General features: G+C 39.2%; 1 protein-coding gene across 4 annotated transcripts; it reads right to left on the bottom strand.

The window, feature by feature from the left end:
• Nucleotides 1-22,022: 22,022 nt before the first annotated feature.
• CBLL1 (Cbl proto-oncogene like 1) lies at nt 22,023-62,954 on the bottom strand. Of its 4 annotated transcripts, none has more exons than XM_053716576.1 (7): nt 62,894-62,954; nt 48,716-48,886; nt 47,266-47,363; nt 46,602-46,685; nt 26,447-26,520; nt 25,988-26,029; nt 22,023-23,667 (listed from the first exon to the last, which is right to left on the bottom strand). In XM_053716576.1, exons 1-7 carry the CDS (start codon nt 62,904-62,906, stop codon nt 22,647-22,649), a joined length of 1,503 nt encoding a protein of 500 aa, XP_053572551.1. In that variant the 5' UTR covers nt 62,907-62,954; the 3' UTR covers nt 22,023-22,646. The 4 variants fall into 4 exon arrangements, with proteins under 4 accessions (XP_053572551.1, XP_053572552.1, XP_053572553.1 ...); XM_053716577.1 differs by having other exon boundaries at nt 48,725-48,886; XM_053716578.1 differs by lacking the exon at nt 25,988-26,029.
• Between the last annotated feature and the right edge of the window lie 9,135 nt (nt 62,955-72,089).

The following is a 72,089-nucleotide window of genomic DNA, read 5'->3' as shown; positions in this document are numbered from 1 at the left end:
TCCTTTGTAGCATCTAAATAGAATTTTAGAGCGCGAACAACATCCAAATTGTGCAACAAACGTTCCTTCTTTGAAACTGGTTTCGGACACAGAGAAGGTACGATAATCTCCTGGTTAATGTTTTTGTTAGAAACAACTTTTGGAAGAAAACCAGGTTTAGTACGTAAAACCACCTTATCTGCATGGAACACCAGATAAGGAGGAGAACACTGCAGAGCAGATAATTCTGAAACTCTTCTAGCAGAAGAAATTGCAACTAAAAACAAAACTTTCCAAGATAATAACTTAATATCAACGGAATGTAAGGGTTCAAACGGAACCCCCTGAAGAACTGAAAGAACTAAATTGAGACTCCAAGGAGGAGTCAAAGGTTTGTAAACAGGCTTAATTCTAACCAGAGCCTGAACAAAGGCTTGAACATCTGGCACAGCTGCCAGCTTTTTGTGAAGTAACACAGACAAGGCAGAAATCTGTCCCTTCAGGGAACTTGCAGATAATCCTTTTTCCAATCCTTCTTGAAGGAAGGATAGAATCTTAGGAATCTTAACCTTGTTCCAAGGGAATCCTTTAGATTCACACCAACAGATATATTTTTTCCAAATTTTGTGGTAAATCTTTCTAGTTACAGGCTTTCTGGCCTGAACAAGAGTATCGATAACAGAATCTGAGAACCCTCGCTTCGATAAGATCAAGCGTTCAATCTCCAAGCAGTCAGCTGGAGTGAAACCAGGTTCGGATGTTCGAACGGACCCTGAACAAGAAGGTCTCGTCTCAAAGGTAGCTTCCAAGGTGGAGCCGATGACATATTCACCAGATCTGCATACCAAGTCCTGCGTGGCCACACAGGAGCTATCAAGATCACCGACGCCCTCTCCTGATTGATCCTGGCTACCAGCCTGGGGATGAGAGGAAACGGCGGGAACACATAAGCTAGTTTGAAGGTCCAAGGTGCTACTAGTGCATCCACTAGAGCCGCCTTGGGATCCCTGGATCTGGACCCGTAGCAAGGAACTTTGAAGTTCTGACGAGAGGCCATCAGATCCATGTCTGGAATGCCCCACAGCTGAGTGACTTGGGCAAAGATTTCCGGATGGAGTTCCCACTCCCCCGGATGCAATGTCTGACGACTCAGAAAATCCGCTTCCCAATTTTCCACTCCTGGGATGTGGATAGCAGACAGGTGGCAGGAGTGAGACTCCGCCCATAGAATGATTTTGGTCACTTCTTCCATCGCTAGGGAACTCCTTGTTCCCCCCTGATGGTTGATGTACGCAACAGTTGTCATGTTGTCTGATTGAAACCGTATGAACTTGGCCCTCGCTAGCTGAGGCCAAGCTTTGAGAGCATTGAATATCGCTCTCAGTTCCAGAATATTTATCGGTAGAAGAGATTCTTCCCGAGACCAAAGACCCTGAGCTTTCAGGGATCCCCAGACCGCGCCCCAGCCCATCAGACTGGCGTCGGTCGTGACAATGACCCACTCTGGTCTGCGGAATGTCATCCCTTGTGACAGGTTGTCCAGGGACAGCCACCAACGGAGTGAGTCTCTGGTCCTCTGATTTACTTGTATCTTCGGAGACAAGTCTGTATAGTCCCCATTCCACTGACTGAGCATGCACAGTTGTAATGGTCATAGATGAATGCGCGCAAAAGGAACTATGTCCATTGCCGCTACCATCAACCCGATCACTTCCATGCACTGAGCTATGGAAGGAAGAGGAACGGAATGAAGTATCCGACAAGAGTCTAGAAGTTTTGTTTTTCTGGCCTCTGTCAGAAAAATCCTCATTTCTAAGGAGTCTATTATTGTTCCCAAGAAGGGAACCCTTGTTGACGGAGATAGAGAACTCTTTTCCACGTTCACTTTCCATCCGTGAGATCTGAGAAAGGCCAGGACAATGTCCGTGTGAGCCTTTGCTTGAGGAAGGGACGACGCTTGAATCAGAATGTCGTCCAAGTAAGGTACTACAGCAATGCCCCTTGGTCTTAGCACAGCTAGAAGGGACCCTAGTACCTTTGTGAAAATCCTTGGAGCAGTGGCTAATCCGAAAGGAAGCGCCACGAACTGGTAATGCTTGTCCAGGAATGCGAACCTTAGGAACCGATGATGTTCCTTGTGGATAGGAATATGTAGATACGCATCCTTTAAATCCACCGTGGTCATGAATTGACCTTCCTGGATGGAAGGAAGAATAGTTCGAATGGTTTCCATCTTGAACGATGGAACCTTGAGAAACTTGTTTAAGATCTTGAGATCTAAGATTGGTCTGAACGTTCCCTCTTTTTTGGGAACTATGAACAGATTGGAGTAGAACCCCATCCCTTGTTCTCTTAATGGAACAGGATGAATCACTCCCATTTTTAACAGGTCTTCTACACAATGTAAGAATGCCTGTCTTTTTATGTGGTCTGAAGACAACTGAGACCTGTGGAACCTCCCCCTTGGGGGAAGCCCCTTGAATTCCAGAAGATAACCTTGGGAGACTATTTCTAGCGCCCAAGGATCCAGAACATCTCTTGCCCAAGCCTGAGCGAAGAGAGAGAGTCTGCCCCCCACCAGATCCGGTCCCGGATCGGGGGCCAACATTTCATGCTGTCTTGGTAGCAGTGGCAGGTTTCTTGGCCTGCTTTCCCTTGTTCCAGCCTTGCATTGGTCTCCAAGCTGGCTTGGCTTGAGAAGTATTACCCTCTTGCTTAGAGGACGTAGCACTTTGGGCTGGTCCGTTTCTACGAAAGGGACGAAAATTAGGTTTATTTTTTGCCTTGAAAGGCCGATCCTGAGGAAGGGCGTGGCCCTTACCCCCAGTGATATCAGAGATAATCTCTTTCAAGTCAGGGCCAAACAGCGTTTTCCCCTTGAAAGGAATGTTAAGTAGCTTGTTCTTGGAAGACGCATCAGCCGACCAAGATTTCAACCAAAGCGCTCTGCGCGCCACAATAGCAAACCCAGAATTCTTAGCCGCTAACCTAGCCAATTGCAGAGTGGCGTCTAGGGTGAAAGAATTAGCCAATTTGAGAGCATTGATTCTGTCCATAATCTCCTCATAAGGAGGAGAATCACTATCGACCGCCTTTATCAGCTCATCGAACCAGAAACATGCGGCTGTAGCGACAGGGACAATGCATGAAATTGGTTGTAGAAGGTAACCCTGCTGAACAAACATCTTTTTAAGCAAACCTTCTAATTTTTTATCCATAGGATCTTTGAAAGCACAACTATCCTCTATGGGTATAGTGGTGCGTTTGTTTAAAGTGGAAACCGCTCCCTCGACCTTGGGGACTGTCTGCCATAAGTCCTTTCTGGGGTCGACCATAGGAAACAATTTTTTAAATATGGGGGGAGGGACGAAAGGAATACCGGGCCTTTCCCATTCTTTATTAACAATGTCCGCCACCCGCTTGGGTATAGGAAAAGCTTCTGGGAGCCCCGGGACCTCTAGGAACTTGTCCATTTTACATAGTTTCTCTGGGATGACCAACTTGTCACAATCATCCAGAGTGGATAACACCTCCTTAAGCAGAATGCGGAGATGTTCCAACTTAAATTTAAACGTAATCACATCAGGTTCAGCTTGTTGAGAAATGTTCCCTGAATCAGTAATTTCTCCCTCAGACAAAACCTCCCTGGCCCCATCAGACTGGGTTAGGGGCCCTTCAGAAACATTATTATCAGCGTCGTCATGCTCTTCAGTATCTAAAACAGAGCAGTCGCGCTTACGCTGATAAGTGTTCATTTTGGCTAAAATGTTTTTGACAGAATTATCCATTACAGCCGTTAATTGTTGCATAGTAAGGAGTATTGGCGCGCTAGATGTACTAGGGGCCTCCTGAGTGGGCAAGACTCGTGTAGACGAAGGAGGGAATGATGCAGTACCATGCTTACTCCCCTCACTTGAGGAATCATCTTGGGCATCATTGTCATTGTCACATAAATCACATTTATTTAAATGAATAGGAATTCTGGCTTCCCCACATTCAGAACACAGTCTATCTGGTAGTTCAGACATGTTAAACAGGCATAAACTTGATAACAAAGTACAAAAAACGTTTTAAAATAAAACCGTTACTGTCACTTTAAATTTTAAACTGAACACACTTTATTACTGCAATTGCGAAAAAACATGAAGGAATTGTTCAAAATTCACCAAATTTTCACCACAGTGTCTTAAAGCCTTAAAAGTATTGCACACCAAATTTGGAAGCTTTAACCCTTAAAATAACGGAACCGGAGCCGTTTTGAACTTTAACCCCTTTACAGTCCCTGGTATCTGCTTTGCTGAGACCCAACCAAGCCCAAAGGGGAATACGATACCAAATGACGCCTTCAGAAAGTCTTTTCTAAGTATCAGAGCTCCTCTCACATGCGACTGCATGCCATGCCTCTCAAAAACAAGTGTGCAACACCGGCGCGAAAATGAGGCTCTGCCTATGATTTGGGAAAGCCCCTAAAGAATAAGGTGTCTAAAACAGTGCCTGCCGATATTATTATATCAAAATACCCAGATTAAATGATTCCTCAAGGCTAAATATGTGTTAATAATGAATCGATTTAGCCCAGAAAAAGTCTACAGTCTTAATAAGCCCTTGTGAAGCCCTTATTTACGATCGTAATAAACATGGCTTACCAGATCCCATAGGGAAAATGACAGCTTCCAGCATTACATCGTCTTGTTAGAATGTGTCATACCTCAAGCAGCAAGAGACTGCTCACTGTTCCCCCAACTGAAGTTAATTGCTCTCAACAGTCCTGTGTGGAACAGCCATGGATTTTAGTGACGGTTGCTAAAATCATTTTCCTCATACAAACAGAAATCTTCATCTCTTTTCTGTTTCTGAGTAAATAGTACATACCAGCACTATTTCAAAATAACAAACTCTTGATTGAATAATAAAAACTACAGTTAAACACTAAAAAACTCTAAGCCATCTCCGTGGAGATGTTGCCTGTACAACGGCAAAGAGAATGACTGGGGTAGGCGGAGCCTAGGAGGGATCATGTGACCAGCTTTGCTGGGCTCTTTGCCATTTCCTGTTGGGGAGGAGAATATCCCACAAGTAAGGATGACGCCGTGGACCGGACACACCTATGTTGGAGAAACATAATTTATGCTTACCTGATAAATTCCTTTCTCCTGTAGTGTAGTCAGTCCACGGGTCATCCATTACTTATGGAATATATCTCTTCCTAACAGGAAACTGCAAGAGAATTACCCAGCAGAGCTTTGCTATATAGCTCCTCCCCTCACATATCATACTCAGTCATTCGACCAAAGCAGACGAGAAAGGAGGAACCATAGGGTACAGTGGTGACTGGAGTTTAATTAAAATTTAGACCTGCCGTAAAAACAGGGCGGGCCGTGGACTGACTACACTACAGGAGAAAGGAATTTATCAGGTAAGCATAAATTATGTTTTCTCCTGTTAAGTGTAGTCAGTCCACGGGTCATCCATTACTTATGGAATACCAATACCAAAGCTAAAGTACACGGATGAAGGGAGGGACAAGGCAGGAACATTAAACAGAAGGAACCACTGCCTGAAGTACCTTTCTCCCAAAAATAGCCTCCGACGAAGCAAAAGTGTCAAATTTGTAAAATTTTGAAAAAGTGTGAAGCGAAGACCAAGTCGCAGCCTTGCAAATCTGTTCAACAGAGGCCTCATTTTTAAAAGCCCAGGTGGAAGCCACAGCTCTAGTAGAATGAGCTGTAATCCTTTCAGGAGGCTGCTGTCCAGCAGTCTCATAGGCTAAGCGTATTATGCTACGAAGCCAAAAAGAGAGAGAGGTAGCCGAAGCCTTTTGACCTCTCCTCTGTCCAGAGTAAACGACAAACAGGGAAGAAGTTTGACGAAAATCCTTAGTTGCCTGCAAATAGAATTTCAGGGCACGGACTACGTCCAGATTATGCAAAAGTCGTTCCTTCTTTGAAGAAGGGTTAGGACACAGAGATGGAACAACAATCTCTTGATTGATATTCCTGTTAGTAACTACCTTAGGTAAGAACCCAGGTTTAGTACGCAGGACTACCTTGTCTGAATGAAAAATCAGATAAGGAGAATCACAATGTAAGGCAGATAACTCAGACACTCTTCGAGCCGAGGAAATAGCCATCAAAAACAGAACTTTCCAAGATAACAGCTTGATATCAATGGAATGAAGGGGTTCAAATGGAATGCCTTGAAGAACATTAAGAACTAAGTTTAAGCTCCACGGCGGAGCAACAGACTTAAACACAGGCTTAATCCTAGTTAAAGCCTGACAGAAAGCCTGAACGTCTGGAACTTCAGCCAGACGTTTGTGTAGAAGAATAGACAGAGCAGAAATCTGTCCCTTTAACGAACTAGTAGATAAGCCCTTTTCTAAACCCTCTTGTAGAAAGGACAATATCCTAGGAATCCTAACCTTACTCCATGAGTAACTCTTGGATTCGCACCAATGTAAATATTTACGCCATATCTTATGGTAAATTTTTCTGGTAACAGGCTTCCTAGCCTGTATTAAGGTATCAATAACCGACTCCGAGAAGCCACGCTTTGATAGAATCAAGCGTTCAATCTCCATGCAGTCAGCCTCAGAGAAATTAGATTTGGATGTTTGAAAGGACCCTGAATTAGAAGGTCCTGTCTCAGAGGCAGAGACCACGGTGGACAGGACGACATGTCCACTAGGTCTGCATACCAGGTCCTGCGTGGCCACGCAGGCGCTATCAGAATCACCGAAGCTCTCTCCTGTTTGATCTTGGCAATCAAACGAGGAAGCATCGGGAATGGTGGAAACACATAAGCCATGTTGAAGACCCAAGGGGCTGTCAGAGCATCTATCAGCACCGCTCCCGGGTCCCTGGACCTGGATCCGTAACAAGGAAGCTTGGCGTTCTGACGAGACGCCATGAGATCCAGATCTGGTTTGCCCCAACGACGAATCAGTTGAGCAAAGACCTCCGGATGAAGCTCCCACTCCCCCGGATGAAAAGTCTGGCGACTTAGAAAATCCGCCTCCCAGTTCTCCACGCCTGGGATGTAGATCGCTGACAGGTGGCAAGAGTGAGACTCTGCCCAGCGAATTATCTTTGAGACTTCCAACATCGCTAGGGAACTTGTTAGGCTGCAAGAGAATGACTGAGTATGATATGTGAGGGGAGGAGCTATATAGCAAAGCTCTGCTGGGTAATTCTCTTGCAGTTTCCTGTTAGGAAGAGATATATTCCATAAGTAATGGATGACCCGTGGACTGACTACACTTAACAGGAGAAAACCCACATAAGCTAGCTCATCAAATCACCATTATTCTTCCAAACATGGAAAAGAACAAAGAACACACAAAAAATGTGCAGTGCTCTTGAGGAGCTGGGGATAAAAGGATGTGAATAAATACAATTCAATAGTATATAATAAAGTAATATTATTAAATAATGTATATATAAGAACAAATAATATATCTTAAAAACAGGCCACAAACCTAATAAAAAAACAGCCAAACGTGCAAAAAGAAATCAGTCCTTAACCATCCAGCTGGGAACAGTAAAAATAGTTAGCTGCTAAGCCTTAATGGCAAAGAACAGACCCTGGGAAACAAGTCACCTTATTGGACTTTCAATGGTTCTATACTGTCTTATACAGGCTGCAAATGCCTCAGGGTAAAAAGGTTGCAGACTATTTATCCGTCTCCCAGCACTTTGAGGTTGTACATCCCCACTGTAGTCTGAAGTTTTTGAATGTGTAACCTTCAAGAAGTGAAACTCTTCATCGTTAATAATTCTTTCTGATCTATTGTCATTTAATAATTTATCCAATAATTTAAATTGTCCTTTTAGTTGATCTACCTTAATTTTCTCATAGTTTGTTGTATCTCCTAGATGTCTATATGATTCAGAGAGGTAATCAGAGGTGTTTAAAATTGCAAAACTATCATCTTGCTTAGTTATATCAGGATTGTCTTGTAACTCTTTCAATACCATATTTTCTGTTTTAGTTAAGTTTAGCTGAATAGTTGGCACTTAGAAATGTTTGAAAAGTTAGTGAGAAAAGATGTTTCTAAGTTCTTTCCTTTATCTTGAACCAGGTAGTATGTGAATTTGGATCTTAGTCGAGTATGAATATAATTATTTAGTACCTAAGGGGAATTGCAAGGGCTTTTCTATACGCTGACATGTGTAAAGGATCCTAGCATGTGTGAACCAAGTGGAAGTATCCATAGCTACTCAGGATACAGACCAATACAGGTTGCCTACAGTATGCATCTGCAGCCAGTAAAAGACAGTATAGAGCATTTGGAAGTTCGGTAAGGTGACTTGTTTCCTGTGGACTGTTCTTTGCCATTAAGGTGTACATTTATCAGCTAACAATTTTTTACTGTTCCCAGCTCGATAGTTAACCACTTAACACCGTTCTAACCGCACTGGGCTTATTCCTAGCCGTTCTGCTTTATTCGGTTTCGATGTAGCAAATAAGTACCAGCAAAAAGGGGTAAAGGATTGATTTATTTTTGCCGGTTTGGTGTTATTTTATTAGGTTTGTGGCAACAACCTGTTTTTTAAAAATGTGTTCTTACTGATATATTAAAGAAAATAAGGAGCAAAACTATGAGGCATTTGTGCCGATCCATATGCCCAAGATGGCTACCGCACGCTGCGTTCGGCAATTTTCAGAGCTGGATTTCTTCTTTAAAAAGTGCAACACACTAAGATATGTATTTGCGTACGCCATCTCCAAATGAACATCCCTATTAAACTCTAGCTTCAACAAATGTTTTTGAAAATTATATATGGGTTTTTTTATTTGCCAAAAAAATACATTAAAGCCAGAGTTTAAGTTTATTAAACGTTCAAAAGCAAGGAAATTGCTAACATAAACTTCCGTTGAGTGCTTTAGCATGACATCATCAATGTAATCACTAGTATCATCACCCTATAGTCAGAGGAAACATATTTTATATGAGTACACTCTTAGCTCACTGTCCCTTGATCATCCTCAGTCCCCTTTTCCCTTGTACTCAGTCTCCTCCTTATCTAATTCCCTCTGCCTCTAATATACTGTAACTCCTGCTCACCACTCAGCACAACCCTAACACATTCCTCTAGCAGCAAAGCCTATACGGTTAAAAAGTTGTCTGTTAATATGTAAGTATATTTCTGCACAAACTGTGTGTGAGTATATATATCCATATATCCCTCTTGGCCTTAGTTCACCAGAGCATCGCAGGTTGCCATTGGAGTCCTCTTCCGCGATGACATCACAGAGCTGGTGAATGTTAGAGACCTTGCGCTCCCCCACCTTCCATTTGAGGATGCCCCACAGATGCTCAATAGGGTTTAAGTCTGGAGACATGCTTGGCAAGTCCATCACCTTTACCCTCAGCTTCTTTAGCAAGGCAGTGGTTATCTTGGAGGTGTGTTTGGGGTAGTTATGTTGGAATACTGCCCTGCGGCCCAGTCTCCGAGGGGAGGGGATTATGCTCTGCTTCAGTATGTCACAGTACATGTTGGCATTCATGGTTTCCCCAATGAACTGTAGCTCCCCAGTACCGGCAGCACTCATGCAGGCCCAGACCATGACACTCCTACCACCATGCTTGACTGTAGGCAAGACACACTTGTCTTTGTACTCCTTACCTGGTTGCCGCCACACACACTTGACACTATCTGAACCAAATAAGTTTATCTTGGTCTCATCGGTCCACAGGACATGGTTCCAGTAATCCATGTCCTTAATCTGATTGTCTACAGCAAACTGTTTGCAGGCTTTCTTGTGCATTATCTTTAGAAGAGTCTTCCTTATGGAACGACAGCCATGCAGACTAATTTGATGCAGTGTGTGGCATATGGTCTGAGCACTGACAGGCTGACCCCCCACCCCTTCAACCTCTGCAACAATGCTGGCAGCACTCATACGTCTATTTCCCAAAGACAACCTCTGGATATGACACTGAGCATGTGCACTCAACTTCTTTGGTCGACCATGGCGAAGCCTGCTCTGAGTGGAACCTGTCCTGTAAAACCACTGTATGGTCTTGCCCACCGTGCTGCAGCTCAGTTTCAGGGTCTTGCCAATTTTCTTATAGTCTAGGCCATCTTTATGTAGAGCAACAATTCTTTTTTTCAGATCCTCAGAGAGTTTTTTGCAATGGGGTGCCATTTTGAACTTCCAGTGACCAGTATCAGAAAGATAACACCAGATTTAACACATCTGCTCCCCATTCACACCTGAGACCTTGAAACACTAACGAGTCACATGACACCGGGGAGGAAAAATGGCTAATTGGGCTTAATTTGGACATTTCCACTTAGGGGTGTACTCACTTTTGCCAACGGTTTAGACATCAATGGTTGTGTTTTGTTATTTTGAGGGGACAGAAAATTTACACTGTTATACAGGCTGTACACTCACTACTTTACATTGTAGCAAAGTGTCATTTCTTCAGTGTTGTCACATGAAAAGATATAATAAAATAATTACAAAAATGTGAGGGGTGTACTCACTTGTAAGATTGTGTGTGTGTGTATATATATATATATATATACACACACATACATATACACAGTCTTCATTAGTGAGGTCAATGATGTCATCAACATTATGTATGATGTAATCAGTGATGTCATGCAAATCTCCAAGGGGGTGAGTGGGGGCAGTTTAAATTAGGAATTGCCTTGCTTTTAAACGTATGATTGAAAACTTAAAAAGGGATAGTAAACGTAGGAACTAATGTTAGTGTAGAATTATGTAACATAAAGATTGTCCTAAAAGAAAGTAAAGATTTAAGCACCCAAAAGTTAACTTACCTTACTTGTATCGCCGTAATCTTTTGAACTTTTTTTTTTTTTTAAATTGGGTCACAGGTTTGCTGTCTAACCAAACCAAAGCCAATTGCGCCATTCAACTAATGTAGCTTCGAAGAGAATTTATTATTGTTTTTTTAATTTACCTTTGGCTAGTCAGATAAACTATATTTTTAATATGTGATTAAGGGTCTGTATTTTGAATTAGTACTTATGTTAAAGGGACACTGAACCCAATTTTTTTCTCTTGTGATTGAGCATGAAATTTTAAGCAAATTTCTAATTTACTCCTATTATCAAATTTTCTTTATTCTCTTGGTATCTTTATTTCAAATGCAAGAATGTAAGTTTAGATGCCGGCCCATTTTTGCTAAACAACCTGGGTTGTTCTTGCTGATTGGTGGATAAATTCATCCACCAATAAAAAAGTGCTATCCAGGGTTCTCAACTAATAAAAAAACTTATATACCTTCTTTTTCAAATAAAGATAGCAAGAGAACAAAGAAAAATTAATAGGAGTAAATTAGAAAGTTGCTTAAAATGGCATGCTCTATCTGAATCACAAAAGAAAAAATTTGGGTTCGGTGTCCCTTTAATACTTGCTAGTATTAAATAAATTTCTGCTTTATAAAAAAGTTAATTTATTGCAACAGTTAAATAGAAGTGAATATTTATTATCATGTTATATAGTTTAGCTGAATGGTATTTTTAAACAGAACAGACATTATCTTGTACCAGAAGAAACAGATACATCTGGGACACGCTTTCCTAAGTTAATTGATGCTCCTTTGAATAAGACAGGGCTGATTGTTACTTAATGAGCCACTTAAAAGTTGACCTTTATGAGGTACTCACCTTGTATCAAACTTCTTCTCACATTGTTCTGTGACACTGGCGAGACATAACTGCAGGAACAGCAGTGGGTTATAGCGATTAGAGCAATTGGTTTTTGCACCTTTCCGTCGCATTACTTCACCTCCAGTAAAACACTGCACATAAGGTAAGAGTTTCTTCTTGTCAGTTCTTCCTGGTGCCAGAACATCTTGTTCTCTCACGCTCTACTGTGGCTGTATTAGCCCCTCCTGGGATAGAATACAGTGTAAAGTTCTCCATGCACATTGTTCACTGCTTTGCAAACTATACAGTGAAACATACTGGTTTCTCATATTTTAGGACTGCATCTTGTATTCCAATTAAGTATGCATACTGGTCACCCATCCTCAGGCCTACGCTAGATCGCATCTCAATATATTTATATACAGTACTTACAACCACAGTAAGCTTGCTGATATGCATTAGCACATTTCATTTAACATCAATTACACCAGATTAATAATAAAAAAATAATAAAATTTCACTGCCCACCCTCAAGTCTTAAACTATTTTTAAAAATTACACATACAAATTAAAAAAGAGACATGAACCCCAAAATTGGTATTTCATGATTCAAAAAGAGCATGTCATTTTAGACTTTCAAATTTACTTCTATTATCAAATTTTCTTAGCTCTCTTAGCATCTTTTGTTTAAAAAAAAGCTCATTAGAGAGCACTATATAACAGTAGTTTTCCTGCCATGTAGTACTCAATACAACTACTTAGGTATGTCTCCAACAAAGAATGCTCTATCTGAATCACTAAATAATAGGCACTATATAAAACATATTTATAAACTATACATGTTTTTCTAAAAATATTTTTTTGTCAATGATACTGCATTAAACCATTATTATTTATACCCCATTTTACTGCCAGATGAGTTGTTGCATTATTATAGTGTCATATACGAATATTAAAGAGACATGAAACCCAAAATTATTCTTTCACGATTCAGATAGAGAATACAAGTTTCCAATTTACTTCTCTTATAAAATTTGCGTTGTTCTAGTGTTATTCTTTGTTAAATAGATATCTAGATAGGTAGATTGCACGTCTGTAGCACTACATGGCAAGAAATTTAGTACAATTTAGTTTAAAAATACAATAGAATTCCTTTGTCTCAACCTTTTTTTAATCTACCGCCTCCTAGTGGATATGAAGGTATATATTATTCTATCCTCCAAGTCATTTGAATGCCTATTTTAACAAAAAAAAAAGTTTTCTGAAAGACTATGCTTTTCAAATGTATTTTATATATTTGCAGTGTTCTGCAAGTATACACTCATACTTAATTGCATGTGGCCAATATAGATCTAATTATAATTACATGTCAATTGAGAAATTACATATTTTCTCAAAACAGTTAAATCTTTTTAAAATCTACACACGTGACATCCAGATATATAAGGTCTATAAGAGAATTGCTTATTTTATATAACCCTTATTGATATATACTATCTTAAAGATAGTAGCTTATTTAATGCATTGATCCATAGGAGAACCATTTTAAAGGAAGTCACATTAAGATTATCAAATTCCACTGCCGAGTCCAAAGAATACTTCAAAATGTAAACCACATCATCAATATATCTATTTTATTTACAGATATTTTGTATGGATTATTCCGAATTTATATATTTACCACAATACAATATCCATATATATTAGCACAGGAATGAAAGAATGTGGTTCCCATCACTGTTCCTTTAATAAAATAAAAAATATATATTATATTATATATATTATATCCATTTAAAATCAGTCATTGTATAGATATCTTTGCACAAAGTATTCTTTATTAAATATAATTAGCTTGGGCTTGGGGTTGTAAACAGAATAATTAAATATAATAAGGTAATAGCACTTTATGCAACATATATGCAACACAATACAGTACACGATAATTGGGACTTATAGGAGATGGGTATATCACAACCATCTCTACTAACTGTCATTAGTCCCAACACTGAACATTAAAATCAAAATAAAAAATTAATTTAAAAAAAAAAAAGGAGCCAGGGTACTAGAAGCAGTTCTTTTAATACATAAAGGGAATAGCATATTATGCATTCAACCAGCAAGCATTCCTGTGCGCTCAAAGGCGTCCTCCTGCCTGCGAACTGCTGGGATTTAACTCAGTCAGCCGATTTCTGACCAACTCCCTAGTTCTAAAAAGGTACAGTCAGAAACATTGATGTGTTAAATATCAAAGTGTTAGTCAGTGTGGTGCCATACAACCAGCTAATTTATCCCTAGAGTGTTCAAGTAGTTCAATTCTTAAATTACACAGTGATTTTACAAACATTTTAAAATATAGAAGGACACTCCCATGTAGCCTTTAATTGGTGTATGGTAGGACACACCTTTAGTAAATTAAAGGGACAGTCTACACCAACATTTTTATGGTTTAAAAAACATAATTTATGCTTACCTGATAAATTCCTTTCTTCTGTAGTGTGATCAGTCCACGGGTCATCATTACTTCTGGGATATTACTCCTCCCCAACAGGAAGTGCAAGAGGATTCACCCAGCAGAGCTGCATATAGCTCCTCCCCTCTACGTCACTCCCAGTCATTCGACCAAGGACCAACGAGAAAGGAAAAGCCAAGGGTGAAGTGGTGACTGGAGTATAAATTAAAAAATATTTACCTGCCTTAAAAACAGGGCGGGCCGTGGACTGATCACACTACAGAAGAAAGGAATTTATCAGGTAAGCATAAATTATGTTTTCTTCTGTTAAGTGTGATCAGTCCACGGGTCATCATTACTTCTGGGATACCAATACCAAAGCAAAAGTACACGGATGACGGGAGGGATAGGCAGGCTCTTTATACAGAAGGAACCACTGCCTGAAGAACCTTTCTCCCAAAAATAGCTCCGATGAAGCAAAAGTGTCAAATTTGTAAAATTTGGAAAAAGTATGAAGCGAAGACCAAGTTGCAGCCTTGCAAATCTGTTCAACAGAGGCCTCATTCTTGAAGGCCCAAGTGGAAGCCACAGCTCTAGTAGAATGAGCTGTAATTCTTTCAGGAGGCTGCTGTCCAGCAGTCTCATAAGCTAAACGAATTATGCTACGAAGCCAAAAAGAAAGAGAGGTAGCGGAAGCTTTTTGACCTCTCCTCTGCCCAGAGTAAATGACAAACAGAGAAGACGTTTGTCGAAATTCCTTAGTTGCCTGTAAGTAAAATTTTAGAGCACGGACTACATCCAGGTTGTGCAGTAGACGTTCCTTCTTTGAAGAAGGATTTGGGCATAAAGAAGGAACAACAATCTCTTGATTGATATTCCTGTTAGTAACTACCTTAGGTAAGAACCCAGGTTTAGTACGCAGGACTACCTTATCCGAATGAAAAATCAAATAAGGAGAATCACAATGTAAGGCTGATAATTCAGAGACTCTTCGAGCCGAGGAAATAGCCATTAAAAATAGAACTTTCCAAGATAACAACTTTATATCAATGGAATGAAGGGGTTCAAACGGAACGCCCTGTAAAACATTAAGAACAAGGTTTAAACTCCATGGTGGAGCAACAGTTTTAAACACAGGCTTAATCCTGGCCAAAGCCTGACAAAAAGCCTGGACGTCAGGAACTTCTGACAGACGTTTGTGTAACAGAATGGACAGAGCTGAGATCTGTCCCTTTAAAGAACTAGCAGATAAACCCTTTTCTAAACCTTCTTGTAGAAAAGACAATATCCTAGGAATCCTAACCTTACTCCAAGAGTAACCTTTGGATTCACACCAATATAGGTATTTACGCCATATCTTATGGTAAATTTTTCTGGTAACAGGTTTCCTAGCCTGTATTAAGGTATCAATAACTGACTCAGAAAACCCACGTCTTGATAAAATCAAGCGTTCAATTTCCAAGCAGTCAGCTTCAGAGAAGTTAGATTTTGATGTTTGAAGGGACCCTGTATCAGAAGGTCCTGTTTCAGAGGTAGAGACCAAGGTGGACAGGATGACATGTCCACCAGGTCTGCATACCAAGTCCTGCGTGGCCACGCAGGTGCTATTAGAATCACTGATGCTCTCTCTTGTTTGATTCTGGCAATCAATCGAGGAAGCAACGGAAAGGGTGGAAACACGTAAGCCATCCTGAAGTCCCAAGGTGCTGTCAGAGCATCTATCAGGACTGCTCCTGGATCCCTGGATCTGGACCCGTAACGAGGAAGCTTGACGTTCTGTCGAGACGCCATGAGATCTATCTCTGGTTTGCCCCAACGTCGAAGTATTTGGGCAAAGACCTCCGGATGAAGTTCCCACTCCCCCGGATGAAAAGTCTGACGACTTAAGAAATCCGCCTCCCAGTTCTCCACTCCCGGGATGTGGATTGCTGACAGGTGGCAAGAGTGAGACTCTGCCCAGCGAATTATCTTTGATACTTCCATCATAGCTAGGGAGCTTCTTGTCCCTCCCTGATGGTTGATGTAAGCTACAGTCGTGATGTTGTCCGACTGAAACCTGATGAACCCCCGAGTTGTCAACTGGGGCCAGGCCAGGAGGGCATTGAGAACTGCTCTCAATTCCAGAATGTTTATTGGCAGGAGACTCTCCTCCTGACTCCATTGTCCCTGAGCCTTCAGAGAATTCCAGACGGCACCCCAACCTAGAAGGCTGGCGTCTGTTGTTACAATTGTCCAGTTTGGTCTGCTGAATGGCATCCCCCTGGACAGATGTGGCCGAGAAAGCCACCATAGAAGAGAATTTCTGGTCTCTTGATCCAGATTCAGAGAAGGGGATAAGTCTGAGTAATCCCCATTCCACTGACTTAGCATGCACAGTTGCAGTGGTCTGAGGTGTAAGCGTGCAAAGGGTACTATGTCCATTGCCGCTACCATTAAGCCGATTACCTCCATGCATTGAGCCACTGACGGGTGTTGAATGGAATGAAGGGTGCGGCAAGCACTTTGAAGTCTTGTTAGCCTGTCCTCTGTCAGGTAAATCTTCATTTCTACAGAATCTATAAGAGTCCCCAGGAAGGGAACTCTTGTGAGTGGAACGAGTGAACTTTTCTTTTCGTTCACCTTCCATCCATGTGACCTTAGAAATGCCAGCACTAACTCTGTATGAGACTTGGCAGTTTGAAAGCTTGAAGCTTGTATCAGAATGTCGTCTAGGTATGGAGCTACCGAGATTCCCAGCGGTCTTAGTACCGCCAGAAGAGCACCCAGAACCTTTGTGAAGATTCTTGGAGCTGTAGCCAATCCGAATGGAAGAGCCACAAACTGGTAATGCCTGTCTAGGAAGGCAAACCTTAGGTACCGATAATGATCTTTGTGAATCGGTATGTGAAGGTAAGCATCTTTTAAATCTACAGTGGTCATGTACTGACCTTCTTGGATCATAGGTAAAATTGTCCGAATAGTCTCCATCTTGAACGATGGAACTCTTAGGAATTTGTTTAGGATCTTTAAGTCCAGGATTGGTCTGAAAGTTCCCTCTTTTTTGGGAACCACAAACAGATTTGAGTAAAACCCCTGTCCCTGTTCTGATCGTGGAACTGGATGGATTACTCCCATTAACAAGAGCTCTTGTACGCAGCGTAGAAACGCCTCTTTCTTTGTCTGGATTGTTGACAATCTTGACAGATGAAATCTCTCTCTTGGAGGAGAGTATTTGAAGTCCAGAAGGTATCCCTGAGATATTATCTCTAGCGCCCAGGGATCCTGAACATCTCTTGCCCAAGCCTGGGCGAAGAGAGAAAGTCTGCCCCCCACTAGATCCGATCCCGGATCGGGGGCCCTCAATTCATGCTGTTTTAGGGGCAGCAGCAGGTTTCCTAGTCTGCTTGCCCTTGTTCCAGGACTGGTTAGGTTTCCAGCCTTGTCTGTAGCGAGCAACAGCTCCTTCCTGTTTTGGTGCAGAGGAAGTTGATGCTGCTCCTGCTTTGAAATTACGAAAGGAACGAAAATTAGACTGTCTAGTCTTGGCTTTGGCTTTGTCCTGAGGCAGGGCATGGCCTTTACCTCCTGTAATGTCAGCGATAATCTCTTTCAACCCGGGCCCGAATAAGGTCTGCCCTTTGAAAGGTATATTAAGCAATTTAGACTTAGAAGTAACATCAGCTGACCAGGATTTTAGCCACAGCGCCCTGCGTGCCTGAATGGCGAATCCTGAATTTTTCGCCGTAAGTTTAGTAAGATGTACTACGGCCTCCGAAATGAATGAATTAGCTAGTTTAAGGACTCTAAGCCTGTCCGTAATGTCGTCCAGAGTAGCTGAACCAATGTTCTCTTCCAGAGACTCAATCCAGAATGCCGCTGCAGCCGTGATCGGCGCAATGCATGCAAGGGGTTGCAATATAAAACCTTGTTGAACAAACATTTTCTTAAGGTAACCCTCTAACTTTTTATCCATTGGATCTGAAAAAGCACAGCTATCCTCCACCGGGATAGTGGTACGCTTAGCTAAGGTAGAAACTGCTCCCTCCACCTTAGGGACCGTTTGCCATAAGTCCCTTGTGGTGGCGTCTATTGGAAACATTTTTCTAAATATCGGAGGGGGTGAGAACGGCACACCGGGTCTATCCCACTCCTTAGTAACAATTTCAGTAAGTCTCTTAGGTATAGGAAAAACCTCAGTACTCGTCGGTACCGCAAAATATTTATCCAACCTACACATTTTCTCTGGTATTGCAACTGTGTTACAATCATTCAGAGCCGCTAACACCTCCCCTAGTAATACACGAAGGTTTTCCAGTTTAAATTTAAAATTTGAAATATCTGAATCCAGTCTGTTTGGATCAGAACCGTCACCCACAGAATGAAGTTCTCCGTCCTCATGTTCTGCCACCTGTGACGCAGTGTCTGACATGGCCCTAATATTATCAGCGCACTCTGTTCTCACCCCAGAGTGATCACGCTTACCTCTTAGTTCTGGTAATTTAGCCAAAACCTCAGTCATAACAGTAGCCATATCCTGTAATGTGATTTGTAATGGCCGCCCAGATGTACTCGGAGCTACAATATCACGCACCTCCCTCTGAGCGGGAGATGTAGGTACTGAAACGTGAGGCGAGTTAGTCGGCATAACTCTCCCCTCGTTGTTTGGTGAAATTTGTTCAATTTGTACAGATTGATTTTTATTTAAAGTAGCATCAATACAGTTAGTACATAAATTTCTATTGGGCTCCACTTTGGCATTGCAACAAATGACACAGGTATCATCCTCTGAATCAGACATGTTTAACACACTAGCAAATAAACTTGCAACTTGGAAATACAATTCAATTAGAATAATATTAAAACGTACTGTGCCTTTAAGAAGCACAGAAGATCTATGACAGTTGAAAATTAATAAATTGAAACAGTTATAGCCTCAATCCTTGTAAACAACACAACTTTAGCAAAGGTTTAATCCCATTAGCAAAGATAACAAATTCTGAAAGCAGGAAACAAATTACAGAATAAACGTTTTTTATCTCAGTCAAACTATAATTCTCACAGCTCTGCTGAGAGAAATTACCTCCCTCAAAATAAGTTTTGAAGACCCCTGAGCTCTGTAGAGATGAACCGGATCATGCAGGGAATACAAAGAGTTGCTGACTGAAATATTTGATGCATAGTAAAAGCGCCAAAAAACGGCCCCTCCCCCTCACACACAGCAGTGAGGGAGAACAGAAACTGTCAGAAAACAGATTAAGCAACTGCCAAGTGGAAAAATAGTGCCCAAACATTTATTCACTCAGTACCTCAGCAAATGAAAACGATTTTACATTCCAGCAAAAACGTTAAACATAATCTCTAGTTATTAAACAGCTTTATGTATTTCTTACAGTGTAATTCTAGTGAAGTACCATTCCCCAGAATACTGAAGTGTAAAGTATACATACATGACATTATATCGGTATGGCAGGATTTTCTCATCAATTCCATTGTCAGAAAATAAAAACTGCTACATACCTCTATGCAGATTCATCTGCCCGCTGTCCCCTGATCTGAAGTTTACCTCTCCTCAGATGGCCGAGAAACAGCAATATGATCTTAACTACTCCGGCTAAAATCATAACAAAAACTCTGGTAGATTCTTCTTCAAACTCTGCCAGAGAGATAATAACACACTCCGGTGCTATTTTAAAATAACAAACTTTTGATTGAAGATATAAAACTAAGTATAATCACCATAGTCCTCTCACACATCCTATCTAGTCGTTGGGTGCAAGAGAATGACTGGGAGTGACGTAGAGGGGAGGAGCTATATGCAGCTCTGCTGGGTGAATCCTCTTGCACTTCCTGTTGGGGAGGAGTAATATCCCAGAAGTAATGATGACCCGTGGACTGATCACACTTAACAGAAGAAAGATAGATAATCCCTTTATTACCCATTCCTTAGTTTTGCATAACCAACACAGTTATATAAACATACTTTTTACCTCTGTGATTACCTTGTATCTAAGCCTCTGCAAACTGCCCCCTTATTTCAGTTCTTTTGACAGACTTGCATTTTAGCCAATCAGAGCTGGCTCACTGGAACTCCACATGTGTGAGCACAGTGCTATCTATATGACACACATGAACTAACACCCTCTAGCGGTGAAAACTGTCAAAATGCCCTGAGAGAAGAGGCGGCCTTCAAGGGCTTAGAAATTAGCACATGAACCTCCTACGTTTAGCTTTCAACTAAGAATACCAAGAGAACAAAGCAAAATTGGTGATAAAAGTACAATGGAAAATAGTTTAAAATTACATTCTTTATCTGGATCATGAAAGTTTATTTTGGACTAGACTGTCCCTTTAAGTATACAATGGGAGCCAACAGTTACTATGCACACTTTATCTTCATCACCTCCTGGAAGCAACTGATGAAAGAGCACACTGGAGGACTTGACTGGAGTATATTAGCATTCTTGCACATTTTTCTTGGGATTGATTCTCTGGTTCACTATGTTTAGTTAGTATTGCTTAATCTGAGTTTATTTAAGATAAAGTTGCCCTTTTGAAGCTTGTAGGTAATTGTTAGTTTTTCATACCTATATTTGTCTTCTAATAAAATAATTTTAAAAAGTTAACAACCTTTTTTGTTTTAATATTCTGGTATGAATTACCACCACAGTCAAGTTCACGGATAGCGCTAAACTTTCATTAATCTTAGCATTGGCTGCCAATATCATTAAGGTTCTATATTATATCTTCATGTATCAAAATAGTATGGCTGGCTGATAATTAAACCAAGATCCACTACTGATATTAAAGAGATAGGAAAGTCAAAATTAAACTTGCCTGATTCAGATAGAACATGTTATTTTAAGACACTTTTAAATGCACTTCTATTTTCAAGTGTGCTTCGTTCTCTTAGTATCCCTTGTTAAAAATGAATATGCACATATTCACTAGTGGGCGCTGCTGCTAATTGGTGCCTGCACACATTTGTCTCTTGTGATTGGCTAACTAGTTCTGTTCAGCAAGCTGCCAGTAGTGAAATGCTGTTCCTTCAACAATGTATAACAAGAGAATAAAGCAAATTCGATAATAGAAGAAAATTGAAAAGTTGTTTAAAATTGTATGTTCTATCTGAATCATTAAAGTCAATTTTTGGGTTTACTATCCATATAAAGGTTATTAAAGGGTTACTGAGTATTATTTCACTAGAACAACAAACACATCAATAGTATTGACGCCCTTCTGGCCCTGCCCACAGACCCATGTGAGTTAAGAGACTTGAAAATTATTTTTGTTTGGTATTTGGCTGTCCCCTTCCGTACCTGTTAGTAGTTACTGCAGCCGCCTAATAGCTATATTTTTTTTATTTTTCACAAAGTCAGTAGTATACAACATATGATCAAAATTTCTATTAAAAAAAAAAATATTAAGAGATTTGAGACTTAAATTACACATTAAGGGGATATGAAACATACAATTTTTCTTTCTTTGCAAGATAAACTCGTTTGCTGAAGAAGTTCTCTACTTCAGTCTACCTACATTTTAAATAGGCAAAAATAAAACTGACATGAGCAGGAAGGGAAGTGGTATTTGTAGGGAAGAGTTTCTACCTACCTAAAGGGATACAAAAACTAAAAACTTTATTTTGTGATTCAGAGCATACAATTTTCAAATATTTCCAATTTACTTCTATTATCATATTTTTTTTCAATGCCATGGTATTCTTTGTTAAAGAGATACCTATTTAAGTGTCTGGAGCACTACATGGCAGGAAAGAGTTGCCATTTAGTGTTCTCTTGCAAATGTATAACATTATTGGAAAACTGCTGCCACATAACACTCCAGACAAGTGCACGCTCCCGAGCTTACATTCCTGCTTTTCAACAAAAAAAAAAAGATACCAAAAACATGAAGACAATGTTATAATAGAAGCAAATGATAAAGTGGTTTTAAATTGCATGCTGTATCTAAAGCATGAAAGAAAAACGTGGGGTTTCATGTTCCTTTAATAAATGCTAAATTATCACACATTTGTTTTGCTGGATTTTAAACAAAGAAACATTATTATATCAATAACATGTAACCTATGAATTCAATAAAAATAATAATAAATAGTTGATCAATTACTCTTGTGAACTAAGCATTTATTTACCCACTGGTAAAGAATATACCAGAAAACAGTTTTATTGCGTGCTTCTCACGCAACCTCAGAAAAATAGCAAGTGGGAAAGAGACATTTACAGGTATATTTACAATGATATTACACAGTATAACAAAAATACATTTCAAGGAACTAAAGCAATGTTAGGACAAAAAGAATATGATACAAATTTCACTGATACAGCGATGAAATGTGCATTATTATTTTAGAAACTAAAAAGATCTGTTAAAACATTTTATAATTAAGTTAAACGTTTTTTGTTTTTTTTAAGTTGTTAAAGAATATTAATTCACAAGCATTTTAAAAATGCTGAAAAATAGCAACTATGCACCAGAAACAAAAATATATCAAAGTCACAAAATTTAAAAGACATAGAAGACTGTGTACATATTTCACTGTAAAACTGCAATTAAAGCATGACAGTAAGTCTAATAAGTTCAAATTAAACCATTCATTGGTAGTACGGTCTATACCTAGCTTGATCTGGGTGGTGTGGTCCAGGAATAGGGGCTTGAGAAGGTGGACCTTGCATTCGTGGAGGTGGTGGTGGACCTCTTGGAGCAGGCCACATCCCTGGACTCATACCCCCAGGTTGTGTAAACGGAGGGCTAAGAGTTCCTTGATCTTCACTAAATTGAGGCAAGGAGTTAGGATTGTAGTGGTGGGGAGGAGGAGCATTTACAGGTGGTCCACCATGTTGTGGTGGAGGTCCTGGAGGAGGATGATTCATGTATGGTGGCATCTGAGCAATTATGTGTCCTGGGGGAGGTGTTATTGGGGGTGGTGCAGTAGTCATTGGTGGTGGAGGGCCTTGACTGTACACTAAGTGAGGTGTGCCACCTGCTTGTGGAGGATGTTGCATTGGATGACTTATTGGAGGAGGAGGAGGTGGCGGTGGTGCATAATGTTGTTGCGGAGGCATGATATGGTGAGGATGTGTTACAACAGGTTGACCTGGGTACTCAGGATGATGAAGAGCAGGGCCAGGTGCCTCCCTTGCCCCAGAGTTTGAATCATCTTGAATAGGTACTGTTATTAAATTGCTGTGTTTTCTAGTAGAAATCCGGAAGGCATCCTGATTAACTGGACGAGGTGGAGGTGGGGCCATGGACATATCTGCTGGAGAGCCACGCATGTCATCATGCGGTTGATTAAAATGCTCATGTGGCACATGCTGAATTGGAGGAGGGGGCATAAGAATGTGCTGCTTTGGTGGCATATGAGTCAGATGGTGTTTGTCTGGGGGCATTATAAAGCGATCCGTCATCTCTGTAGGAGGTGGTGCCATTGGAGGGTGGACTGGCTCTGGTTGTGGCCGAGTAGCAGGCTTCCCAGCTCGCATGTGGCGATGATTGATATGTGCCTGCAGATCTCTCTGAGACAAATACGTTCGTTTGCATCCTTGTACAATGCTGCACATGAAGAGAGAACCACGTGTACATTGCTCAATGCGCTGAACCGTATCATTACAGCTGTAAAACGAAAAGCATTTACCGAGTTAAGGGTGTAGCAAAAAAAACAAAAAATTATAAACATTAATAAAAATTACTCAACAATATTGTTTTTGTTCTGAAATTGTGATTATTTTTTAATCATAATTTTAACAATACATTGCATTTAGGTTTTCACTGTTATGCTAAAACTAATTATACGCGCTGAGAAGTAATTATGTTTATGCCAAAATTTAAAGGATGAAGAATTGGTTGATTTGTAGAAATAGATTTAAATAGTTTTATAAAAATGGAACACCTAATTTAATCTCCTGCCCGTTTTCTAACCTATCACCTACACCCGCTGCCCTTTTGGACACACCAAAGTAGCTCTGCAAAGATTAAAAGCACTACAAGCAGATATTGGCACCCCATAATATATGTAGCAGCTATCTTTCAAAGAAAGACCTATACAATACAATATTATTTAAGTAATTAGCATAGATGCAGGGCAGTACTTAGATAACCTGAGGCCAGCGAATGAGCAGATATGTAAAAGAATATGGTGGAAATTTGGGATTTTAAAGCATTTTTTTGTACCTTCAAAAAAGGGAAAATATTATGGTTTAATACATTAAAGATCAATTTTAAGCAACTATATATAATTTAATTGTATTATCAATTTTTGATTGTTCTCTTGGTATCTTTATTTGAAAAAGCAGGAATGTAAGCATAGGAGCCGGCACCCTGGATAGCGTTGCTGATTGGTGGCTACATTTAGCACTACCCAGATGCTGAACCAAAGATGGGCCGGCTCGTAAGCTTACATTACTGCTATTCCAAATAAAAATACCAAGAGAACAAAGAAAAATTGATAATAGGAGTAAATTAGAAAGTTGCTTAAAATGACATGCTCTAACTGAATCATGGAAGAAAAACATTAAGTTCAGTATCCCTTTAATCTTTTTTGGGACTTATTGCGGCATTCATCTTGAGTATATTGCTGAACTCAAAGAATGGGTGAGTAACTCGTTAGTAACAAAAAATATTCAATATAGTAAAAGCATAAAATATTGTGTACTTACCTAATCTTCAAGAGAAGACCTTCTGTAATAGTTTTATTTTTTTAAATAGGGAATTATACAGATTGTATTTGAGTTCATTGGACCCATTAAAATTAATCTAAAAATCCTTCCCATTATAACTAATGACCTCACTTAAATGTATACACAGAGAGACTCAAAGTTAACAAACCATTTTGTCACACCACAACAGATATAAAAAGCAAGCGAGTTTGGGGAATGGGGCACTTGCTAATATTAAAGCAATTACCTGTAATACTTTTGTTGCTATAATTTCAATAAACAGTCTTGGGTATGGACAAATATTCAAAGTACCACTGAATACAGTAGAACTGCATAATTGACAAATACATAATAAAAATACAACACTTGAGTAGATTTTTTTCTGACAAATTTAAAAAATGTCCTTAAAGGTATACCTAAACCCAATTTTTTTCTTTCATGACTTAGATAGTGCATGCAATTTAAAGCAACTTTTTAAATTTACTCCTATTTTCAATTTATGTTTGTTCTCTTGGTATCTTTATTTGAAAAAGCAGGAATGTAAACTTAGAAACCGGCCCCTTTTTTGGTTCATCACCTGGATAGCGATTGCTGATTGGTCGCTACATTAAGACATCAATCAGCAAGTGCTACCAAGGATCTGAACCAAAAATGGGCTGGCTAAAGCTTACATTCCTGCTTTTTCAAATAAAGATAGCAAGAAAATGAAGACAAATGGATAATAGTAGTAAATTAGAAAATTGCTTAAAATTGCATGCTCTATCTGAATCACGAAAGAAAAAAAAAAATTGGGTTTAGTATCCCTTTAATTATCCTACCCTGTATCATGTGACAGCCATCAGCGAATCAGTTACCTCTATGTATACACTGAACTCTTGCACATGCTCAGTAGGCAATGGTGTCTCAGTATGCATATAAAAAAAGAGTGCATCATTTGATTATTGGTGTAAATTGGGAAGATTGTTTTCAATTTCATTCTCTGAATTATGAAAGTTTAATGTACACTAAAAACAATCATGGCTTTAAAATAAATTTGAATCTTAAAAAAGTGTTCTGTACAGAATAAAAAATAAATAACTAAATTAAAAAACAAGAAGTGAGACAGTCGAGTATGTGACCTGTGGCTAAGAGTAAGCAACATTTCCAAAGAATAATATATGTGCTGCAAAACTCTTCCTTTAATAAAATAAAAATGTTGCAGTAAATATTAAATAAACTGTAAATAAGTAGCAAAAAAAAAAGAAAAACAAAAAAACTACAATTCTAGTAAAACCTACCTCATACGTTTAAAGGTGGTAGAATTTTCTTCAACAAGTGTTCTTTTTTGGAAGGGGAAAGAGAGATATTACACAACAAAATGAAAAAAAAAAAGAAAAAAGAAACAAAATGCACATAATGTCTAGGATTAAGCCCCTTAAGGAATTAGAATTTATTGGTAAATCTTTTATGGGGTGCAGAACATTAGAATGGTACAGGTAAATATATATATGCATAGTGAGTATGGTATTAACAACCACCACCAATGTTAATTATATTAATTTCAGATTTAAGCTTTTTGTTTAAATATGAAATACAGGTAAAATTTAACAATGAAATAGATTTTGTCCTCAAATAAATTGCTACCTCAATATGTCAAACTCAAAAACTACAGACTACTGTAGGAGCCAGCAACAATTAGTATTGATTAAAAATGGTCAAACTTATTTATTTTGAGATTAAACATTCACTCAACTTACCCTGGGCACATTTTATCTCCCTTTTTTTCGTGCAAAAGAGCACAATCATAACAGAAAACATGCTTACAAGGGATCTGTAAGAAAAAGAATCCAGTAGTTTTTATTCACAGGATCCAACTAAGACTGGAGATAAAGAGAATAGTGAAGAACATATTTATATAAGAACTACAAGAGTTAAGAAAAAATATTTACAATTGTTAGAACTTTTACATATTTCAGAAAGTTGTCCATAGCAATTTGGAGGACATCATATATAAAAAATATGAAGTTTATACAAAAGTAATGTATGAGATGCAAAAAATATACGTTTTCAAAATAAATGAAAATGGTAGCAAGGTATATGTTCCACAACAGTTAAAGAGACATACAATTTTTTTTCTTTTATGATCTAGATAGAACATACAATTTTAAACAACTTTCTAATTTACTTCTATTATCCAATTTACTTAAATGTCTAGGTATCCTTTGTTAATATATATATATATATATATATATATATATATATACACACACACATATACACACACATATACATACAGCCATCAGCATCTTCTGATTCTACCACAGCATCCCTTTTAAATGAGATAAAAGAAGTAAATTTTAAAAAAAAAAAACACGCTAGGATTTACCATCACTTAAAATAAACTGGACTTTCATTGATCACTTAGGAAAGAAAAAAAAAATGTGCTAAACACACCGTCTGTGCTGCGGCTCCTCGTTAAAGTCCGAGCATCCAGCCGTCCATGGCACAGAGCTCTTTACCAATAAGGTGACGTTTCCACCACTAAAACAATAGACGTACTATGAATCTGATGTCAGTTGACACTCATGGCTATTGGTTTAGAGGTGGAAATGTCACTTGATTGAAGAGCGCTGTGCCGTGGGTGGCCAGAGCCACTAACTTTAGCGATCTACTGCAGCACAGAAAGGGTGATTTGTTTAGCAAGTCATTAAACTACAGTTTATTGTTAGTGATGGTAAATCCTAGCATTTTTTAAATGCTCAGATTTACTATCACTTTAAAGTGATGGTAAATGTAAACTGTTTGTAACCTACCTAGCCTCAGTAGCTTTTTTTTTATCCCTCCCACCCCGTTTTCAGAAGCTTCCTCCGCCCCCTTCATTACCAATTTTGGTTCTCTACGTAGCAAGGAATGCGTAGTCCTGAGACAGTGAAAGTTACGCATGCGCATATACTTTTAAGACACTCAAATGTAAACAATAAATCATGAGATTCATTGTTTACTTACGGAACGACGAGCTGCGGATCACATCTAGTATATCTCCTTCACTGAAACGTGATTACCCTGCATTAACTTGCAATTTTTAATAGTAAGTTATAAATGGGACTAATTATATTTTGATTTCTCACAGAAGACTAACAATTTTTGGCTTATAACTTAAAAACACTGTATACTTCTAATATTTAAAATTAATCATAAACAAAGTTGAATATATTTATCCTTTTGAGAGATTTCTTAAAGTACATGAATTATAACAATTCAATGTATAAACAAGAACCATAACTAGTTGAATAAAACTTACTTTTTTAATAGTAGTGGTACCGCTGCAGTCTTCATGCTGAAAGCTCCTTTATTTGTTTCAAGCGTTGGCCGCACTGAGCTTCTCAGACAGCCCACGGTAGAACGCTATTTTGCAGAGAGGCGACGTTTTCACCTCTTAGCCAATAGTCGTGCTGGAAATCCGACTTGGCGCTTGCTGGAACGCACGGCTATTTGCCAAGAGGTGGAAATGTCACCTCTTAGAAAAACAGTGTTCTGCCAGGGGCTGCTTAAAATGACAGTCTACACCAGAATATTTATTATTTTTAAAGATAGATAATACCTTTATTACCCATTCCCTAGTTTTGCATACCCAACACAGTTATATTGATACCTTGTAATTACCTTGTATCTAAGCCTCTGAAAACTGCCCCTTATTTCAGTTCTTTTGACAGACTTGCATTTTAGTCAATCAGTGCTGGCTCCTAGGAACTCCACGTGCGTGAGCACAAAGTTATCTATCTGAAAAACATGAACCAACACCCTCTAGTGATGAAAAACTGTCAAAATGCCCTGAGCTAAGAGGCGGCCTTCAAGGCCTTAGAAATTAGCATATGGACCTCCTAGATTTAGCTTTCTACTAAGAATACCAAGAGAACAAAGTGGGTGATAGAAGTAAATTGGAAAATTGTTTAAACTTACATGCCCTATCTGAATAATGAAAGTTTGTTTTGGACTAGACTGTCCCTTTAAGCAGCTCAGTGCAGCGAACGCTTGAAACAAATAATGGAACTTTCAGCATGAAGTATTTTATACTTCACGACAAAGTCCCCTTTATTTGTTCGTTCCAATGGTCAATCCTAGCTTTTCACAAATGCTAGGATTGACAATCACTTTAAGCAACTATGCTGTTTACGGACTGATTTTCTCCCATCACTGACATAAGCAGAGATTTTGCTTCTGTGCCAATTGCGCATGATTGCAACATACACAAAAACAGTGAGTCCTTTAGTAATCAGAGCGCATGAGCAGCTCTGCAGAAAGCTTTTTTTTTTTTTCTAGAGCCATACGACATGCGTCTCTATTGGCTAGACACAAAACATCAGAAAAATTATAAAAGTCACATTAGCAAAGGACGAACGGAAAAACTAATGATTTGTGAATATGAATAACTTATTTTTACTCTGAAGCAAAAAAGAAATAATTTTGATGAATGAAAACACATTTTAAAAAAAGAGCTTGTTTAAATGCCTATTTACTATCACTTCAAAAGAGGATGAATACAGCAGAGGATGCACTCAGAGTGAACAGCAGTTCATAAATGCAATGCAGAATCCCCAGGGATAAGACTCAAGTGTACAGGGGTTCCTTTATATTGGAATCCTTTTCAACAATGGCCCCGACAATGGCCAGAGGTGTGTAGACTCTTGCAATAGCAACCATATTGTAATGAGAGACATCAAAACCTTCTTTCTTTACCTTTGCAAGATAAACATGCAGTGCTCACCTTCAGCCTATCTAAATTTAAAATAGGCAGAAATAAAACTGACACGAGTAGGAAGGGAAGTGGTATACATAAGGAAGAGTTTCTATCTACTCAAAGGGATATAAAACCCCAAAAATATTTTTGTAATTCAGGAGCATGCAATTTTTTTTTTTTTTTTTGCCAATTTACATCTATTATCAAATTTGCTTTGTTACCATGGTACTAAAGAGGTAAATAGATAGGTGTCTGGAACACTAAATAGCAGGAAAAAAGGAAATTTATGCTTACCTGATAAATGTATTTCTTTTACGATATGACGAGTCCACGGGTTTCATCCTTACTTGTGGGATATTAACTTCCTGCTAACAGGAAGTGGCAAAGAGCACCACAGCAGAGTTGTATATATAGCTCCTCCCCTTCCCTCACAATCCAGTCATTCGACCAAAGTTAAGGAAGAGAAAGGAAAGGCCAAAAGGTGCAGAGGTGACTAAAGTTTAACAAAAAAATAACCTGTCTAAAAATTGACAGGGTGGGCCGTGGACTCGTCATATCGTAAAATAAATAAATTTATCAGGTAAGCATAAATTTCCTTTTCTTTTACAAAGATATGACGAGTCCACGGGTTTCATCCTTACTTGTGGGATACCAATACCAAAGCTATAGGACACAGATGAAAGGGAGGGACAAGACAGGTACCTAAACAGAAGAACCTTTCCCCCTAAAACAGCCTCAGAAGCAGCAAAAATATCCAATTTGAAAATTTTGGAAAAAGTATGAAGCGAAGACCAGGTCGCAGCCTTGCAAATCTGCTCAACAGAAGCATCGTTTATAAAAAGGCCCATGTGGAAGCCACAGCACTAGTAGAATGAGCCATAATTCTTTCAGGAGGCTGCTGTCCAGCAGTCTCCTTAACCAGGCAAATAATACTCCGCAGCCAAAAGGAGAGAAAAGTAGCCTGTAAGTCCCTAGTCGCCTGTAAGTAAAAACTTCAAGGCACGGACCATGTCCAAGTTATGTAACAGACACTTCTTCTTAGACGAAGAATTAGGACACAAGGAAGGAACAACAATTTCCTGATTAATATTCTTATTTGGAACAACCTTAGGAAGAAATCCAGGTTTGATACTCAAAACCACTTTATCAGAATGAAATATGAGATAAGGCGAATCACATTGTAAAGCTGAAAGCTCAGAAATTCTTCGAGCCGAAGTATAGCAACCAAAAACAGAACTGTCCAAGATAACTTTTTATCAATGGAAATGTATGGGTTCACACGGAACCCCTTGAAGAACTAAACTCAAACTCCAGGGAGGAGTAATTGGTCTAAATAAAGGCTTAATTATGGTTAGAGCCTGACAAAAAACCTAAACATCTGGCACATCTGCCAAACATTTGTGAAACAAAATTGATAAAGCAGAAATTTGTCCCTCTAAGGAACTTGCTGATAACCCTATCTCCAATCCTTCTTGGAGAGAAGACAGAATCCTGATTTTACTCCCTGAGTAAGTATTGGATTCACACCAACAAAGATATGTACGCCATATCTTACGATAGATCATTCTAGAGACAGGTTTACAAACCTGTATCAAAGTATTGATGACTGAATCAGAAAATCCCCGCTTTAATAAAAATCAAACGTTCAATCTCAAAGCAGGCAACTGCAGAGAATTTAGATTTGGATATTGGAAAGGTCCTTGAATGAGAAGGTCCTGTTTCAAAGGAAATTTCTACAGTGGCAGAGAGGACATGTCCACTAGATACGCATACCAAGTCCTGCGTGGCCACGCAGGCGCTATCAGTATTACTGAAGCTCTCTCCTGTTTGATCCGAGCCATCACGCGTGGAAGGAGAGGAAATGGTGAAAACACATAAGTTAGGCTGAACGACCAAGGCACTGCCAGGGCATCTATCAGTTTGGTCTGAGGATCCCTCGACCTGGATCCGTAACTTGGAAGCTTGGCATTCTGACGAGATGCCATCACATCGAAATCCGGTCTTCCCCATCGTCGAATCAATGAGACAAACATCTCCGGATGAAGTTCCCACTCCCCTGGATGAAAAGTCTTGACGACTTAGAAAGTCCGCTTCCCTGTTCTTGGAATGTAAATTGCCGATAGACAACAAGAGTGAGCCTCCGCCCAACAGATTATCTTTGATACTTCTATCATCGCTAAAGAACTCCTTGTTCTCCCCTGATGATTGATATATGCCACAGTCGTGATATTGTCCGACTGGAATCTTATGAATGCCTGAAGCGCACTGAATATTGCTTTCAGTTCCAGAATATTGATTTGAAGTAGAGGCTCTACCCGAGTCCAAACACCCTGAGCCTTCAGGGAATTCCAGACTGTACCCCAGCCCAGAAGACTGGCGTCCATTGTCACTATCACCCATGGGACAGATAATCCGACGACAACCACCAAAGAAGAGAGTCTCTGGTTTCTTGATCCAGATTCATCTGAGGAGATAAATTTGCATAGTCCCCATTGCACTGTCCGAGCAAGCACAGCTGCAGTGGATTGAGAGGAAAGCGAGCAAACAGAATGATACACTGAGCCACTGATGGCCGAGGAATGGACTGAAGTGCTCAGCAAGTATTTAGAATCTTTAACTTTCTGACCTACGTCAGAAAGATTTTTATGTCTACCGAGTCTATCAGAGTTCCCAGAAGGAAAACCCTTGTCTGTGGAACCAGTGAATTTTTTTCTATGTTCACCTGCTAACCGTGAGTTCTGAAGAACGACCACACTGTATCCGTGTGAAGTTTTGTCAGGTGATAAGTTGACACCTGAATCAAAATATCGTCTCAATAAGGCGCCACTGCTATACCCCGCGGTCTGAGAACCGCTAGAAGGGACCCTAGAACTTTTGTGAAAATTCTGGGAGCTGTGGCCAACCCGAAGGGAAGAGCCACCAACTGGTAATGTTTGTCCAAAAAGGCAAACCTTGGAAACTGATGATGATCCTTGAGAATAGAAATATGAAGTTATGCATCCTTCAAATCCACGGTAGTCATATATTGACCCTCCTGGATCATTGGCAAAATTGTTCGTATAGTCTCCATTTTGAACAATGGGACTCTGAAAAAACAGAATTTATGCTTACCTGATAAATTACTTTCTCCAACGGTGTGTCCGGTCCACGGCATCTCTTCCCCAACAGGAAATGGCAAAGAGCACAGCAAAAGCTGTCCATATAGCCCCTCCTTGGCTCCGCCCCCCCAGTCATTCGACCGACGGTTAGGAGAAAAAAAGGAGAAACTATAGGGTGCCGTGGTGACTGTAGTGTATAGAGAAAGAAATTTTTCAAACCTGATTAAAAAACCAGAGCGGGCCGTGGACCGGACACACCGTTGGAGAAAGTAATTTATCAGGTAAGCATAAATTCTGTTTTCTCCAACATTGGTGTGTCCGGTCCACGGCGTCAACCATTACTTGTGGGAACCAATACCAAAGCTTTAGGACACGGATGAAGGGAGGGAGCAAATCAGGTTACCTAAACGGAAGGCACCACGGCTTGCAAGACCTTTCTCCCAAAAACAGCCTCCGAAGAAGCAAAAGTATCAAATTTGTAAAATTTGGCAAAAGTGTGCAGAGAAGACCAAGTCGCTGCTTTACATATCTGATCAACAGAAGCCTCGTTCTTGAAGGCCCATGTGGAAGCCACAGCTCTAGTGGAGTGAGCAGTGATTCGTTCAGGAGGCTGCCGTCCGGCAGTCTCATAAGCCAATCGGATAATGCTTTTCAGCCAGAAAGACAGAGAGGTAGCCGTAGCTTTTTGTCCTCTCCTCTTACCAGAGTAAACGACAAACAAAGATGAGGTTTGTCTAAAATCCTTAGTTGCTTCTAAATAGAACTTTAAAGCACGAACTACATCTAAATTGTGTAACAAACGTTCCTTCTTAGAAACTGGATTCGGACACAGAGAAGGAACAACTATTTCCTGGTTAATATTCCTGTTGGAAACAACCTTCGGAAGAAAATCAGGCTTAGTACGCAAAACGACCTTATCTGAATGGAACACCAGATAGGGTGGGTTACACTGCAGAGCAGATAATTCAGACACTCTTCTTGCAGAAGAAATAGCAACCAAAAACAGAACTTTCCAAGATAGTAACTTGATATCTATGGAATGTAAGGGTTCAAACGGAACCCCTTGAAGAACTGAAAGAACTAAATTTAGACTCCAAGGAGGAGTCAAAGGTCTGTAAACAGGCTTGATTCTGACCAAGGCCTGTACAAAAGCTTGTACATCTGGCACAGCTGCCAGTCGTTTGTGTAACAAGACAGATAAAGCAGAAATCTGTCCTTTTAGAGAACTCGCTGACAATCCCATATCCAAACCTTCTTGAAGAAAGGAGAGGATCTTAGGAATTTTAATCTTACTCCAGGAGAATCCCTTGGATTCACACCAACAGATATATCTTTTCCATATTTTAATGGTAAATCTTTCTAGTCACAGGTTTTCTGGCTTGGACCAGAGTATCTATCACAGAATCTAAAAACCCACGGTTGGATAAGATCAAACGTTCAATTTCCAAGCAGTCAGCTGTAGAGAAACTAGATTTGGATGTTCGAATGGACCTTGTATTAGAAGATCCTGTCTCAAAAGGTAGCTTCCATGGTGGAGCCGATGACATATTCACCAGGTCTGCATACCAAGTCCTGCGCGGCCACGCAGGAGCTATCAGAATCACCAAGGCCTTCTCCTGTTTGATCCTGGCTACGAGCCTGGGGAGGAGAGGAAACAGGGAAACGCATAAGCTAGGTTGAACGACCAAGGCGCCACTAATGCATCCACTAGAGTCGCCTTGGGATCCCTGGATCTGGACCCGTAGCAAGGAACCTTGAAGTTCTGACGGGACGCCATCAGATCCATGTCTGGAATGCCCCATAATTGAGTCAACTGGGCAAACACCTCCGGGTGGAGATCCTACTCCCCCGGATGAAAAGTCTGACGACTCAGGTAATCCGCCTCCCAGTGGTCTACTCCTGGGATGTGGATTGCAGATAGGTGGCAGGAGTGATCCTCCGCCCATTTGATGATTTTGGATACCTCTCTCATCGCCAAGGAACTCTTTGTTCCCACCTGATGATTGATGTAAGCTACAGTCGTCATGTTGTCCGACTGGAATCTTATGAATCCGGCCTTCGCTAGTTGAGGCCAAGCCTGGAGAGCATTGAATATCGCTCTCAATTCCAGGATGTTTATCGGAAAAAGAGACTCTTCCCGAGACCATAGACCCTGAGCTTCCAGGGAGTCCCAGACCGCGCCCCAGCCTAATAGACTGGCGTCGGTCGTGACAATGACCCACTTTGGTCTGCGGAAACTCATTTCCTGAGACAGGTGATCCTGGGACAACCACCAACGGAGTGAGTCTCTGGTTATCTGGTCTACTTGAATCTTTGGAGACAAGTCTGTATAATCCCCATTCCACTGCTTGAGCATGCACAGTTGTAATGGCATGAATTCGAGCAAAAGGAACTATGTCCATTGCTGCAACCATCAATCCTACTACTTCCATGCACTGAGCTATAGAAGGCTGCAGAATAGAGTGAAGAACTTGACAAGCGTTTAGAAGCTTTGACTTTCTGACTTCTGTCAGGAAGATCTTCATTTCTAAAGAATCTATTATTGCTCCCAAGAAGGGAACTCTTGTCGACGGATACAGGGAACTCTTTTCTACGTTCACCTTCCACCCGTGAGATCTGAGAAAGGCTAGAACGATGTCTGTATGAGCCTTTGCCTTGGAAAGAGACGACGCTTGAATTAGAATGTCGTCCAGGTAAGGTGCCACTGCAATGCCCCTTGGTCTTAGAACCGCTAGAAGGGACCCGAGCACTTTTGTGAAAATTCTGGGAGCAGTGGCTAGTCCAAATGGAAGAGCCACAAACTGATAATGTTTGTCTAGAAAGGCGAACCTTAGGAACTGATGATGATGATCTTTGTGGATAGGAATATGTAGAAACGCATCCTTTAAATCCACGGTAGTCATATATTGACCCTCCTGGATTGAAGGTAAAATTGTTCAAATGGTTTCCATTTTGAACGATGGAACTCTGAGAAATTTGTTTAGAATTTTTAAATCCAGAATTGGTCTGAAAGTTCCCTCTTTTTTGGGAACTACAAACAGATTTGAGTAAAACCCCTGACCTTGTTCCACAGTTGGAACTGGGTGTATCACTCCCATCTTTAACAGGTCTTCTACACAATGTAAGAATGCCTGTCTCTTTATTTGGTTTGAAGACAAGCGAGACATGTGGAACCTTCCCCTTGGGGGTAGTTCCTTGAATTCTAGAAGATAACCCTGAGAGACTATTTCTAGTGCCCAGGGATCCTGAACATCTCTTGCCCAAGCCTGAGCAAAGAGAGAGAGAGTCTGCCCCCTACTAGATCCGGTCCCAGATCGGGGGCTACCCCTTCATGCTGTTTTGGTAGCAGCAGCAGGCTTCTTGGCCTGTTTACCCTTGTTCCAGCCTTGCATTGGTTTCAAAGCTGGTTTAGTCTGGGAAGCTTTACCCTCTTGTCTAGAGGCTGCAGAGTTAGAAGCCGGTCCGTTCCTGAAGTTTCGAAAGGAACGAAAATTGGACTTATTCTTAGCCTTGAAAGGCCTATCTTGTGGGAGGGCATGGCCCTTTCCCCCAGTGATATCTGAAATAATTTCCTTCAATTCTGGCCCAAAAAGGGTCTTACCTTTGAAAGGAATATTAAGCAATTTTGTCTTGGAAGATACATCCGCCGACCAAGACTTTAGCCAGAGCGCTCTACGCGCCACGATTGCAAACCCTGAATTTTTCCCCGCTAATTTTGCTAACTGCAAAGCGGCGTCTAAAATAAAGGAATTAGCTAACTTAAGTGCGTGAATTTTGTCCATGACCTCCTCATATGGAGTCTCCCTACTGAGTGACTTTTCCAGTTCCTCGAACCAGAACCACACCGCTGTAGTGACAGGAATAATGCACAATATAGGTTGAAGGAGGTATCCTTGCTGTACAAAAATCTTTTTAAGCAAGCCCTCCAATTTTTTATCCATAGGATCTTTGAAAGCACAATTGTCCTCAATGGGAATGGTCGTGCGTTTGGCTAGTGTAGAAACCGCCCCCTCGACCTTGGGGACTGTTTGCCATGTGTCCTTCCTGGGGTCGACCATGGGGAACAATTTCTTAAATATAGGAGGAGGGACAAAAGGTATGTCTGGCTTCTCCCACTCCTTATTCACTATGTCCGCCACCCTTTTAGGTATTGGAAAGGCATCAGGGTGCACCGGGACCTCTAGGAACTTGTCCATCTTGCACAATTTTTCTGGGATGACCAGATTGTCACAATCATCCAGAGTAGATAGCACCTCCTTAAGTAATGCGCGGAGATGCTCTAATTTAAATGTCACAACATCAGGTTCTGCCTGCTGAGAAATTCTTCCTGTATCAGAAATTTCTCCATCTGACAAACCCTCCCTCACTGACACTTCAGACTGGTGTGAGGGTATGACAGATAAATTATCATCAGCGCCCTCCTGCTCTACAGTGTTTAAAACTGAGCAATCGCGCTTTCTTTGAAATGCTGGCATTTTGGATAAAATATTAGCTATGGAGTTATCCATTACTGCCGTCAATTGTTGCATAGTAACAAGCATTGGCGCGCTAGAAGTACTAGGGGTCGCCTGCGCGGGCATAACTGGTATAGACACAGAAGGAGAGGATGCAGAACTATCCCTACTTCCTTCATCTGAGGAATCATCCTGGGCAACCTTACTAAATGTGACAGTACTGTCCTTACTTTGTTTGGACGCCATGGCACAATTATCACATACATTTGAAGGAGTAACCACCTTGGCCTCCATACATACAGAACATGACTTATCTGAAGGTACAGACATGTTAAACAGGCTTAAACTGGTTAATAAAGCACAAAAACGTTACTGTCTCTTTAAATGTTAAACAGGGCACACTTTATTACTGAATATGTGAAAAACTATGAAGGAATTATCCAAACTTGACCAAATTTTCACCACAGTGTCTTAATGCATTCAAAGTATTGCACCCCAATTTTGAAGCTGTTAACCCTTAAAATGCGGAAACCGGAGCCGTTTGCAATTTAACCCCACTACAGTCCCAGCCACAGCCTTTGCTGCGACTTCACTTATCCCAGGGGGGTATACTATACCAATTCCAGCCTTCTAGGAACGTTTTCTGTGGATACAAGACCCTCTCACATGCAGCTGCATGCACTGCACTCAAAAGAAACTGCGCAATAATGGCGCGAAAATGAGGCTCTGCCTAATACAGAGAAAGGCCCTTAATGACTGGGAAGGTGTCTTAACTAGTGCCTGGCGATAAAAACGTTCCCCAAATATTAAAAAGTTTGAAATCCACTTCAAAACCTTAATAATAACTTAAATAAACAATCGATTTAGCCCTCAAGAGTGTCCACCAGTTATTAGCCCATAAGAAGCCCTTTATTCTATCTGAGTCTAAGAAAATGGCTTACCGATCCCCATGAGGGAAAAACATAATTTATGTAAGAACTTACCTGATAAATTCATTTCTTTCATATTAGCAAGAGTCCATGAGCTAGTGACGTATGGGATATACATTCCTACCAGGAGGGGCAAAGTTTCCCAAACCTCAAAATGCCTATAAATACACCCCTCACCACACCCACAATTCAGTTTAACGAATAGCCAAGAAGTGGGGTGATAAAAAAGTGCGAAAGCATATAAAATAAGGAATTGGAATAATTGTGCTTTATACAAAAATCATAACCACCACAAAAAAAGGGCGGGCCTCATGGACTCTTGCTAATATGAAAGAAATGAATTTATCAGGTAAGTTCTTACATAAATTATGTTGTTTTCTTTCATGTAATTAGCAAGAGTCCATGAGCTAGTGACGTATGGGATAATGACTACCCAAGATGTGGATCTTTCCACACAAGAGTCACTAGAGAGGGAGGGATAAAATAAAGACAGCCAATTCCTGCTGAAAATAATCCACACCCAAAATAAAGTTTAACGAAAAACATAAGCAGAAGATTCAAACTGAAACCGCTGCCTGAAGTACTTTTCTACCAAAAACTGTTTCAGAAGAAGAAAATACATCAAAATGGTAGAATTTAGTAAAAGTATGCAAAGAGGACCAAGTTGCTGCTTTGCAAATCTGGTCAACCGAAGCTTCATTCCTAAACGCCCAGGAAGTAGAAACTGACCTAGTAGAATGAGCTGTAATTCTTTGAGGCGGAGTTTTACCCGACTCAACATAGGCAAGATGAATTAAAGATTTCAACCAAGATGCCAAAGAAATGGCAGAAGCTTTCTGGCCTTTTCTAGAACCGGAAAAGATAACAAATAAACTAGAAGTCTTACGGAAAGATTTCGTAGCTTCAACATAATATTTCAAAGCTCTAACAACATCCAAAGAATGCAACGATTTCTCCTTAGAATTCTTAGGATTAGGACATAATGAAGGAACCACAATTTCTCTACTAATGTTGTTGGAATTCACAACTTTAGGTAAAAATTCAAAAGAAGTTCGCAACACCGCCTTATCCTGATGAAAAATCAGAAAATGAGACTCACAAGAAAGAGCAGATAATTCAGAAACTCTTCTGGCAGAAGAGATGGCCAAAAGGAACAAAACTTTCCAAGAAAGTAATTTAATGTCCAATGAATGCATAGGTTCAAACGGAGGAGCTTGAAGAGCTCCCAAAACCAAATTCAAACTCCAAGGAGGAGAAATTGACTTAATAACCGGTTTTATACGAACCAAAGCTTGTACAAAACAATGAATATCAGGAAGAATAGCAATCTTTCTGTGAAAAAGAACAGAAAGAGCAGAGATTTGTCCTTTCAAAGAACTTGCGGACAAACCCTTATCTAAACCATCCTGAAGAAACTGTAAAATTCTCGGTATTCTAAAAGAATGCCAAGAAAAATGATGAGAAAGACACCAAGAAATATAAGTCTTCCAGACTCTATAATATATCTCTCGAGATACAGATTTACGAGCCTGTAACATAGTATTAATCACAGAGTCAGAGAAACCTCTTTGACCAAGAATCAAGCGTTCAATCTCCATACCTTTAAATTTAAGGATTTCAGATCCTGATGGAAAAAAGGACCTTGTGACAGAAGGTCTGATCTTAACGGAAGAGTCCACGGTTGGCAAGAGGCCATCCGGACAAGATCCGCATACCAAAACCTGTGAGGCCATGCCGGAGCTACCAGCAGAACAAACGAGCATTCCTTCAGAATCTTGGAGATTACTCTTGGAAGAAGAACTAGAGGCGGAAAGATATAGGCAGGATGATACTTCCAAGGAAGTGATAATGCATCCACTGCCTCCGCCTGAGGATCCCGGGATCTGGACAGATACCTGGGAAGTTTCTTGTTTAGATGGGACGCCATCAGATCTATTTCTGGAAGTTCCCACATTTGAACAATCTGAAGAAATACCTCTGGGTGAAGAGACCATTCGCCCGGATGCAACGTTTGGCGACTGAGATAATCCGCTTCCCAATTGTCTATACCTGGGATATGAACCGCAGAGATTAGACAGGAGCTGGATTCCGCCCAAACCAAAATTCGAGATACTTCTTTCATAGCCAGAGGACTGTGAGTCCCTCCTTCATGATTGATGTATGCCACAGTTGTGACATTGTCTGTTTGAAAACAAATGAACGATTCTCTCTTCAGAAGAGGCCAAAACTGAAGAGCTCTGAAAATTGCACGGAGTTCCAAAATATTGATCGGTAATCTCACCTCCTGAGATTCCCAAACTCCTTGTGCCGTCAGAGATCCCCACACAGCTCCCCAACCTGTGAGACTTGCATCTGTTGAAATTACAGTCCAGGTCGGAAGCACAAAAGAAGCCCCCTGAATTAAACGATGGTGATCTGTCCACCATGTTAGAGAGTGTCGAACAATCGGTTTTAAAGATATTAATTGAGATATCTTCGTGTAATCCTTGCACCATTGCTTCAGCATACAGAGCTGAAGAGGTCGCATGTGAAAACGAGCAAAGGGGATCGCGTCCGATGCAGCAGTCATAAGACCTAGAATTTCCATGCATAAGGCTACCGAAGGGAATGATTGTGACTGAAGGTTTCGACAAGCTGCAATCAATTTTAGACGTCTCTTGTCTGTTAAAGACAGAGTCATGGACACTGAATCCATCTGGAAACCCAGAAAGGTTACCCTTGTCTGAGGAATCAAAGAACTTTTTGGTAAATTGATCCTCCAACCATGATCTTGAAGAAACAACACAAGTCGATTCGTATGAGATTCTGCTAAATGTAAAGACTGAGCAAGTACCAAGATATCGTCCAAATAAGGAAATACCACAATACCCTGTTCTCTGATTACAGACAGAAGGGCACCGAGAACCTTTGTAAAAATTCTTGGAGCTGTAGCTAGGCCAAACGGCAGAGCCACAAACTGGTAATGCTTGTCCAGAAAAGAGAATCTCAGGAACTGATAATGATCTGGATGAATCGGAATATGCAGATATGCATCCTGTAAATCTATTGTGGACATATAATTCCCTTGCTGAACAAAAGGCAAGATATACCTTACAGTTACCATCTTGAACGTTGGTATTCTTACATAACGATTCAATATTTTTAGATCCAGAACAGGTCTGAAGGAATCTCCTTCTTTGGTACAATGAAGAGATTTGAATAAAACCCCATCCCCTGTTACGGAACTGGAACCGGCATAATTACTCCAGTCAACTCTAGATCTGAAACACATTTCAGAAATGCTTGAGCTTTTACTGGATTTACTGGGACACGGGAAAGAAAAAATCTCTTTGCAGGAGGTCTTATCTTGAAACCAATTCTGTACCCTTCTGAAACAATGCTCTGAATCCAAAGATTGTGAACAGAATTGATCCAAATTTCCTTGAAAAAACGTAACCTGCCCCCTACCAGCTGAGCTGGAATGAGGGCCGCACCTTCATGTGGACTTAGAAGCAGGCTTTGCCTTTCTAGCTGGCTTGGATTTATTCCAGACTGGAGATGGTTTCCAAACTGAAACTGCTCCTGAGGATGAAGGATCAGGCTTTTGTTCTTTGTTGAAACGAAAGGAACGAAAACGATTATTAGCCCTGCTTTTACCTTTAGATTTTTTATCCTGTGGTAAAAAAGTTCCTTTCCCACCAGTAACAGTTGAAATAATGGAATCCAACTGAGAACCAAATAATTTGTTACCCTGGAAAGAAATGGAAAGTAAAGTAGATTTAGAAGCCATATCAGCATTCCAAGTTTTAAGCCATAAAGCTCTTCTAGCTAAAATAGCTAGAGACATAAACCTGACATCAACTCTGATAATATCAAAAATGGCATCACAGATAAAATTATTAGCATGCTGTAGAAGAATAATAATATCATGAGAATCATGATGTGTTACTTGTTGCGCTAAAGTTTCCAACCAGAAAGTTGAAGCTGCAGCAACATCAGCCAAAGATATAGCAGGTCTAAGAAGATTACCTGAACACAGATAAGCTTTTCTTAGAAAGGATTCAATTTTCCTATCTAAAGGATCCTTAAACGAAGTACCATCTGACGTAGGAATAGTAGTACGTTTAGCAAGGGTAGAAATAGCCCCATCAACTTTAGGGATTTTGTCCCAAAATTCTAATCTGTCAGACGGCACAGGATATAATCGCTTAAAACGTTTAGGAGTAAATGAATTACCCAATTTATCCCATTCTTTGGAAATTACTGCAGAAATAGCATTAGGAACAGGAAAAACTTCTGGAATAACCACAGGAGCTTTAAATACCTTATCCAAACGTTTAGAATTAGTATCAAGAGGACCAGAATCCTCTATTTCTAAAGAGAAGAGTCATCAGAATCAGAATGATGATGTTCATTTAAAAATTCATCTGTAGGGAGAGAAGTTTTAAAAGATTTTTTACATTTACTAGAAGGAGAAATAACAGACATAGCCTTCTTTATGGATTCTGAAACAAAATCTCTTATATTATCAGGAACATTCTGCACCTTAGATGTTGAAGGAACTGCAACAGGCAATGGTACTTTACTAAAGGAAATATTATCTGCTTTAACAAGTTTGTCATGACAATCAATACAAACAACAGCTGGAGGAATAGCTACCAAAAGTTTACAGCAGATACACTTAGCTTTGGTAGATCCAGCACTAGACAGCGATTTTCCTGTAGTATCTTCTGGCTCAGATGCAACGTGAGACATCTTGCAATATGTAAGAGAAAAAACAACATATATATAAAGCAAAATTGATCAAATTCCTTAAATGACAGTTTCAGGAATGGGAAAAAATGCCAAAGAACAAGCTTCTAGCAACCAGAAGCAATGAAAAATGAGACTTAAATAATGTGGAGACAAAAGCGACGCCCATATTTTTCGCGCCAATAAGACGCCCACATTATTTGGCGCCTAAATGCTTTTTGGCGCCAAAATGACGCCACATCCGGAACGCCGACATTTTTGGCGCAAAATAGCGTCAAAAAATGACGCAACTTCCGATGACACGTATGACACCGGAAACGGAAACAAATTTTTTTGCGCCAAAAAAGTACGCGCCAAGAATGACGCAATAAAATGAAGCATTTTCAGCCCCCGCGAGCCTAACAGCCCACAGGGAAGAGTCAAATTTTTGAAGGTAAGAAAAAATGATTAAATCAAATGCATTATCCCAAATATGAAACTGACTGTCTGAAAATAAGGAAAGTTGAACATTCTGAGTCAAGGCAAATAAATGTTTGAATACATATATTTAGAACTTTATAAATAAAGTGCCCAACCATAGCTTGGAGTGTCACAGAAAATAAGATTTACTTACCCCAGGACACTCATCTACATGTTTGTAGAAAGCCAAACCAGTACTGAAACGAGAATCAGCAGAGGTAATGGTATATATAAGAGTATATCGTCGATCTGAAAAGGGAGGTAAGAGATGAATCTCTACGACCGATAACAGAGAACCTATGAAATAGACCCCGTAGAAGGAGATCACTGCATTCAAATAGGCAATACTCTCCTCACATCCCTCTGACATTCACTGCACGCTGAGAGGAAAACCGGGCTCCAACTTGCTGCGGAGCGCATATCAACGTAGAATCTAGCACAAACTTACTTCACCACCTCCATCGGAGGCAAAGTTTGTAAAACTGAATTGTGGGTGTGGTGAGGGGTGTATTTATAGGCATTTTGAGGTTTGGGAAACTTTGCCCCTCCTGGTAGGAATGTATATCCCATACGTCACTAGCTCATGGACTCTTGCTAATTACATGAAAGAAATGACAGCCTTCCAGCATTACACAGTCTTGTTAGAAAAATGGCTAGTCATACCTTGAGCAGAAAAGTCTGCAAACTGTTCCCCCCAACTGAAGTTCTCTCAGCTCAACAGTCCTGCGTGGGAACAGCAATTGATTTTAGTTAATGCTGCTAAAATCATACTCCTCTTTTAAACAGAACTCTTCATCTCTTTCTGTTTCAGAGTAAATAGTACATACCAGTACCATTTCAAAATAACAAACTCTTGATAGAAGAATAAAAAACTACAACTAACCACCACATACTCTTCACCATCTCCGTGGAGATGCTACTTGTTCAGAGCGGCAAAGAGAATGACTGGGGGGGCGGAGCCAAGGAGGGGCTATATGGACAGCTTTTGCTGTGCTCTTTGCCATTTCCTGTTGGGGAAGAGAATATTCCCACAAGTAATGGATGACGCCGTGGACCGGACACACCAATGTTGGAGAAATTTGTTTAGACACTTGAGATCTAAAATCGGTCTGAAAGTTCCTTCTTTTTTGGGAACCACAAAAAGATTTGAGTAAAACCCCTGTCCCTGTTCCAGTATTGGAACAAGACAAAATACTCCCATGGTATAGAGGTCTTTTACACAATGTAAGAACGCCTCTGTTTTATCTGGACTACAGACAATCTTGAAAGATGAAAACTCCCTCTTGGGAGAAAAAACATTGAATTTCAGTAGATAACCGTGGGTCACGATTTCCAATGCCCAGGGGTCCTGAACATCTTTTCCCCAAGTCTGGACAAAGAAAGAAAGTCTGCCCCCCAACTAGATCCAGTCCCGGATCAGGGGTAGCGGGCTTCTTAGATAGTTTTCCTTTATTCCAAGCCTGGTTGGGACTCCAGATGGACTTGGATTTTAGCAAAATTCCCTTCCTGCTTAATGGAAGGAGAGGAAGCCGAGGGTACTTTACCCCTCAACCTGTTCTGAGGTAGGGCATGGCCTTTACCTCCAGTAATGTCAGAAATTATTTCCTTCAATTCAGGCCCGAATAGGGTCCTATTCCTGAAAGGAATAGCTAAAAACTTAGATCTTAATGACATCAGCAGACCATGATTTCTCAGTCTGAAGAATTCCTCCAAAGCGTCAAACCAAAAGGCCGCCGCAGTGGTAACTGGTACAATACAAGCCATCGGCAGTAACATAAAAAAACCTGATGAAGAAAAACAACTTCTTTAGTCTATCCATAGGATCTTTGAAAGCACAACTGTCTTCAATAGAAATAGTTGTACGCTTAGTCAGGGTAGAAATAGCTCCCTCCACCTTAGGGACTGATTGTCTAGCGTTCCTGACAGTGTCAGAAATGGGATACATTTTTCTAAAATTAAGGGAAGGCAAAAACAGAGCACCCGGTCTTTCCCATTCCCGCGAAATAATTTCCGAGATTCTCTTGGAAACTGGAAAAACATCAGAATACGTAGGTATCTCTAGGAACTTGTCCATCTTACATAATTTCTCTGGTGGTACCGCAATGGGATCACAGTCATCCAGAGTTGCTAAGTCCTCCCTAAGTAACAGGCGGAGGTGTTCAAAGTTAAATCTAAAGGACACAAAGTCCATATCCGTCTGAGGGAACACACTTCCTAAGTTGGAAAACTCTCCTCCAGACAATAGTTCCTTGACCCCCAAACCAGATTCTTGTGAGGGTACGTCGGGAATGACCAGTAAGTCCTCAGAGATTGCAGTGCTGACATTGACTGCTACTCTGCTGCGTTTGCCCTGTAACACTGGCAATCTAGATAAGACCTAACTGCAGCTATCTTGCAGAGAAAATAAAGCAGACGCAGTTGAAAAACCCGGCGTTGCTTGCGTGGGTGTTAAAGGTTGTGACACTTGGGGAGAGGTTAGCGGCATACCCCGATTCTCCTCTGACTGAGAATCATCCTTGGGCATACTTTCCTTAAGAAAAATTTGCTCTTTACACTTTAAGGCCCTTTCAGTACATGCGGGACAAAATGTAATGGGGGGTTCCACAATGGCATCTAAACACATTGAGCAAGTAGATTCCTCAGGCTCATACATGTTGGACAGACTAGCAATAACTATAATAGACATTTTTATAATTGCTATATGGTATAGAGTTCACAAAATGTATAAAGAACAATTTAATGTAAAATATGGACTGCGCCTTTAAATATTAAAGTGCAAGAATTTTTCTGGCAATACCCATAAATGCCTGCAGCAAGGCAACAATATTAGGCACTAGTCCAAAAGTTCTAATAATATTCTATGTTAACACAGGCAAAGAGAATGACTGGATTGGGGGGGAAGGGGAGGAGCTATATATTTACAGCTCTGCTCTGGTGCTCTTTGCCACTTCCTGTTAGCAGGAGGTTAATATCCCACAAGTAAGGATGAAACTCATGGACTCGTCAAATCTTTGTAAAAGAAAGTGCTGCCATCTAGTGTTCTTGCAAATGGATAACATTCTTGCAAAACTGCTTATGTCTTTTTCCACTCCCCCTGTATCATGTGACAACCATCAGCCAATCACAAATGCATATATGCAAGTTCTATAAATTCTTGCACATGCTCAGTAGGAGCTGGTGACTCAAAGTGAAAATATAAAAAGACTGTGCACACTATGTTAATGGAAGTAAATTGTAAAGTTTTTTTAAAACTGCATGTTCTATCTTAATCATGAAAGTTTCATTTTTACTTCAGTGTCCCTTTAAAATTCCCTGGTCTATCTGAATCCTGAAAGAAAAATGTGGGGTTTCATGAACCTTTAAGTGGTCAGAGGATCTACCAAACCATACTAACATGGCTCTATAAAAGTGTATGAAACCCACATGTGTATATGACATGACCCAGCCACCATTATGAAAATACCAAAATGATAACTTTGAGAGAAAGAAAGAAAAGTACTTACCATCCGCCCATAAATCTTAATTGGTAAACTACATTTGTCACAGAAATGAACTGGAATGTCATCTTTATCACCAATGAGATTGAGCTGTGGAAAAAAAAAGTGCTGTGGTAATTTTGCACCCTGCTTATAATGGCATAGACAAATATTAACAACAAACGTGTTTAACACATCACAGTATCACAGAGAAACTTGAATTAAAGGGATATGAAACCCCAAAAATGTATTTTGTAATTCAGAGAGAGCATAACATTTTAAACAATTTCCAATTTACTTCTATTTTCAAATTTGCTTCATTTTCATGTTATTCTTTGTTGAAGAGATACTTAGGTAGGTGTCTGGACATTACATGGCAGGATAGAGGGCGGCCATTTAGTGTTTTTGCATATAAATAACATTCTTGTAAAACTGCTGCCATATAGTGCTCCAAGCACGTGCATGCTCCTGAGCTTACGTCCCTGTTTTTTCAACAAAAGATACCAAGAGAATGAAGAAAATTTGATACTTGACGTTAAGAAAAGGGTATGCTTGATCTGAATCATTAAAGGAACATGAAACCCCCCAAAAAAATTATTTTAACAGAACACGGTGATTTAGGCATCACAAATACAGTAGGGAGAACACGAGTGTATATGAATGCATGTATACACAACTTTCAATGCAATACCTTAAAGTCCCAAAACATGTGTGCTGGAAATCTCCGCTGATTACTATACATGTCACCTCCTTTACCATCATACCTTTCTTCTTCATTATAATCATAACCTTTAAAGAAAAACATAAAAATGTTAGGTTATACAATATTAAAAGTCAACGTTGATGCCAATGTAACTACTAATTAATCCAAAATGATTTGAAAATGTTGTTTAAATCACACTTTTATATTATCTTGTTAGCTCTTCTTTTAATTACATTCATTATATTGTGCTGCACTATGCAGAGCTACATACACCTTCAAGTCCCAGCACTAAACAGGTACCTGATGTTGCGGTTAAGTAGTGCAAGGGCTAAAGGTGGAGCAGAACTGGGTCACTTGAGAAGAATGGCAGTATCCCTTCTTACTGGAATCCCCTCCCCAGCAGTGCATGGAAGGACCAGGAGAAGGTGGAGATAGCACTGTCAGTTTAGAGAGCCACACTGCCCACTTCTTTACCCAGGTTTCAACACAAAACAGCAAAGTCCCAGTGCAATGAGGGACTGGTCAAAGGCATTCTCTGTCCTTTCTTACATGAGCTGCTCTTAGTCCAGCAGCGTGCAGGAATGAAGCTGTTTCTGGGAATACCCTAGTGTATCATCAACATGTGAAGAGCAGGATCACTTTGGGGGGACAGTTTTGATGAGACAACTGTGCCTGGCTGCTATGTGAACACACAGCGACCAGAAGAAAACACAAAGTGGTTGTTCTGGAGTATGTCACAAACGGATACAGGGTCTTTATTAGACCCCATGGTCATTTCTTTTTAGGCGCATTGGTATCTGGTAGTTATAAACCCTACTATTTTTATTTTAAACTTTGACCTTACAACTATTTGTAACTAATCATAGCTTTCAATCTTTTCCACTAGCAGGAAAAGGTTTTATTTTCAGGATGTGAAAAGACAGTTATTGTATAGACATGGGGAAGGGAGCAAAAGACAGCGCAGTGCCAGGTTTTGACACGAAGACTTCAAACTTGGGGGATTGGTGTGAATATTAAAAGTAAAAGGAGACTTTAGGGAGCTGGTGCTGTACAGTAAGAGAGGACCAGTTGGTCAGAACACTCATTTTACAAACGAAACAAAAAAAACAACATCATCTCATATAGCTTGATGGTCTCTCTTATCGAAGAGCAACATGGCATGTACGATAAAACGTCCAAATTAGTCACACACATCATAACAGAATTTAGCACAAGAGGATTAAGCTCCTGTCCTGAAAGAGCAGAATATACAAAGTCATCCAGCAGGAACAGAAGTAACTGCAGAATAACTGAACCAAGATGGCTCACAAAGCAACTCTGAAAAATCTGTTTATGAGCATTGAAAACTGGGACTTGACACCTTTGGTTTAGCTAGAGGTTACACTTAAAGCAAATGATGTCATCTGTACATAAAGAAAGCTTTTATAGTACACTATACCTTCTTCACCTGGCTGTGGTTTTTGTGGTGGCATCCTGTTCATGTTCCTTGGAGGTCGAGGAGAAATCTTACTTTTATTTGGGTGTTTGGAAATAAGTTTTATTGGAATTCGTCTTCGGACATCTAGTCCACTCAGGGACCCCATACTGTTCGTCCCCTGCAAATCATTATCTAGAAAAGTGAGGGGGAGAACACACAATCATGAATTCTAAGGAAACACATGAAAATACCACAAACTGCATTACTCACACCAAGGACATCCAAACAAAGTTAAAATTTGCAGAACATTAATAAAACAATGTAATAAACAAACACAAAATGAAGAGGAAAATGCACGTTTTTATAAGGTCACATTTACATAAAACTACCTGTATGAAATAAAATTATGACTTCACTTTGTACAACTGCTTATATTTAGAGTTCACTACATTTTTTGAACATGGTACACACATTACTGAAAAACACACAATATTTCTTACCGTTTTTCATGGAAACGGACAACCGGTGGCATTTAAGTGATGTATTTTCATTTAGCAGGTAAACACTAAGCTGACATCAAACCACGGTCACTAAAAAATGTGCAGGTTGTTGCATAAAGCAAATAAGTTGAATTTCAAGTTGCATTTCAACTGCAATCAGAGGTTCTATTTACTCCACCTTGGAACGGGTGAAAGTTTCAGCACAAATGTTGGCCGAATTAATTTATTCTAAATGAATGTTTACTATTGACATTCAACATTAGTTATTACATTTCAAATACTGATTCTCAAAGACATCAACAAAATTTAGAGAAGCAAAGTACATGTACTTGCTAAACTGAGACATTAACTGGTGTGTAACCTTGAAATTAACAGTATTAAAAGGCTATAGTAGTACAGATGAAAACCTGCCGCCAATGACTGGGTCAACGGCTGTTTCCACGCAAGTCCATTAGTTTTTTATTTGTTTTTTTATAAAAAAAATTGAGCTAAAATTCAAGGCAAACATACAGTACATGTCAGTAAAAATCAGAGGGAAATTATTTCACTATTAACAGCCGAATTAAGTCCAACAAAATAAGCATTACATGATATGACATTCTTCATGAATATCTGTATACACATACACCTGCCATTCAAACTAGATACCTTTAAGATAACAGATGAGGCAACTTTTGGACCACTTAGTAATAAAATATTGAAAAAAAAACTATAGAAGGTAGTTTTGAACCCGAGGAGACCACTCTTGGGTCCCAAATAATATACCTCATTTTAGAAAATATTGTGGCCCTTAAAGGGACACTGTAGCCAAAAAAATTCTTTCATGATTCAGATAGAGCATGTAATTGTAAGCAACTTTCTAATTTACTTCTATTATCAATTTTTCTTCATTCTCTTGCAATCTTTATTTGAAAAGAAGGCATCTCAGCTAAGGAGCCAGCAAATTGTGGGTTCAGAACCATGGACAGCACTTGTTTTAAGGTGCTGTCCAATCAGCAAGGACAACCCAGGTTGTTCACCTAAAATGGGCCGGCATCTAAACTTACATTCTTGCTTTTCAAATAAACATAACAAGAAAATGAAGACAATTTGATAATAGGAGTAAATTAGAAAGTTGCTTAAAATTGCATGCTCTATCTTAATCACAAAATAATTTTTTTGGCTACAGTGTCCCTTTAACTAATAAGACACAAACTATGGATCACTTTGGACCACATATAGCCACTATTATTCAACATTGGGGAGTATATATCAAACATTCAAGTTTGGGGAGGATACATCAAACATCTAACGGAAAAATCACACAGAGAACCTAGGACAAAGCCTAAACCAATAGTACTATAGGCAGATAAGTTTAACTTGATTATAAAGATGCATCAGTGAATATACAGTATATCCCAGTTAGGAGGGGGGAGATTAGTCCTAATCCTATGACAATTGTCATCCCTATGAAATATAAAGTGTAGTATAGGATTATCAATACTATTCTAGGCCCCAAAATGAGTAGTAGAATATCCCATCTATTAATGCTTAGAAAAAAAATGATACTTCTGGTGGGTGTCTGACTAAAACCTATATACCCCGCCATCTCGGCCACCGACGGCAGGCCGAATAATTATGCTATGGTAACAAGGGGACACCTTAAATTAATAGCAGATTAAAATATTTTCTTTTCTCAAAAAAAAACCCAAAAACCATGCATTAAGTGGTTTAGTAGCACCCAGATAATTACCCAGAACCTACTCTACTGAACTGGGTGATAGTAATCATTAGTCATTACCTAATAGAGAGGGATAACGTATAAGAGGCATCCTAATCCAGACAAATCTACTTATGTTGCTCAAAATAAATAAATCTGGCAGTCCCAACTGGTTCAGGATCTAAGAGTGTGCACATTGCTATTGTAAATATTGGGGGCGATATGGTTAAATAACACAAATTCAGTGATATCAGGGAGACCAGTTCCAGAGAGTATAAGATAAGGGGATGAAGTGTCAACTAATTAGTGTCATATGCTTAATGCTTACATCCTAAAAGATTACACTTACTTATAAGCTAGAGCACTCAAACATCAAATTGTACTGTCAAGGGTAACAGCCTAGAATAAGCAAAGGTAGTAGTATCCTAAAAAAGGTGTGCCCACATATGATTTGCAGCACTAATCAGTTCTGGGATTGAAGCCGTTTCAGATAAAACCAACAGCTACTATTGCAGGTTATACGCACTTGGAGCTGTCCTATAATAGCAAGTAACCCAACATATTAAATAGGGCGTCTCCTAAAATAATTCTCTTATCTTTAAGTGAATGAGGTGGTGTACACAAATGGTACATAATGCTAATGGTGTATAAAGGAGAACTTTAAAAAAGTAGTAATAAAGACAGTATAAAAATTAAGAAAAAACAAAACAATTTAAAAAAAAAAAGAAGAAAAATTGAGCACTTCAGAAACTGTATATTAATTCTCTGCCCTCGCCAATAAAGCAGTGTCTCAAGCAAGGTATTTCAATCTGTCTGCGATGAGATTAGGAGGCGAGCAGTCCAAGTGTAAACAATAGTCATCCTACCCCAGCTCGCCATGCTGCCCACTTCCAACAAAGAAAACCATCCGATAGGGAGGCCATCTCAGCAAACAGAGCAACGAGCACCATAGGCATACTTTTCAGTGTGATGTTCCTCTGTTTACTTCCACTCAGTTTCCCAGGTTCCTCCACTTCCAGCCGTAGTAAACTAATAGGAGGTTTTGCTGAATACCCCCCGTTGCCTCCCTTAGATAGCCTTAGCACATCTGTAGCACATGAGAGCAGTAGTTCCTTAAGGTCAGCATCACTGTTCCGTACAGCGGTTCCCACACAGTCTAGAGCAGGTGTCTCCATGATAAGCGCACATAAACTGGAGGAGACAGTCACGGTCACATAAGCATTCCCCATATTGGAACATGTCAAGCACTGCATTTGTATCCCACTCAGTGCAGCGAGGCTGTGTTTATGCGCTGTAAATATATCGTTCACTTTGGTTCAAATTTTTTCCCCATGCTTCCACCTCCGCCATATTAGTAGCGATGTCAGAGTTCTCCAAACTTCCCAAGCAATGCTCAAAATGCATCACAGAAGGTTTTATAGCTTTTTTGGCTTTTCCCAACAATCTTTGGGTGGGGGGGTTATGTGTAGCCTAGGCTTCTGAGGCAGCTAGTTATTTTGTATAGCTTCCATAGCTTGGTAGTGGAATATCCTGTAGACCGCCTTGTGGCCTTACCGAGGAACATAGGTCAGGTAACCAAGCACAACTTTCGCTCCAAGAATCTCCAAAAATAGTTGCTAAGAGGCTTTTAATGTAAATATCAATCACTGTCTTGAAAGAAGCAAAAATAGAAAATAAATCCTAAATAGTCTATAGTTTTAGCAGAAGCTCCTGGCATGCCCGTCCTACCGCAAAGGTAGTCAGCTCCACCCCCCCCCCCCAGTCCATTCGTTTTTTGCAGGGACATGAATCCCAAAATGTTTCTATCATGATTCAGATAGAGTAAACCATTTTAAACAACTTTCTAATTAACTTATAGTATTAACTTTGCTTTATTCTCTTGGTATCCTTTGTTGAAGGAGCAGCATTGCACTACTGGGAGCTAGCTGAACACATCAGGTGAGCCAATGACAACAGAACTAAGTGCAGCCAACTCCAGTGCATTGTTGCTCCTAAGCCTACCTAGGTTTACTTTTCAACAAAGGATACAAATAGAACAAAGCAAGTTAGATAATTAAAATGCAGTGGAAAGTTGTTTAAAAGTGTATGTTCTGAATTGTAGGGGGGGGGGGACACAAATTCAGGTTTTATGTCCCTTTAAAGTGACAAAACTCAATTTTTTCTATGATGATCCAGATAGAGCACAGGTTTTCAAACCTGTTCTCAGGCCTCCCTAAAAGGACACATTTTCAGGATTGACTTGGTTAAGAGCAGGTAAAATAACCATGTTTACTAATTAGCTGATTATTTTACCTGTGCTCTAGTTCAGATATCCTCAAAATGTGGCCTGTTAGGGAGGCCTGAGTACAGGTTTGAAAACCAGTGAGCTAGAGCATACTATTTTATACAAATTTTATTTTTTTACTTAGTTTATAAAAATTTACTCAATTTTTTTAACCTTTGTTGAAGTAGCTGCAAAGCAAAATTAGATAAAAGGAGACATTTGGAAAGTATCTTCTATCTAAATCATGAAAGAAAAAGTTTGGGTTTCATGCCCCTTTAACTACTTGTTTAAACCCTTAAAGGGACACTGAACCAAAATTTATTCTTTCGCGATTCAGATAGAGCATGCAATTTTAAGCAACTTTCTAATTTACTTCTATTATCAAATTTTCTTCATTCTCTTGATATCTTTATTTAAAATGCAAAAATGTAAGTTTAGATGCCGGACTCATTTTTGGTGAACAGTCTGGGTTGTTCTTGCCGATTGGTGGATAAATTCATCCACCAATAAAAAAGTGTTGTCCAGAGTGTAAACCAAAAATAAAGACAGCAAGAGAACGAAGAAAAATTGATAATAGGAGTAAATTAGAAAGTTGCTTAAAATTGCTTGCTCTATCTGAATCGCGAAATAAAAACTTTGGGTTCAGTGCCCCTTTAAGGCAGTGCTTTCTAAACTGTGTGTCGTGACACAGTGTGTCGGTGTGTCCCTGCTTCAGCACAAATTTTTTTTTTTTTTTGGTTTCTGACTTTCCATCTGCCTGCTACACATATCAACATATCACGTGGTTAACACGTGATTGATACCTAGTGGGTCACAGATCATCTTAACCGATTGGCACAGCTCAGCGGGAACTGAAACTATTCCCATTGGCGGCTTTGGTGGAAAAATTGCTCCTTACTGCACGTGTAGTCTCCTCAATCAGCTTGTGACGGCATGTGTATTCAGTGAGTGGGATAGCAGTGTGTTTGCAGCGCGGGCAGTAGTCAGACTCACAGAGCTCTGAGGGCGGCAGCTTAAACAATGAGCTGAAGTCAGAAGTCAAAGCTGCTCCCGATATATGGATAGGAAGTGGAAGCTTAAAAATGCTTGATGATGAAATGCGAGTATCTTTAGCTAATATTCCACCAAATATTCAGAAACTGTGTTCATCCCATCAACCTTATGCATCCCATTAAAATAGTAAGTAGCTATTGGTGTTATTAAACGTTTTTTTTTAAATTCTTGCACATACTTACATACTATTACTTGTAAATACATTTTGTTTTTATATCATTTATGTATGCGTCCGTATCTCTTAAAACAAGTTAGTTTAACCTCCTGTTTCCTAGTACAACTGAATAACTGTCGCAAAATGATGTAGGTCTAAAAAGTGTGTCACCAACATGACAAGTTTGGAAAGCTCTGATTTAAGGGGTTTAAACACATAGTCTTGAAGCAGGGTCACTAGTGCTAAATAACAAGTACTAACGAATTAGAGCATGTAATGGTTACACCATGATAGCCCTTTAAACAACAGCATAAAATATATGAAATTTTAAAATGACAAATAAGTTCATTTGAGTCCCTAACGCAGTATTTGCAGGTAATTACACGAGTCCTCCCAAACAGAAAAAGGGCTGCAACTAACAATTATTTTCATAAAATCCATATACTGAGTGTTATAAATATAAAATTCAGACTAAAATAACTTTACATTAACACAATCGGCAGCAAAACACATTTTTATAGTGAAACAAAAAAAAACACGAACTGTTTGAAAAGAGGTAGAACTAGTAAGAGGTAAACTATCACTTAATAACATTCTGTTCACATTCTCAGAAACTTTGCAATCAAATGCAAAAATCATATAACATGACCCCATGCTCCTGGCTGAGGCTAGAGCTCTTTTTTGTAAGTTGTTTTGCCTGCAGCAGAAAAGAGGCGCTCAGGTGGCGTTGAGGTGCTAGGGTTTTGCCAATTTCACCAAGGTGGGATATTTATTTTGTTAACTCTCCACCAATGCAAGGGGCTTTTTTTAACAAAGTAAGCATTCTGACATAAAAAGTATCTTAAATATCTATATGCAATGGTAAATAACCAACTATAAAAGGTTAGGGAAACAATATCTAGTCTGCACTTAAAATAACAGAGATATACTTAGAGGTTGAATTTGGTACATTTTACAATTAATTAAAAATATTTAAAAAAAAAAAAAAAAAAAAAAAACACAACAAGAAAAGGCAAAAGCTCTAAGGACTATACAGGTAGCCCTCAGTTTACGCCGGGGTTAGGTTCCAGAAGGAATGGTTGTAAATCAAAACCGTTGTAAATTGAAACCCAGTTTATAATGCAAGTCAATGGGAAGTGAGGGAGTTGGGTTCCAGGCCCCTCTCAAGATTGTCATAAGTAACACCTAATACATTATTTTTAAAGCTATGAAATGAAGACTTTAAATGCTAAACCGCATTATAAATCTAATAAAATAATCACACAACACAGAATATATAATTAAACTAAGTTAAATTAACAAAAACCATTTGCTAAACAGCATTGTAAACCTAATAAAATAATCACACAACACAGACTTCATTTGCATTTTTCTGCAAACAGTTCTTTCTATGCATTCCAATTTGGACTGATTTATAGACAGGAAGATCTTGTTCCTTTGAAATCTGCTCGATAGCTCAGGTCTGGTTGAACTGATTAATTTTAGCTTGCTTGGCTTTGCTGCAACACCAGCGGACAGATCCACCTACTGGCTATTTTAATAAATGCACTGCTTTTCAAGTCACATGACTGGGAAAAAAAAGGTTGTTATTCTGAAACAGTGTAAATTGAACCGTTGTAAAACGAGGGCCACTTGTATATAAATAGCAAGACAAAGCCTTACACATGTATCTATAAAAATACATATAATCACAAAAAGAAAATTATTAACCTGTGAAAACACAAACAATAATAAATCAAACAAAAAACAATGTGTTAGTGCAAAAGAATATGTCCAAAAGAGTCAATTGGAGACTAAATTCCAACTCCAAATGAATGCTGCAGTTGAACTCCAAGGGTTAAATTCAAGGAGAAACAAGTAGGAGATACTTGCAAAAGAGTGTACTTATTAGCACTCACAACACTACTGGGTATGACACTAGGTAGAACAAGAGAATGCATCCCGAAGGAAGGAGGTAGTGTTTAAAACAAAACTTTTAATAAAAAAATATTAAACCCATAAAGTGGACAAAGAGATGCTTTGTAGGATAAACTAGAAACCGTATAGAAAATCTAAATACTGGTATAGTGGGGACTGTGTTATCCAAGGTAAGGATACACAGTTATCTCCCTGGATGCTAATAGAAGATTATATATTCGGACATATTTTCCTGAAGAATCAGCACACACATGCCAAATCAGTACTACAATATACTTCTGATCTGGCAGATAACATTATTCCTGATTTAGCATGGATATATTAGGGTACCACAATCTGATAGCAATACTCCCTGATTATTCAATTGTATTATAGTAAAGTGTAGTTAATTATCTATAGTTCATAGATTGCAAAGTAGATATTAATCTACCGATTGATGCTCAGGCGTGACTTATTGATCACATGAATAGAAACCGATGTTTGCCAAGTCTACATTTGTTAGGAGTATATTAAAGTGTGCATTACACATTAGTAATATACTCTTACTCTTATTTGTGGGATATATATAAGCAAGGGGTGCTACAAAATTAACAAGAGATGCACATTATGCACCAGATTTTTTATTATTATTTATTGTTATTCTGATAGAAATAACTATTATAGGGTAGATAAATTCATTCAACATGACAACTTCTAATGGTCCAACATTGGCAAAAATGGTCAGGGTATGTATCTTAATTTTTGTGTACCACTTGTGATTGTAGCGACTATGTCGCAAGTACTTTCCTCTAGGAGTTCTCAGCTTGCAATAGTGTCCGTTTAGTAATGTTTGTAGTCACAGAGAATATATGCTATTTGTATTCTGTGGCTATACGTGAATTCACTTACAACATCATTAATAGGTAGCAATATTTCCTACAGTTAGATAGTGATTATACAGTACTGTAACGAGTTATAGTTAGATCATAAGCTTGGGAGCATTATGTATTCATGGGCAGAAATACAAAAGTCATAAGCTATAAGAGTTAGTTGCTTGACAGCAAAATAACTGATATTTTAAATGGAGGCGCACATTTTGCGCCAAATTGAGTTATTATACACACAATATGTTACCGTGGAAATTATTAATACAACATATAGGGTACCCAAAGATATGTCAATGGTATTTTTGCTCAAAAACTCAGGCACACTTTTGCCCTAGTTTTCTTACACTGCTTACTATTGGGTGAAATATACAGAGAGTCAGTTAAATACTAATATGTACGCAGACTTATTTTCACCGCAATTTGATAGCCGTACATTCTGTTTCTGCCTCTAGATTGCGATTATTACTATAAGTTAATATGGTTTAGATCGTCAAGTTGTAGGAGCAGTTAATACTCAAAATCTGAGTGGGGGCTAAATCGCTATACTTGCAGTTACTTAGTTAGCAAATATATATATAATAAGAGTGGTTTATAATTTCAAATACAGGCGCACACTTTGCACCAAAATTATATTATTGAACCATATATTGCTATGCAATTTAGAGCAAGGCTCACATATCGCACCGAGATTATTGGTTATATGCAAGTACTGTTGTTAGGAACCATCGAGTAAGAAATTATCAAGCCAGAAATAGTTCCTTGAAAAAGCCAAGCAACTATTTGGTGAAACGATTGTTGGATTTGAGCGTGTGAGGTCACATTGTAGGCGGAGACCAACCTTCTGAACTGCAAACTGTTATCATAGACATTGTTTACAATATACAGTCTGTGTAATATACAGATGTTGTAGCTGTGGTTGTTCTCTGTAAACCCCTGTGATTTTAACACTTTTTAATAAATTGTTTTAACATTCACTTCTATCTGCTCCTGCTGAAGTCTCCCATTGCTTTTATCTCTAGAGCTTGATGTGATGCTCTGCAGTATGTGCGTATACAACTTACATGTGATTTAACCCTGTAGTATCACTATTGGCAGCATTGATCCGTTTTATTTGAGGTTAACCCTTGGAGTTTGACTGCAGCATTAATTTCCACTTAGAAGTAATGCCTGGGATCACTTATGCACATTTGGCGTTGGGATTCAGTACATATAATCAGCAATATTAGTTGATCTGCTAATAATTGTGCAAACAGATAATAGTGCACATTAATTCAAATAAAACCCATCAATCTAGAGCTAGGTGTAAATAACAAGCTTGGAACTATATTGTGCAAAGAATAGTCCCAAATCCCCGGAATTAATATAAACAATCCAAATGATAACTCCTATTTATTTCTGGGTTGCACATAAGCCGGGAGTAGTTGTAAACTTATGCTGTATTCTGAAAAAGTTAAAAGTAAAGATCTGTAGACGTCCTTTAGGCTAAGGGCATAACTATAAAACACAATACCATGTGCAAGAGCCCATTGGAGTGAAGCAGTTGGTGCTGTGCACAGACCAACTAATTGCAAACCAACTGATCGATTATGAGATTCGCTGACAACTATTTTCATAATCGATTATATTTATTAGTTGTTGCAGCTCTTAACAGAAATGAAAGGGACAGTGTACATCAGAATTTGTATTGCTTAAAAAGATAAATTATCCCTTTATTACCCATTCCCTAGTTTTGAACAACCAACATAGTTATATAAATACACTTTCTTTCATGTAATTAGCAAGAGTCCATGAGCTAGTGACGTATGGGATATACATTCCTACCAGGAGGGGCAAAGTTTCCCAAACCTCAAAATGCCTATAAATACACCCCTCACCACACCCACAATTCAGTTTTACAAACTTTGCCTCCCATGGAGGTGGTGAAGTAAGTTTGTGCTAGATTCTACGTTGATATGCGCTCCGCAGCAAGTTGGAGCCCGGTTTTCCTCTCAGCGTGCAGTGAATGTCAGAGGGATGTGAGGAGAGTATTGCCTATTTGAATTCAATGATCTCCTTCTACGGGGTCTATTTCATAGGTTCTCTGTTATCGGTCGTAGAGATTCATCTCTTACCTCCCTTTTCAGATCGACGATATACTCTTATATATACCATTACCTCTACTGATTCTCGTTTCAGTACTGGTTTGGCTTTCTACTACATGTAGATGAGTGTCCTGGGGTAAGTAAGTCTTATTTTCTGTGACACTCTAAGCTATGGTTGGGCACTTTTATATAAAGTTCTAAATATTTGTGTTTAAACATTTATTTGCCTTGATTCAGGATGTTCAATATTCCTTATTTCAGACAGTCAGTTTCATTATTTGGGATAATGCATTTGAATAATCATTTTTTTCTTACCTTAAAATTTGACTTTTTTCCCTGTGGGCTGTTAAGCTCGCGGGGGCTGAAAGTCTTTGATTCATCATGCTTATGTCGAGTCGGGTAAAACTCCGCCTCAAAGGATTACAGCTCATTCTACTAGGTCAGTTTCTACTTCCTGGGCGTTTAGGAATGAAGTTTCGGTTGATCAGATTTGCAAAGCAGCAACTTGGTCTTCTTTGCATACTTTCACTAAATTCTACCATTTTGATGTGTTTTCTTCTTCTGAAGCAGTTTTTGGTAGAAAAGTACTTCAGGCAGCTGTTTCAGTTTGATTCTTCTGCTTATAATTTCAGTTTTTTTCATTATAAGATTTAAACTTTATTTTGGGTGTGGATTATTTTCAGCGGAATTGGCTGTCTTTATTTTATCCCTCCCTCTCTAGTGACTCTTGCGTGGAAGATCCACATCTTGGGTATCCATTATCCCATACGTCACTAGCTCATGGACTCTTGCTAATTACATGAAAGAAAACATAATTTATGTAAGAACTTACCTGATAAATTAATTTCTTTCATATTAGCAAGAGTCCATGAGGCCCACCCTTTTTTGTGGTGGTTATGATTTTTTTGTATAAAGCACAATTATTCCAATTCCTTATTTTTTATGCTTTCGCACTTTTTTCTTATCACCCCACTTCTTGGCTATGCGTTAAACTGATTTGTGGGTGTGGTGAGGGGTGTATTTATAGGCATTTTGAGGCTTGGGAAACTTTGCCCCTCCTGGTAGGAATGTATATCCCATACGTCACTAGCTCATGGACTCTTGCTAATATGAAAGAAATTAATTTATCAGGTAAGTTCTTACATAAATTATGTTTTTTATCTCAGTGATTACCTTGTTTATAAGCCTCTGCAAACTGCCCCCTTATTTCAATTCTTTTGACAGACATTTTAGCCAATCAGAGCTGGCTCACCTGAACTCCACATGCGTGAGCACGGTGTTATCTATATGACACACATGAACTAACACCCTCTAGTAGTGAAAACCTGTCAAAATGCCCTGAGAGAAAAGGCGGCCTTCAAGGGCTTAGAAATTAGCATATGAACCTCCTAGGTTTAGCTTTCAACTAAGAATACCAAAAGAACAAAGCAAAATTGGTGATAAAAGTAAACTGGAAAATTGTTTAAAATTACATTCTTTATCTGAATCATGAAAGTTTATTTGTGACTAGACTGTCCCTTTAAATAAAAAAATAAAAAAATATATGTCATATTTATTCAACCAGTCTCTCTCTTGTATGTAACAAATTAAATGTTTCAAAAAACAAAAATAGAACACAATTGTAGTTAGTTGCAATTCGATCAAATTTACTCCTATTAGCAAATGTTCTTCATTCTCTTGGTATCTTTATTTGAAAAGCAAGAATGTAAGTTTAGATGCCGGCCCATTTTTGGTGAAAAACCTGGGTTGTTCTTGCCGATTGGTGGATACATTCATCCACCAATAAACAAGTGCTGTCCAGGGTTCTGGCCTTTCTTTTTCAAATAAACGATAGCAAGAGAACGAAGAAAATTTGATAATAGGAGTAAATTAGAAAGTTGCTTAAAATTGCATTGGGTTCAGTATCCCTTTAAAGTAAATTTGTTCTGTATGCATGCTATATATCAGTAATCGAGCACTGCAAAATCTACATCTAGATTAATGGAAAAGCTTTTTTAACTCACAATTTGCAGGACTATGAAATTGCAAAGCAGCCAGGCATAAACCCTTTGAACAGCCTGGTGGAATCATTTTTTTCTTACAGGCGATGCACACAGAAGTACACCTAGTCTGCAGAAACTCACAAGGTTACTTCCTTTTTTTATACTACAACATGCTGTATCATGACAGAATATGGGTAGTGCTGGGGGCTTATTAAAATGTAATGTTTGCCCACAAAATCAAAATGTGCTTTAAAGGGACATTAAAACAGATGGTTACAAATAAAGTGCCATGCTATTATTTTTCCTTCTGTTCCTGCAGCTTTCTTTATAACTATTCTCTTATTGTAACCCATTTACAAGTGCTGGTTAGGAAATCATCACACTTGGCACTGCCATCTTGGAGCTCACATAGTCTTACACCCTGTGACAGAAGCGGCGCTCATTTACAGATCAGTGTTTTTGTCTTCTTGATAAGTTGTGCCTTGTAATTCAGTTTAACAAGCACAATACAAGTACATTTGTTAAAAAAAGGGTAGCATCATTGATCTTTCAAAGTCTGTCACAGGATGTAACAATACATGCGCACCAAGATGGTGGTACAGCTTCAAACTAGCAACTTTACATAGAGCTGCAGGTAAAGGGTGAAAAACAATAACATGGTGAGTAGTTACCCTGCTTGTGTATGTATATATATATAATATATATATATATATATATATATATATATATATATCTTAATCATTGATTAAAAATGTCTCCATATGCTCCAGTAAAGCCATTTGTTGCAAGGGTGTTGTAACAGTTCAAAATTGTATGTAACCACTGACACCCAAATTAACACACCAATCTAGTTAAAGGGACAGTCAAGATTAAAATGTCACGATTTATGAAGGGCATGCAATTTTAAATAACTTTACAATTTACTTTTATCAAATTTGTTCTAGCCTCTTGGTATTCTTTGTTAAAAGTTAAACCTAGGTAGGCTTAAAATGATGTCTAAGCCCTTGAAGGAAGCCTCTTATCTCAGTGCATTTTGTACAGCTATACAGTGCTATTTCATGTGTGCCATATAGATAACAATGATTGTACTTACTCTAGTGGAGTTATTTATGAGTCAGCACTGATTTGCTAATATGCAAGTCTGTCAAAAAAAACAAAGAAAAGAGGGCAGTCTGCAGAGGCTTAGATACAAGATAATCACAGAGGTAAAATGTATATTAATATAACAGTGTTGCAAAACTGGGGAATGGGTAATAAAGAAATGATCTATCTTTTTAAACAATAACCATTATGGAGTAGACTGTCCCTTTCATGAATATGACATATTATGCTTTATGTCATCGTTACAGTGAGACAGAACTGTGACAATATATGTCAGCTCATTATGGCAAAACACATATTAAAAAGTATCGCTAGAAAACCTATTGTATCTTCATGGGAATAAAATCTCAACGTATACTATGAGTCTGGTATGTGGGGTGCTATAGCCCTATGACAACTGCACAGGACCACAACGCAGCAAGGCCTAAGCCTGGTGGAAGCCCACGAGAGCATCTGACAGAGAACACACGAAAAGCACATGAATGAAAAGTGTAAAGACCGCTATGCACAGAGCTAGAATCTTCCAGCTAAATGTTAGCGAGCAACGCAAGACTAAAACTCTTTTACTACAGTTCCCCCTCACCATTATGATCCATGATTCGAAGCGGTGCACTCCGGGAACGGAAGTCCCTGGGCGGTCGGAGGAAGAGCTGTAACTAAGACAATAATGATTCTACGCATGCGCCGAATTTTTCGAAGCTAGGCAGAGGGTATTCGAAATGCGCATGAGCTAGTGTATAGCAGCTTGTCACTAGGCGTTCATTTTGCGCGTGCGCAATTGGTTGGCTCATTGGCTGCGTCTTGTTAGCGTTTTTTTCCCATTTGCTTTAGTTCACAACAATCATTTCACAACACAACGTGATTAACATTGGTCAGGGCCGTAGTTGCGCAGGAAATTTCGAAATTTAAAGATCATGGGTAAATTACAAATGCAAGCATGACAACTTTAAAGAAATATTGCTAAGTAATCTTTGAATTTTTCGTGGAAGATTATTTTATTCAATACATTTTCTCTCATTGTTAAATGTTTTAAATATTGTTCTCACATAATTAGAAGTTAAGATGTTTCATTTGAAAACCCAAGCAAACCGATGTGCTAATAGCAGGGTTGCCAGCTGTTCTTCATAATAAAATAATGGAAATCAGTCGGTGAATGGGCACATGGTAGATGGGGGTAACAAAACGTTCCCCCAAAAGCTCTACCTTAGCCTCATATCTTGATAAGATAATGTACTTTTTTTTTTTACAACTTAGCAGTCATTTTACCCATAGGCAGCCAGTAACATACAAATCAACAAATTCCCCTCTCTGGCTGCCAGTAACAAGTGATTTGACCCTGTTGACTGCACCTCACTTCTTTTTACTCGATATTTGTAATGAGTTTAGGCCGTTTTTAACCCCTTAATGACCAGCTGCCAGTTCTTAAGATGGCAGATACTAGTTTGAGGGGGGAGGATTAGAGAGCTGGTTGGGGGATCAGGGGCATGTGTAGGGTTGCCACCTTTTGCCCAGAAGATTCCTAGACACTTTCTAAATGGGGGTGGAGGGGGCGTGGCTTCTCAGAGCCTCACATTCAATATGAAATGACATATATATATATATATTATGTATATTATGTTTATATATCTCCTTACTTGCAACATATCCCTCCCTACAACTCTTCCCTCCTTCTACTCCTCACACTAAACTTCACAGAAGTATTATATCATTAGATCAGCAACAGCTTTCTAATTCCCTCAAACCTCTCCTCTCATCCTCCTTTTTCTGCCCTGACAGTCTTGATAAAGGCGCATACTCAGCGCTGAAACACGTAGATTTTGACAATCTAGTGTGACCGACTTTGGCTCCAGCGAGAAAACCTCACAGAACCGCTACTGAACCACTCCCCCCACGACCCGGCTACCCGATTGGACCTCCGCGGACCACGTGATCCCACTGTGTACACGTCAGGGTAGGAAGGATTGACCGGGAAAGTTTAATGGTGAGACACCAACTGAAACAACCCACCTCAGCTGACATTAACTTACACGGCGATACGCCGATCAGAGAGACCATCCCGGGACGGATACAGCCTTCCCATAACCCACAAAGTTTCAAGAGGAGGTAAGGGATATCGGTAGTCCGGTAGGGGTGAGCAACAAATAACTCTGTACCACTCAGTTCAAATTGCGGGCTTATAACAAGCTACACAAATTGGAAGTTAGCCCCTTGGATCCCATATAAATAGTTGTGGCCACAACTTTTAACCTCATACATCACTCACACTGAACTTTGATTGTGAGATTCTGATCAAGGACTTATCCACACGGACAAGAGTGTCCTTTTAACAATACAGCTATTTTTAGCGATTTTATTGTCTATGCATACATAGCTATTTTATTGTTCTGCTATAGTGTATCACATTTCCACTTTCGTATGCCTATGTATTGTGATGTATCAACCTGCTTAAGAATTGCGTACATGTTTTAATAAGCTTGGATGTATCTACTTATATACATATATCTGTGTAACAGATTTTTATGAGGAATATAATAACCATTTTTAGTAAAATATTTTATCCATTATTTGCACTAGCCTTCTAATTCTTATACCTCGATCATTTTACAAACGGATCACATTTGTATTGCATTTACATTGCATTTGCACATCGCTACTATATTGCACTTCACTAATTGAGGACCCATAGGTATAATTACCGTCACCGATTCACGTAACACCACACCATCTCTAATATATTATATGAAAGTGCCATTTCTATCCTAATTTAATAGGACACCACCATATTAATATATTAATATATGAATATACTACTGTTTGTCACTATTTTTTGAGCCCTTAGTACACCACACGGACGCCAGATATAATTATATCGCACTTTTATTCAAATCAAATACAATTAATCTACACACACAGTATGATATACACCTATAGTATTCAATCATAGATTGGATCCTATTTTTTCAGCTTCTATAGGTAGTCCCACTCACATCTCTGTTTTTGAGCGCACCCCTCCCCATTTGTTTTTTGATTTCCTTATTTTCTGATACTGGGAGCATATCAGAATTAGGGGTAGCACAGTTGAGTCTGGCACTTGTATCACCACACACTAAACTATATATACTCACCAATCTATCTGCCACTATAATTCCACCCTTATATCCGTCCTTGACAATCTGGCCCCTCTTACCATAGCTCAGAAATCAAACACTCATCCTCTGCATACTCCTCTGACACGATACCTACGCAGATGTTCCCGTACTGCTGAGCGGCACTGGAGAAAATCTAGGAGTTCAGCTGATTTTCAACATTACAAATTTATCTTGAACTCCTACTATTCTGCCCTTAATCTCCATAAGCAACACTACTTCTCTACTCTTATCTCTAATCTTTCTTCAAACCCAAAATGTCTGTTCTCCACTTTCAATACCCTTCTCCACCCTCCCCCACCTCCTAATACAACTCTGTCAGCTCAAGACTTTGCCAGCCACTTCAATAACAAAATTGACTCCATCAGAAATGAAATCAGCTCTCAACATAATTCCATTCTCTCACCCCCTCAAATGCTCTCAATCAACCACAACCAACATAACCTTAAACTTAGTTCATTCTCCCCTGTTACTGAGGAAGAAGTTTTGGCATTTATAGTGCACTCTCACCTCACTACCTGTTCCCTTCACCCTATCCCCTCACAGCTACTCCCCTCCCTCTCTGCTACCCTTACACCTATACTCACACACATTTTCAACCTCTCCTTCATCGCTGAAACATGCACTAGTCACACCTATCCTCAAAAAAACCTTCCCTTGATCCTACCTCCCCATCCAACTATCACCCTATTTCCCTCTTGCCTCAAAGCTTCTCGAAAAACTAGTTTATGCACGCCTATCCCATTATCTTACAATAAACTCCTTCCTTGACCCACTGCAATCTGGATTTCGTCCCCATCACTCCACAGAGACAGCAATTGTTAAGGTTACCAACGACCTACATACAGCAAAATCAAAAGGCCACTTCTCTCTGCTTATCCTCCTTGATCTGTCTTCAACCTTTGACACTGTTGACCACCCTCTTTTTCTCCAAACCCTCCAATCCTTCGGCATCTGTGACAGAGCCCTCTCGTGGCTCTCTTCATACCTGTCAAACCGTACCTTTAATGTAGCCTTCTCTGGGGCCTCCTCTGCCCCGTCACCACTTTCTGTCAGAGTACCGCAAGGCTCTATCCTCAGTCCCCTTCTCTTCTCAATCTACACGTCATCACTAGGTTCTCTAATAAAGTCCCACGGTTTACAATATAATTTGTATGCCAACGACACCCAAATCTACTTCCCTGCACCAGACCTATCTTTTTCCTTGCTAACCCGTGTCACTAACTGTCTTTCTCACATCTCTAACTGGATGTCCTCTCACTACCTCAAGCTAAATCTCTCCTTATTTTCCCCTCTTCTTCAAAAATCTCCACCCTCAATCTCTCTATAACTGTCGACAACTCCATCATTACCCCTACCCCGCATGCCCGATGTCTCAGGGTCACATTTGACTCAGATCTTTCACTCCTTACATTCAGTCCTTGGCTAAAGCCTCCACCTTAAAAACATCTCTAAAATTAGGCACTTCCTTACACAAGACACAACTAAGATTTTAATCCACTCACTCATTCTTTCCCGCTTCGATTACTGCAACTCTGTCCTCTCTAGTCTCCCCACCTGCCGCCTAGCTCCTTTACAATCCATAATGAATGCCTCTGCCAGACTCATCTTCCTTACACGTCGCTCTTCATCTGCTGCACCTCTCTGCCAATCCCTTCTCTTTCCTCTAAGATCAAACACAAAATTCTCATTCTGACATACAAAGCCCTCAACTGCACTGCTCCCCCCTATATCTCGGACCTTGTCTCCAGATACTCTCCCTCCCGTCCCCTTCGCTCTGCTCATGACCTCCTACTCTCCTCCTCTCTTGTCACCTCATCACACTCCCGTTTACAGGACTTCTCCAGACTGGCTCCCATCTTGTGGAACTCTCTGCCTCGCTCCACGAGACTCTCCCCTAGTTTTGAAAGCTTCAATCGCTCTCTAAAGACTCTACTGTTCATGGATGCATACAACCTACGCTAACCTTTCTTTATACCAGTTCCTCTCCTCCATTGCTATCCCCTGAACCCCCGTAACATGTAAGCCTAAGAGTCCAGCTGTCTGTAGATCACCTTCTTAAAAGCTGACTACAACAGTGCAACTCTTGGCAGGGCCCTCTACCCATTTGATCCCTATAATTGTTTTGTTGTACTCTGCATTTGTTTTATAGCGCTGCGGAATCTGTTGGCGCTCTACAAATAACCGATAATAATAATACCCCAGCTAAACTTAACCTTACAAGCTACTTGATTGACCCCTTCACTACCAGGTATTTCAGAAGTGTGGTGCGCAGCTGCAATTAGCAGCCTTCTAATTACTAAAAGGCAATGGGAAAGCCATGCATGTCTGATTTTTCTAAACAAAGAGATCCCAGAGAAGCTTTTACAACCATTTGTGTTGTGACTGCATACATGATATGTAAATAATTTCAGTGAGAACCCCAAATTTTGTAAAAAAAAAAAAAAGGTTAAAAAAAAATAAAATACTTTGCATTTGGCAGCAAAACGGTTGCATGAAATATACCAAAATGGGCCTAGATCAAACCTGTCCCCAGGCCTCCCTAAAAGGCCAGATTTTGAGGATATTTGAATTAGAGCACAGGTGGTATAATCAGCTTATTAGCAAACATATTTATTTTACCTGCTCTCACCCAAGGTAATACTGAATTCTGGCCTTTATTGGGAGATAGGTTCGAAAACCAGTGGCCTAGATTATTGTTGCACCAATACTAGTGTTGGTGATATTCCCCTGGACTGAATAACTCTTCAGACCACGACAGGTTAAAGAGGGTTCATTTATTGAAAACACCTACACACTGCAGTGAGGAGATAATACAAGGTTTTCTCTGGGGGGGTCAGTGCTCTTCCCAGCTATTTATACACAGGAGACAGGGCATTGCTGGACTCCATATCTAGGCTAATACAGTTTATTATTGGCTAGCTAAAAAATGCAAGGGTTTTTACCAAATATGGTTATAACATAAATAAATAACAGTTAGACAAAATTCTATTCACTAAGTTCTATTCCTTAGAGTAGCTGGTTAACTGTCTGACTGTATATAAAAAAGGGCAAAGGTCAGTGATGAACTAATGTTTGCTTTTTCTGAAACATTTCTTATGTTTACAAAGAGAGTTGTGTAAAAAGCATATCATTCTACAAGCTTACTAATTTATGGTATACATACATTCATATATACACATATATTTGGCCTACCAGGACAACAAGGAACTTGAGTGATTACTGATACAAGAATAGAAAGGGATTAGGTTTAGAAAAAAATAAACAGACATACACTAGCTACCATAAAACTTTGCCTCCTTAAGCAAGACTGGCCTCTCCTGACTAACAATGCCCGCATAAAAATTATCCCGTTCAGACCTCACAAAGCACTGCAAAAAAAAACAGTTACAGATATTGCTTATTATTTTCAACAGTCCTTCCTCTGATGCTGTTAAACTCTGTGACAATAGCATCAAACAGCAATATGATTTAGTAGGGTGAATTCCATCTCAAACTGCAGTGCAGAGTTGTCGTGCAATGGGACACAAGCGAGGCTGGAGCTTCACAGGAGGGCATCCGTCTGCTGGTTGCTGGGCTGACAAGGTTACAGAGCTTGTGTAGCATTAATTTGAGACTAGAGCTGCAACAACTAATCAGCATAATCGATAATAATCGATTATGAAAATAGTTGTCAACGAATCTCATAATCGATTAGTTGGTTTGCAATGAGTTGTCTGTGCACAGCACCAGCTGCTTCACTCCAATGAGCTCCTTCACATGGTATTGTGTTTTATGGTTATGTCCTTAGCCTAAAGGACGTCCACAGACATTTACTTTTTTAGGACAGTATGTTTCTTTTTAATTTTACAACTACTCCTGTCTTATGTGCAACCAAGAAATAAAATAGGAGTCATCTTTTGGATTGTTTATATTAAATCAGGTGATTTGGGACTATGCATGATATAGTGCCAAGCTTGTTATTTACACCATGCCCTAGATTGATGGCATTTGTTATATGAATTGATGCCACTATTACCTGTTTACACAATTTTAGTAGATCGCTTGCTATTGCTGATTATATGTACTCTATAGATAAATGTGTAAGGCTGTTTCCTGTTATTGATATATATAGTCTTTAGCCCTTTTGCCTTTTTTTGTTTTTGCTTTTAATATTTGTAATTAATTGTAATATGTACCAAATGCAACCTCTGTAAGTATATATCTGTATATATCTGTTATTTTAAGAGGGGACTAGATATTTTTCCCCCTAACCTTATAGCTGGTTGTTTACCATTGCATATAGATATTCAAGATATTTTTATGTCAGAATGAAGTCCAGGCTTACTTTAAGAGCCCCCTTGCATTGGTGGAGAGCTAACAAATATAAATAGCCCACCTTGTTGAAATTGGCAAAAACCCTACTTATGCATCTCAGGCACCTCAGCACCATCTAAGTGCCTGTTCTCTGCTGCAGGCAAAATAGCTGCAAAAGAAAGCCAGCCTCACCCAGGAGCATGTGGACATTTTTACATTTCAATGCGAAGTTTCTGAAAATGTGAATAACAGAATAGTATAAACAGTGGTAGTCTACCTCTTACTAGTTCTACCTCTTTTTAAAAAGTTTGTGGTTTTGTTTTGCTTGATTATAAAAAAATTGTTCTGCTGCTTAAAAAATTGGACCAACAGTTGTGTTAATGTACAGTTTTAGTCTAAAGTTTATACCTATGACATTCAATATGCGGATTTTACTTTAAAATATAGGGAAAAAATTATTTATTTATTTTTTATCCGATTAGTCGATTAATCGAAAACATAATCGTCCAATTAATCGATTATGAAAATAATCATTAGTTTCAGCCCTATTTGCAACAGATTATTACAAGAGAAAGAAAAACAATTAGTACGACAAAGATTAGCAAACCTTGCAGTATCTGTACCCCCAATTTATCTTGATGGGCCAAAAGTCAAATCAAAAACCAAAACACTAAACTAAGTATCATGCAGAATGGGTAAGTAATAAAATTATAATTTTCCATTATTCTCTCTAAGTATTGAGCTTTGGTTTTCCACATAAATAAAAGATAAGGATGTAAGTATGTGTACACAAAGTGATAACATAATGGGATATGATATTACCTGAAGATAGGCTGTGGTTTAAAAGCACAAAACCATCTACTTCATATACACAAATAAACCTGCATACATTTTATACTCTGCAGCTGGTATAACACGTCTAAAATAGATTAATATAAAAACAATTTTTCAGTGTACTGTCCCTTTAAGAGACTGGGGTTGCCACAGACATACAGTATATTGCTTTGTAATCTCTAATAGCTAAACATAAGTATATACGTATTTAAAGGGACAGTCTACACCAGAATTGTTATTGTTTTAAAAGATGGATAATCCCTTGTTTACCCATTCCCTAGTTTTGCATAACCAACACAGTTATATTTATATATTTTTTACCTCTGTGATTATCTTGTATCTAAGCCTCTACAGACTGCCCCTTTATTTGTTCTTTTGACAGACTTGCAGTTTAGCCAATCAGTGATGGCTCCCAGGTAACTTCACGTTCACGAGCACAGTGTTATCTATATGAAAAACATGAACTAACACCCTCTAGTGGTGAAAAACCTGTTAAAATGCATTCTTAAGAGGCGGCCTTCAAGGTCTAAGAAATTAGCATATGAACCTCCTAAGTTAAGCTTTCAACTAAGAATACCAAGAGAACAAAGAAAAATTGGTGATAAAAGTAAATTGGAAAATTGTTTAAAATTACATGCCCTATCTGAATCATGAAAGTTTTATTTGGACTAGACTGTCCCTTTAAGCACAATTATATTAACACCTAAACTACCTTGAATGCTCACTGCTATTGAAATGAATGCAAAACTAATAATCCATCTAAAAATAAATAAAAACAAATAGAGAATGTGGGGAAGGAGCAATATACAAAACCTCCCAGATACATTAGCTAAAATAATTAACCCAGTCATCGCTGGGAGAAAATTGAACAAGTACAATTTTTATATGTACTTTACAAAAAAATGAAGCAAAATAAAAATGAATGTATACAGGTGGCCCTCGTTTTACAACGGTTCAATTTACACCGTTTCAGAATAACAACCTTTTTTTCCAGTCATGTGACTGCTATTGAAAAGCATTGAGAAGCAGTGCATTTATTAAAATAGCCAGAAGGTGGAGCTGTCCGCTTGTGTTGCAGCAAAGCCAAGCAAACTGAAATTAATCAGTTTAACCAGACCTGAGCTATTGAGCAGATTTCAAAGGAACAAGATCTTCCTGTCTATAAACCAGTCCAGATTAGAATGCATAGAAAGAACTGTTTGCAGAAAAATGCAAGTGAAGTCTGTGTTGTGTGATTATTTTATTAGGTTTATAATGCTGTTTAGCAAATGTTTTTGTTCATTTAACTTAGTTTAATTATATATTCTGTGTTGTGTGATTATTTTATTAGGTTTATAATGCTGTTTAGCATTTAAAGTCTTCATTTTCAAAGCCTTAAAAATAATGTATTAGGTGTTACTTATGACAATTTAGAGGGGGCCTGGAACCTATCTCCCTCACTTCCCATTGACTTACATTATAAACTGGGTTTCAATTTACAACGGTTTCAATTTACAACCATTC

Source organism: Bombina bombina, chromosome 6, assembly GCF_027579735.1.
Source record: "Bombina bombina isolate aBomBom1 chromosome 6, aBomBom1.pri, whole genome shotgun sequence".
NCBI classification, from domain to species: Eukaryota; Metazoa; Chordata; class Amphibia; order Anura; family Bombinatoridae; genus Bombina; species Bombina bombina.
Note: the sequence above shows the minus strand (reverse complement) of the source record. Positions and strands in the feature narration are given on the sequence as shown.

Excerpts from the sequence above, each read along its gene's own strand:
- CBLL1 (XM_053716576.1), bottom strand. Across the intron at positions 26,521-46,601 it reads TTAAGATTTATGGGCGGATG|ATCCCTTGTAAGCATGTTTT; the intron begins GTAAGTACTTTT and ends TTTTTCTTACAG. Across the intron at positions 23,668-25,987 it reads ACCACCTTTAAACGTATGAG|CTGTAATGATACGGTTCAGC; the intron begins GTAGGTTTTACT and ends TTCGTTTTACAG.